This window comes from Nyctibius grandis, chromosome 5 (assembly GCF_013368605.1).
Source record: "Nyctibius grandis isolate bNycGra1 chromosome 5, bNycGra1.pri, whole genome shotgun sequence".
NCBI classification, from domain to species: Eukaryota; Metazoa; Chordata; class Aves; order Nyctibiiformes; family Nyctibiidae; genus Nyctibius; species Nyctibius grandis.
Window position 1 is genome coordinate 75,139,901 of NC_090662.1, and position 70,574 is coordinate 75,210,474.

The 70,574-nt window shown below is 46.9% G+C and overlaps 3 protein-coding genes across 3 annotated transcripts; 2 read left to right on the forward strand and 1 right to left on the reverse strand.

The window, feature by feature from the left end:
* The first annotated feature begins 19,660 nt into the window (after positions 1-19,660).
* Positions 19,661-25,573, forward strand: LOC137664389 (homeobox protein NANOG-like). Its single transcript, XM_068402348.1, has 4 exons — positions 19,661-19,841; positions 23,100-23,374; positions 24,699-24,788; positions 25,211-25,573. Exons 1-4 carry the CDS (start codon positions 19,661-19,663, stop codon positions 25,571-25,573), a joined length of 909 nt encoding a protein of 302 aa, XP_068258449.1.
* Positions 25,574-32,430: 6,857 nt separating this feature from the next.
* On the reverse strand, positions 32,431-35,031 carry LOC137664058 (homeobox protein NANOG-like). The gene is made up of 4 exons (XM_068401782.1): positions 34,878-35,031; positions 34,185-34,453; positions 33,348-33,437; positions 32,431-32,847 (listed from the first exon to the last, which is right to left on the reverse strand). Exons 1-4 carry the CDS (start codon positions 35,029-35,031, stop codon positions 32,431-32,433), a joined length of 930 nt encoding a protein of 309 aa, XP_068257883.1.
* Positions 35,032-52,280: 17,249 nt separating this feature from the next.
* On the forward strand, positions 52,281-58,226 carry LOC137664060 (C->U-editing enzyme APOBEC-1-like). The gene is made up of 4 exons (XM_068401784.1): positions 52,281-52,498; positions 55,828-56,228; positions 56,764-56,879; positions 57,867-58,226. Exons 1-4 carry the CDS (start codon positions 52,281-52,283, stop codon positions 57,888-57,890), a joined length of 759 nt encoding a protein of 252 aa, XP_068257885.1. The 3' UTR covers positions 57,891-58,226.
* The last annotated feature ends 12,348 nt before the right edge of the window (positions 58,227-70,574 follow it).

Here is a 70,574-nt window from a genome sequence, read left to right on the forward strand (position 1 = left end):
GAAGGATTCAAGTGTTTCCAAACACATCATCTAGGGCATCCAGGACATCTAGGGCAATTTTTCTGTCTGAGCAGGTCTGATTTCTTTTTCCAAGTGTAACTGAAGCCAAAAAAAAAAAGGGGGGCGGAAGAAGAAAAAAAAGAAGTAGAAGTAGAGAGAGGGAGACATTTTTCCTTGGCTATGGAAAGTCTACCTTCTGACTGGCTGTGTGTCTGAGGACAGAGCAGCCAAAGCACAGACACTAGGGCTGGCTAGTAATTAAGCTTTAGCAAAGATTTAGTGCACAGTGGTGGCTCGTGAAAAGATAGTTGTGTTTTTTTCCTTGACTGGGACTTAACCTTTTGTTACCTAAACTGATCTGAGAGAGCCCCTTTTCTCCTGGTCAGGCCAAATTAGTAACACTTTAAAAGTAGAGACCAATAAAATCTAAAGCTTGTGGGAAGCCTTAAAGGAATGAACTCTCTTGAGAGGGTTGGGAGGGAGGGAAAGGTGGGACTCGTGCCTGGAAATACCAGCAGCTCTTGAGAGCCAGAACCAGCCAGTGCAACCCAAACTGGGGCAGGAGAGCAGGCAGGACACACCTCAGTTCCCTGAAAGCTCTCGCTGAACTGGAGGCCAAAAGGGACACGGGAATGGTCACACCTAAATGCACTCATTTGGCACTGGATGTGCAGACACTGTGTGCATTTGCTTGTGCAATGCCCCAACATGAAGGAGACTGCAGAGGCATAGCATGGCTTGTGGTTCGTCACCCTCTTAATGTTGCCTGGCATGGAAGGGCAAGGTAGTGCAAGAAGGGCAGAAAGGAAGGGGGTTGTACTGTCCCTGGTGCCAATGCAAAGGGCTGCAGGAGCTGCCAGGTGACTGGGAAGGTTTGGGAGCCAAAGGTGATGTGTCCCCTGCTCCCAGGCCCTCAGAACTGGGAGCTCCTGGGAAGGTTTTGGAGCACAACCGTGAAAACCATGTTTGAAGTGGCTTCCCACCAACACTGCAAAACCCAGTTTAGACTCATCTTAGAGGTCAGGTCTTCTGAGATAAAAAAATATCTGATGTGTGGTTTGTGGGTGTGAACGCTTTGGTTGCACACATACAGCATGCTTGATTACTTGCTCAAGGTAAGTTATTAAAAGTGCAGGTCAAGGTATTTGGGATAGAAGTTGTTTCTGTGTTTAAACCAGACTTTCTATTTCTCCCAGTTTTTGAAATAACATAATCTGAAATTATGTCCCCCTGTCTGCCCCCTTGGTTCACACTGAAACCTTGACAGACAGGTATGAAACATTCAGAACTGTTTTTATCTCTTTTCTTACAGAACTCCAGAGTCTGAGATCTGCCAATGTCCTCTTGGAGGAGGTAGACGAGACAACAGAGGAATTAGTCACAATGAAAGACATAAAGACCAGCTGCATGTGGCCCATTACCATCCTTCCCAGCCTCAGTGCCAACACCACACTGTTAGGGTTCAATGCTGTAAGTGGCTGTGGTGTGACCAGTAGTCTCATGGGCAGAGAGGGAGCAGTGTCTCAGGGGGTGAGGAGGGACTGGACACGAGTTCTTAGCAGCTAGGTCTGTGCTGATCATGAAAAATGGTGTCTCTGGAAGGGAAGCTTAAGAGGGACAGGTAGTGGTTTTTTATAAGTGAATTGTGGGGAGGTGTCAACAATGGAAAAGCCTTTCTCATCACCCTGCTCTGTCTCCTTCTTCCTATTTGCCTTTTAAAATCAACTATTCCTCCAAAATAGTCCCTCTACCTGGGGTTTTCCAGTCTACCTTGATCACCCTAGAACTGGGAGCCATAATCTCCCTCCTCTCCATATTTCCTGTCTGTGCCTTTATTGCCAGCTCCTCATTCTCAGTGGACTGGGTCAGAAATCTGAACATAGGGCTTCTTTGCTGTAAGGAAACAACAATGCCTTATTCTGTGAAGCACCCTGTCACATGGGTCAGAAAATGGACCAGTAGCTACTATAGGGTCCCGTCACCAGTCATTCCAGATCCATACTAACCTGCAGATATTGGCATGCTGCACTTTGCCCTTCTACCTCACAGTGTCTGAAACACCTCTTCTAGTATTGCTCTAGACCATTCCACTCCCCAATACACTGAAAAATGCTATTCAACCTGTACGGCCTGCTATCTTAGCTCCTACCTTCTACACTGAAGCATCCTGCTGGCTGTCCCACCATGGCCATCACTGTATCAGAACAGGCTAGTGGGCCCAGCAGCTTGTGCCTAGATAGATGAACTGTTGGATTTTTCTCAAGGAATAGCCCATGACCATTATGCATGATCTGAAGACAGCGTGAAGACTTTCTTCCTCACTCTGTCTCCCTGGTTATGAATTCCCCAGTGACATATCCTCTGGCCTCATGGAGCTGCCAAATATTTCATGGACAAATGCATCTCTACAAATCACATGCTCAAGAAAAGCAACATTTAGTGGATGTACATCAGCAGAACATCAGAAGTATGTGGTGGCAATAGATGTGGGATACTTCTTCCATTTCCAGATATTGCTCACGAAAAGGTTGGGAAAATCTGCTAATATGTGATCAGTTGGTTATGGCTTTGTATAGTCTATCTAGCTTTTCCTTTGCCTCCAGTTCAACCTTCAGTGCTACAGAATATTTTAATGGTCAATCAACTGGTGTAGGTGCTACACTTAGTCTTTCTGATGTATTCTACCCTGTGTCAGGGTGTTGAAGAGTGTGATGGGTTACTCAGGGCACTCTTTGGGCAATGTCACATTGCCAGGACACCGGCATGGAATTAGGAAGAGCTAGACTACTGGTGCTGTCATTCACCATTGGTGGGATATTTTACATCTTCCCATTTCCCAGTATGCTGAGTAGTGGTGTGCTGCCATACCTCCCCCTCCTTCCAAAGGAGTATGCTGTCCGAGACAGTACCTACAGTGTAACTCATGTCAGAGTATGTTGCATCAACCACTCCCCGCCCCCGATCCATATAGCCAGTCCTTTCATTTTAAAAGGCAGTCAGTTTGCCCTCGGTAAACCAGTGTCAGCCTTTCCTGATTACATTCTTATCCTTTGCACATTTGGCACTGGGTGCCAAGAGGACGTAGTACTGAGGTAAGGATTGCTGGTCTGGAGTTCCCTGAGTCATCCTTCTTGCTTTTAGTACAGGTAGGCACAATGTCACCCTTTTTCCAGCTCTCAGGGATGACAGGTGAAAGACTGCAGTCTCATAATCACATCAGGCAATTCTTTCATCAGCTTCAGATGTATCCCAGCACCCTTGAAGTGTATCCTATCCAGTCCTATGCATTGTAATATATCCAGCTTCTCTAAGTAGTACTGAGCCTGTTGCTGCCCCACTGCTGGCTGTCCCTCAACTTTCCAAACCATTATGGTATGTTTGGGGATCTGGGAACAGGCTTTGCTTCTACAGACTGTTGCAAGAAAGGCTTTGAGTACCTCAACCTCTTCTAAGGCTGAGGCATCCATCACTGGTTTGTCCTCCATTCCTCAGCAGACCTGTATTTTCCCTGGACTGGCTACTAGGATAATTACAGAATCCCTTTTGTCATCCATCCTATCCCATGCAAGTTTTTGCTCCAGTTAGGTTCTGAGAGGCCTTGTCCTGGTTTCGTGGGGATAAATTTATAGAATAACTTTTCTGTGACAGTTTGTGGCCAGCTGTGGTATGGTGATCAAGGCCATTAGAAGTGAAAGCCAGGGCAGCTGACCCAGGTTGGCCCACAGCTGTATTCTATAACATCAAAGTCAGGTTCACTACAAATGTGAAAGCTGCTGGTGAGGGCTGGTACTCTTTGCTCTGCTTTTTTCTTCTCTCCCTTGTTCTCCTTCTTCTCAATGGTTGTGATCTCTGGAGGAACTTGCCACCACTCTGTGAGCTAAGTATAATTTTGTGTATTTTGTATTGGCATTGATATTGTTTTCCTTATTTTATTAAATCTGTTTAAATTTTAGCCCATGAGTCTCTCTCCTTTTCCAAATTCCCTTTCTCGGTTGGGGAAGGGGCATTGGGTGATAGAACAACTGCTTATTGTTTAGCCCTGGGTGTGGGCTAAATGAAGACAGGCCTTTCTGCTTGTGTCCTTCAGTACTCAAGGAGTGTTTCTGTCCTTCTCCTCTATAGCCTATCCTTTTTTCCATCTCTTGCATACATGTTTTTGCACTTAAATTCATTGTGAAACTCCTTCCTTAGCCAGAATAGCTTTCATCCAAAATTCCCAGACTCCCTGCACAACAAAATGGCTTGAAGCTGCTGTCTTTCATTCTCCTCTCCCCGTACCTACCAAGGTGTTAGGCCAGGGCAAACAGTTGCTGATGCTGTGTAACTGGTTTTTTACAACTCTCGGATGCTGCAAATCAGTGGAAGAATGACTGATGGCACAGTTGGAACTACAGATTTCTAGGACACGAACAGTTGCCTACCTTCCTTCCCTGGTGTTACATGAATGTGGACAAAAGGGAGGCTGTCTGTGCTAAAGGACAATGCATTCCCAAAGTCCAGCAAGCACTTTCCACTGTCTCAGAGCAGTCAAAAGAATATATCAGGCTCAGAGAGGCAGCACAGATCTGGTGGATCAGGGGCAAGGCTGAATTGAAATTGAAGGTGATGTTTAGGGAATAGAACAAGAGGAAGACAAGGAAGGATGGAATGGAGTGAAGCACTGAAAGATGATGCAGCAGAAGGCCTGGCAGAGACAGCGAGTGACTCCAGAAGGGAGTCCTAGAGCAGGCAGGAGGTGGCCACTGTAGTGAACTTGCCAGGAGGATTATCACATACCCAGAGCATGTCACTTGCTGGCAGTGTGTCTAGCAGTTAAAGCAGGAGGAAGCTGTGTGTGATAAGGAGAGGGAAGAAGTATGCAGTGAAGAGTTGTCAGGTCTCTGAAGGCAAAAGTGATTGAAAAGGCCTCTTATGGGAGAACCCTTGAAAGCAGCGAGCCTGGAAGGGGAGCTGAACAAAGCAAGGTGGAGTGGCTACCAGGTAGTGTTAGCTAGCTGTTAGGTGTCTCAGTAGAAGACCCTACTTTTTAGTCATGGGACCATGACTACAATGTGGATTGGGAGCAGGCATCTGCGAGGCAGAGGAGGTAAATAAACTCTAGCCTATATCCTCCAAGAACGTGCAGCTCAGCACTTGCTGTCGCCCAGCAGTCTTTGTCTTTTTCTCACCATGCTCCATCCAAAACAGTTCTTTTATGCCCATCCAAAAGTGCTCTGTGGGTACAAAGAGATGGGTGCCAAGCGTACTGAGGTGGCAGGAATGAACAAAGAAATGTGGACAGCTTTGGAGTAAGGGTTATACTGAAGGCTAATCTTGTTTCAGCAGCTAGGAACAGGACTTGGTGTGCTCTGGGCCTCTTTATCCTGTGGATAAAGCAGAGCTTGACAGCAGTTGATGAGAAGGGTGGGGAAACAACAGTGTGCTTGCAAATATATTGGATATGCAAGTGCAGTGCTGAGCCTGCTGGTTAAAAGCAGACAGCAATGCTACATGACACAACACTTGTTTGGAGTGTCTACGCGCTTCTTCTGACAGGTCTGAGATGAGAGGCAGGGGAAAATAGGGACAGGGAGGGGGCTGATGTAGATATGGAGGGGTGGTGGCTGGGCATTTTGGGTGCAGCAAAATGTTGTGTCAGTGTGCGTTTTCTTCTCTGGGCTTTTGACCTGAGCAACCTCATTGGAAGAAGGGACAATCAGGGTGAAAGTTTTGCAAACAGAACAAGGTAGATCGCCTAGGTCTTATCATGGGTGGTGCTTGGCATGCAGGGGTCGAACTGGAACTGCTGGCCGTGCTGTGTCGTTGTGCAAAAAGCTCGCCAGCTTCAGGCAGAAAAGCTGGCAGTGCCATCTCCTGGTCAGAGCAGGGGCTTTGAGCCGACAAGCTCGCACTTCGTTCTGCTGACCGGCTGCGGGATCTTGAGCAACCCACTTCCCCTCCTTGCACCTGGATATTTTCACGAACAAAGTGATGGCCGTAGGGAAGTCGGTGAGCAAAGCTCATGCCCATCTAAATGAAATCTTGACATCGTCAAATAAAAGTGCAGAGCTACACACGGGTTGATAGTCACTGCTGGAGGGAGAGGAAGAAGGACAAATACTGTCTGGGTCTTTCCACATCTTTCTCACTGAGTTTCTGCACACAGGCATGACATAATTCTTGGTTGTGGTTCTTTTTAACTGAGGGCTTCCTAAAGGACCTGTCCTGATCCTTATCTCCAGCTACGTCACAGCAGTTTTTCAGCCATGTAGTTGCATCATGCTCCCACAAAAATTGTACTTGATTTGATAAATTCAGCACTGTCAAGTTGTAACAACCACCACCGATAAGGGAGCTGGGTGTGGTGGGAGATGACGGGTGGCCTTTGAAAATTTCCACTAAGCACACCATAGCTATATTTTCACTGGGTTATGAAAGCAAAACATTCAAGACTGTATCTTACCATCCATATAGGCTAGATTAAAACTGCCCCACAGGATATGAGCAATCAGCCTCTGCAGAAAGTTACTCACATCCTGCAGACTAGAAATTAGGATGGCCAATTGTCTGCAGAATGAGATGAAAAATGTGAAAAACATGAACCTGAAGAGAAACATGACCAAAACACACACTTTTCATGGAGCATCAACTGCTGGAATTTATAGTCAGCTGCTATTCAGAGCTACCTCCATAAAGGGCTCAGAGCAAACTGGTAAATGCTCAGGACCTTTTAAGTGCCACAGCCAGGAAGAACTGATGGGCATGCAAAGTACAGCTGGCCCAGCTAGACTAAAGTTAGCAGAGTAGCATATCAGAATCAGCCTTTCCATAAAAGTATATTCCTAACAGTGTTAGGTAATGCAAGACAAGGTCCTGACAAGCAGAAGCAGGCAAGACAACGGTCAGCAAAGCCCAGGTTGGACAGATACCACCACTGCACTGAAATCTGCAGAGGCTCATCCATCTCAGAAAAACTGTCAGTGCAGAAGCGTTGGAAGAAATACTTCCCAGCTTCCTTATTTCATGCCACAGACAAAACTTTGTGAGAGTGATGGAGCAGCATCACATCACCTTTACTCTTTGACTTTTTTCTCATTCTGTCACAAGAATAATATTCACACTGATCATACACAGCTTCGTAGGTAATCGTGTATGTTGTAATGATTTGGTCACAACAACAAGAAGTTAAAAGCATTGTATTAGTGGAAGGATTCAAGTGTTTCCAAACACATCATCTAGGGCAATTTTGCTGTGTGAGCAGCAGTGTGATTTCTTTTTCCAAGTGTAATTGAAGCAAAAAAAAAAAAGGGGGGGGGAAGAAGAAAAAAAAAAAAAAAAAGAAGTAGAAGTAGAGAGAGGGAGACATTTTTCCTTGGCTATGGAAAGTCCACCTCCTGACTGGCTGTATGTGTGAGGACAGAGCAGCCAAAGCACAGACGCTAGGGCTGGCTAGAAATTAAGCGTTAGCAAAGATTTAGTGCACAGTGGTGGCTCGTGAAAAGATAGTTGTGTTTTTTTCCTTGACTGGGACTTAACCTTTTGTTACCTAAACTGATCTGAGAGAGCCCCTTTTCTCCTGGTCAGGCCAAATTAGTAACACTTTAAAAGTAGAGACCAATAAAATCTAAAGCGTGTGCGAAGCCTTAAAGGAGTGATGCACACCGGATGCGCAGACACTGTGTGCATTTGCTTGTGCAGTGCCCCAACACCAACGAGACTGCAGAGGCATAGCATGGCTGGTAGTTCATCATCCTCTTCATGTTGCCTGGTATGGAAGGGCAAGGTGGTGCAAGAGGGGCAGAAAGGAAGGGGGTTGTACTGTCCCTGGTGCCAATGCAAAGGGCTGCAGGAGCAGCCAGGTGACTGGGAAGGTTTGGGAGCCAAAGGTGATGTGTCCCCTGCTCCCAGGCTCTCAGAACTGGGTGCTCCAGGGAAGGTTTTGGAGCGTAGCCATGATGACTACATATCTGATGTGTGATCTGTGCGTGTGAGCACTTCGGTTGCACACATATAGCATGCAGTAGTGTAATGAAAAGGTGCAAAGTGTCCACACACCCAGACAGCTCTAGGGACATCTTCTGAGTGCCTTGATCAAGGCTTGCAGACCTGCATCCTCCTTTCTCCTGCAGCGAAAAGTGAGGCAAAAGCTGACTCGCAGTAATCATACAGCCATGCACACATGCCCAGCTTTGCACCAGAGAGAATCAAGGTTTTTGCCTAGTTCCAGTGATGACCTAGCCCCCACACCACATCCTGGGGAGGGTCTCTGTGGCAATGGGGCCACAAAATTGCTGCCAAGCCTCCAGTTCACCTCTGGTGTACGTGGTGACTTGCTAGAAGGGTGCAATGCAGTGCCAAGCTCTCTTCCAGCAGCAGCCAGAGACCTGAGATTGTGGCTTTCCATGTGGAAGCCTCTATTACTAGAGTTGAAAAGACCACATGCTCCATGCTAACACTGTCTTAGGTGATTTGTCTCCATCAGAGGCCCAGCTACCACAAAAAAAGGGGCAAAATAGCACAGTGAGGGTGGTGGAGGCTCTCCTTCCATTCAGCGAAGTAGGGTCTTTTCTCCAACCCCACAAGCACCACCGGCATGACTGTAAGCTGAACATGATGCATGATCCTTGGCACCAACAGGGCCCTTCCTCTCCCTCCTGTGATCTCCCAGGGCCTTGGAAGTAGCTAGAATGTCACTAAACTCCTCTCCTCCTTCCAGCTCATAGTGGCTTTTCTTGCTCCTCACAGGCTCTCTGATGTATCTGTCTCTGAACCTACTTGTGCATGTCCAGAAGTAGGGGACCAATACACCTTTGGGGTGATCATTGCTCACTTTCACCAGGCTGACATCTCCTCTCATCCTTAGGAAGGGCAGAGATGGGTAGACTGAAACTGTGGATGGAGATGGGCTTGTATTACCTGGCCAGCTCTGGGCTCTGGCCTTTCTTGTGCCCCTGAACCTCACTTGGTCTTTCCTTGTTCCACATGGCATTTTCCTACTGCTTTCTGATTTGCCCCATTTCTCCTGTAGCTCCTTCTGCCTCATGTCATGTATTGCAGGGTCTGCCTGTATACAGAGCTGAGGGTGACCTGGTGTTACACTCCTTCACACTTTTGACATTCTCTCTGCATTTTCCCTGATGTTTCAGCCCATTCCTCCTTCTCTTCCCCACTTCTCTGCTTCCCCTTTGCTCTTCCCCATCTCCTCTTAAAGAGCTATTCTTTAAGATCTGCTTCATGCTGCTGTCCTTCCTCTGCCTCAGGTTTTCTTCAAGATATATAGCCCTGTGGACAAAGATTTGGGAGAGGGTGTGGAGGTTTGAGGCACGTTATCCTCAGCAGTGACTAAACTTGCATTAATCCCATCCCAAACTCTGCACGACACAGGGGACCTGCTGAGTTTAAATCCAAGACAAATCCTCGTCTCACAGGGACCATGGCTCAGTGGATGCTCCTGCTGCCATCCTTGCATACTTGAAGTCCTGCTCTAGTGCAAGGTCACCTTATGATGACTTCTTCTGTACTGGAGAGGGAAATGCCCGGTGGGGATGCCGGCAGGGCTGCTGCTGGAGGCGGAGGTTCGTTCTGTGCTGGCCCTGCAGCTCATTGCGTGGCTGTGCCACCCAGGTGGCTCTGCAGCCCGCAACTCCTCAGGCACCGCTCCGGTAAAGCCCCTGAGCCTAGGGCTGGGAGAAACCTGCTTTCTGTGGTGAGCCCACGCGACTTTTGCCACACGCCTCTTCTGCTGTGAGCAAAAGGTATTTCTTCACCTGGGTTCTAAAAGAATATCACAACCTTTTAAAAACTCTCTCCTGCTTTTTTTCATGCAGAGATTTCCACAGGCCACCAGCCTCATGCTCTCTCTGTTGTCTTCCCAATGAGTCAACATTACCTCCCCAAAACTGATTACCTTTGGGCCATGAGTTGCTTCCTTGCTCCTGAGGTCTCTCATTCCTGCTAGAGCACAGCATCCTGAGGGAAACACAAGATACCAAGTGCAGCCTCACTGGAGGGTGCTGACTCTGCATTACCTGTCTGTAGCATGGAAACATGCCTGGTTATGTGGCAACACACTAGCAGCGTGTATATTTCCCAGGTGCCTCACGCTTAGCAAATAGTTCATATAGATGGCTGTCATCCATTCCCACCCCCAATTCTCCTTGCAAAGCTTAGATTCATCTGCAATGTAATTATCACTAACAATTTTTTAGAGCAACTGGTAGCTCATCTTGACATGCCAAAGCACAGGGCTACTCTGAAACATGAATGCCATGCCACCGCCGCAGAAAACATGCAGTCTCTTCCCTCCCCTCCAAACCCCTAAACCCCAAACCACAACCCACACCAGACTATGGCTCAGCAGCACTTCTGTGGCTCCTGGTGTGCACCTGAGCCAGAGCTACAGGCTTCAGAGATCAACTGGTTTTTCTACAGAGTTGACGGTCTTGCTCCTGTTTGCCCTGCAAAGCTAACACAGCTCATGGGGGAACCAGACCCATTAACAACATTGTTTATTAAGGTCCAGCAATGATGTGACTGATGCCCTGGTAAAACCTGCTGGAGGATGATCCAAGATAACTGTTACTGATGGTGATTAGGTAGAGGACCAGATCTGGCTTGGCCCTCCGGCTTGTCTCTGTTTCAGAGTGGGCTGGGACACAGGTGAGATGATTGTGAAGAACTGGCACAGCTGAAGTGACACACAACCTTATTTACTTTCATCAAAGCCCAGTCTTTGGCATTGTGTCTGCCAGTTCAGCCCTTTCCACCTGTCCTCACCTGCTTTGTGGGAAGGGCAACCTGAGCGGAGCTGGCAGCAGGAATGCCTTCAGACAAGACAGATCTCCCCTTACATGTAAACAAAAATTAAATCCACAGATTGCTGAGAAGCAGAGTGAATGAGATGCTGCAGTTCTGGCTGATACTTGCTTGGCAGAGAGAAGCTGTGTTTTATAACACTCCTGTGCCTGCTGCTCTTCCCTGAGGCCTCCCTCTCTTCCTCATCCCTCTCCTTTTGCAGGGCACACAAACCTTCTTCGCATAATCTCACAATAACTGTGCATAATACTGCCCTTTAGCTCTAAGACAAAAGTTTTCTGCATTGACAACCTGGTGTTTCTGCCTAGCCAAGGTGTGGCCAGTACTGCACAATAACAGGCCCTTTACTGAGCCCATGTGGTGCCTCAGTTTCCCCATCCATGAAAATGAGATTATAGGGATCTTTGTCAAGTTTTGCATGCCTGCAAAATAGTATTGCTGTTGCTTGAATTTGGTATACCTCAGCTGGCAAACATGCATCTCTTTTGCCTGTCCTTTTTTTTTTCCCCCACACTGTGCTTTCTAGACATCTTCCTTTGATTACTTACCTTTGAGATTCTTTCTCCCGAGGTGCATGACTAGCCCCCATCTTTCCTTCTTCCTCCCTGCCCAAGCAAGATAGGTTCCTTTTGCATTACTTCTTTGTTCTCTGTGGTATTTGCAACACCTTCCCAGCCTTGTATCACCTGTGAATTCCATTCCTCCCGGTTGTGTTTTCCCTGTCTTTGCAGCACCTAGAATGACGAAGCCTTTTGTGCTGCTGTTGCTGCAATTGAACCTGGTACTTGAAAGGAGGAGAAAAGGTTGGAATAAACTGCTCTGATGATTCATCCCCGGGGCTGAGAGATTTGCTCCTTTGATATCAGTCCCTTGATCAGAGCTCTGCTATGTTATCTCTGTTTGTCTGGGGAGACTTAATTCCTGGCACATTTGGGCTGGAGGAATCCCAGATACCAGAGCCAGTGACTGGAAAAGGAGCACACTGCATTCTTCTCCCAGTCTTAGATACGTCAAGGAGTCTATAAGGTTCGGTACTCCAGGGCTTATAAGCCGCTTAAGAGAGCCTTTGTCTGCATTTAATGCAACTGAGAAACCTCCAACTTTTTTCCACCTGCCAAAATCCATCACCTGCTCTCTCTGTATACTCCTGCAGAGGTGTCCCAACACCATTTTCTCTTCCTCCTGCCTTGTGCTGTGGGCATATTTCCCTACCAGCTCATCCTCTACTTGTATGCCACATGCTCACAAGATACTGAGGAACCCTTTCACCATTCCTTTATGAGACTGTGCATTGATCCACTGGTCATGAAACAGGATGAGTTAAAACCATGAAAGGAGCATGTAAAGCCTAGCTTGAGCCTAGCCTACCTCAAATGTCTTGGTCAAAAGCCTAATATCACAGGGCTGGATGAGTGGGATGGATTCCCAGGTACTGACGGCTGAGGTGGAAGAGGGGCCGTGGAGACCAACAGTTTTGCAAACTGGGCTTAAGTGGGAATTCTTTGGAAGATTTGCCTAGGAATAAGGTGGGGGAGGGGTGGTCACATAGGGACCACATTCCTGTAGGAGCAAGTGGGTTTTCCAAAAGTGGGAGAGTGTTTTCTCTGTGCATACATTTTGATTAAAATGCTCTGCATTACATGAAACAGATAAACATGATCTGAGATTTCAAGACCTCAGACAGCTTGGTGCCATGGCAATAACCACCATTAAAAATCTTCATAGCTTTTGTTAAAGAGAAGGGGAAACAGGTCAAGTGCTAAAAAAAGTAAGCATTAGAAAATCCCTCATATCCTGTCTTTTTAGGGATAAAATATACCACAGGTAACATTAACAACAGTTAAGATTCATTATTCTAGGGGAGTTAGTCGTGACAGACCTGGAGCATAGCCTTGCTGTTACTTTATATACAAACTTCTTTCTTCAAAGACAAAACATGCATTGAATAGAGAAAGGAAGACCAATGAAGGAGGAAAGTGCATCTTCCATTTCTGATTCTGGACTCTCACACTACTTTCTGCTGGTGGCACACACATGGTATGGGCAGGCACTTTGGGAAGTCGGAAACACAAGCAGGCAGAGAATTTGCTGTACTTGCACACTGTCCGTAAGCTTGTAGCCATATAGCTAGAGAAATTGCTTTGGTCAGTAACCACAGATGTCTTTTAAACATGAAGTCAAGAGACAGAAGGTGGACTGAAAAAGCTTTGTGAAGGGTGGGTGAGAGCAGAGGAATACTCTGCTACATTTCAAGAGATATTTGAATGAGGCTGAAAGTGGTAGACGTGGTGACACTGAACCATCTCTTCTGCCTACTCTGGTCACATTTTTTTAGCAGACCAGGGAAGTGAGACCCTGGAGACTGTGGGAGTGCTGGCAACGCTAGCAGAGTTCCTTTCTTCCAATTTCACCTTCCTCTTGTCATCAGGGTCAAACTACACTTCTCTTAGAGGGCCTCACTGTGTGAAGGACTTCAGGAAGGATATATAACCAGAAAAATCCATCGCATGATAATGATCAACAGTTTGTCCTAAACTGCTTTGTTGGAAACTAAGCCCATTCATTTCTTGGCCCTTACATTTTTTTTCACTGGGTAGATTTAAAAAAAAAAAGAGAGAGAGAAGGAGACAGAGGGAGAGGATTTACATATATATATATGTGTATATATATATGTGTGGGTGTGGCACAGATTTTCACTTTTACCTTTCGCTGATTTTACTGAAAAATTTTGCACAGGAAAATAAGTTGGGCTTTTGTTACTCTGAATAATTTAAGAGAAGGGGCCTCTGCAGACTGTTCCCTTCCTTCACGAACCAAAACCACTTAACATGGGAAGTTGACTCTTAAATTACATTTACAGAAGGAAAAATGGAAGGCAGCTAGGAAATACTGATGAATGTATTTAAGGTTTGCAGACTTCCTAGCCCCTCCCCAAGTCTTTTTTAAGTAAGTGTTACCATAGCTCCCCTCACATCTTCCAGCCCTGAGAAGTCTTTTGTGGCTCTGGATGGCTGCTATGTACAGTGAAGTACCAGCTCTGACCCTATTTAGCTCTAGGCCCAGAACAGCCTAAAAAGAGAAAGGGAATCCTTTTCCTTACTCTTTTTGATCACTCACCTGAAGCTTGGTTATAATCCCTCACAGGGAATATATTTTACCTCTTTCAGAATTTTTCAGCCCAGCAAGACACACCTAAAAAAAAACCAAAAAGCAGCATGTTTATGATTTTTTGGAATAAATTTTCCTTTCCACTGCCTATCCTCAGTACATCAAGACTGTATGTGTTAGGGGAGAAAAAAACTCTTTTTCTGATACAGACTCATTAACAGTATTTGCAAGGAGGACAGGGCCATTGTGATAACAGGCAAAGACATGGATCTGACTAGATTATAACACAGTCTCACACAAAGCAAAGAAAAAAATGTAGATGATCAATCACCAAAAAAGAAAAGTCTTTGGAGAAAAATATGGTGCTTTAAGAGAAGTAAATTCAAGTTCAAGTTACGATTAAAGAATTAACACACTGAACTAAGTGGTTAAAAGGGGAAGAGACTGGGAGTGTTGCAATGTGGAAATGTTTTAGCTATTTTGCTTCCTGTCATTCAAACTGTATTACTTTTCCATTTTTTTTTGCTTTTAAAAATGTCTTTAGAGTAATCCATTACTATCAATGTCAATCTCAAAACCCCTGGAAAAAAATTAAATAAAGCAGGGTGTTTAAGGCTTCAAAGAAAGGAGAAATACTATAAAATAATACCATTAAAGACTTTTTCTTAAAGCAACTGCATTAACTGTCTTTGAATACTTAACCAAAACCACGTTCAGCAAGTTCAAGGACTGAAAAGCATACTTTTTTTTAAAAGCCGACTTGGACAGAAAAAAAATGCTTGTTTCCCAACATTACTAGTCACAGAAAGACTGTATGGCCCAGAAAGCCTCTGGAGGGTTGTCAGGTGCTCGCCTGCTGCTAGCAGCACATGAGCCTGCAGTGCAGGTGCCTCTGGGGAGAGGTACTCCCCACGCATCCCCTGAGTGGGGTCTGGTGAGGCCAAGCCTCCAATAAACTTGATGTTTTCCTGGTATAGTGGTAGCAATAAGGGCTTCTACACTGTTGCAGCCCAAACTGCCACAGCTCTGCCAGCCAAACAGGAATGCAGGTGTAGCGATACTCCTGTTGGTGGCATCAGCTGTATCTTCGCTGTAGAGGCTGTTGGGCGAGCTACACCAAGAAGAGGTGAGCCGCAAGGGCTCAAGCTGTGACTGAACATCTAAGTCTATTCAGGATGCTGTCAGCTTTAACTTTCAGTTCGTGCTCTGTTACATCCACGCAGTACACGTCAAGCCTTGTTTGCATGTTAGCTGTCATGGCACACTTTGCCAGAACACAGATATCTTAGAGTCAGGTCCATCCAGTGTCTTTACCCAGATCTGAGCTTTCCCATTTGACCCTGTCTGATTCCTCTTTTAGGAGAAAAGAGCAGCAACTGACAAATGAAGAGGTCTGTGTCCTGGTTTCATTGGGATTTTGTTTCAGTTTGTGGCCAGCCATGGTGATCAAGGTCCTTAGCAGTTAAATCCAGGGCAGCTGACCCAGGCTGGCCCACAGGTGTATTCTATATCATTGACATCAAGTTCATTATAAAAGGGAGGGCTTGCTGGGGAGAGGTGGGGTTCTTTTTGCTATCTTCCCCTTTTCTCCCTCTTCCTCGTTTGCAATGATTGTGATTCTTGGAGCAGCTTGCTGGTGCTCTGTAAATAAGTATAGTTTTGTCTCTTTTGTGTTGTCATTTATAGTGATTTCTTTATTTCATTAAATCTGTTTAACTTCAACTTACAAGTCTCCCTCCTTTTCCCAATTCCCTTCTTCTTTTGGGGAAGGGACATTGGGTGATAGAAAAACTGTTTATTGTTTAGCCCTGGATGCGGGCTAAATGAGGACAGTCTGAAAGGTAGTTTATTAACTAAAATCCCCGTGAAAAGCAGAAGCAAAAAAAAAAAAAATAACCTAAACAAATCAAAAGCTGTTGCCTGGAAGGATGATTTTGCTAAGGTCACCTATGAAAGGTATAGAAGACATTGGGGAAGTGACCAAACATAGCTAGGCAGGGGTTGTTATAAGAAAATCAGGTGGTTACAACCATATAGTCTGTGCCAGTGAAGGGACCTAGATACAGAAACCATTTCCATGAGCATGTTCTCCATCTTCTGCTCTGCTTGAGCATCTTCTGAATGACATCCATAATCCCAGCCCAGTTTTCAAGGTTGTTTTTTCAGCCTCTCCTGCCTTCCATGTCACTGGAGTTACCCTGCCAGCAGCACCTGTGCTCACTGCTTTGTGGCTATCTTGGGCAAGTCAGCACAAGTTACAACCACATTGTGCAGGGCATGGGGACAGAGAATGAGGACTTTTCCTCTTTCCTCTTGTCTCTCTAACTACTAGTCTTCCTACCTCACTGCCTTTATGGAGGAAATCTGGTCGTTTATAGGCAACAGTTTCACTGCTGTGACTGTTGCAGAGTTCAGTGCCATCCCAGAGAAAGCAAAGGACTTAGCTGTTGATGAAAGATCATGTTACTAACATGCCTGTGAATAATTTACCCTCTTTTTATTGGAGTGTGCTTTCAGCTTGCTGGTATAGAAGAGCAGATAAAGGTTGTTTAAGATACTAGAAAGCCCTCTGAGCCAAGAACATGAGCCTGGGAAGGCTTTTGTGGAGATCATTGTGAGATAATAGCGAGTATTTGGGCCCAGCCTGGAATAACACAGTACCACACCAACTAGGGTCTGGCTCAGTTTGATGCCAAGCCCCATCTGTCAGCTGCCTGCAGTGCTGGCTCTAGGGAGCTGCTGCCTGCACCACAGGCTGTGTCGCACGCTGCACGGGGGAGACAAGCTGCTCCCCAAGAGGCTGTGCTGCTCTGAAACCATGGGGAGTGAGGCCCTGAGGTTCCTTCAGCTCCTTTTGGTCCTCCTCCCGCCCCCAGGGAGGTGACTCCCTCTGTGCTGCCCCACTCACTGGTCCAGTCGGACAGGTGGCTCTGCTCCCAAGGGCAGCACCACCCTCCTCCCCAGCTTCTGCCCAGCGGGACTTTGTAGTGCAGGTGACTATGCTGGTTTATTATGGCCTCTGGGCACTTTGCAGGGAAGATCCCAGACACCTTCAGAAGTAGCTGAAATCAAGGAGATCAAGTGTGAAGTGCTCAGCCAGGGAGGCGAGACTCCCAACAAGTACACGGATACCCACTGCCACCCACGCCAGCACCCCATGCCATGTTTTCTGCCAAGTCTTCGGATTAAACAGTCTTAGAAGATATGTTGATATCCTCCAGGTCTGCTACCTTGTTTTCATTTTCTAACTGCACCCTAGGCCATCAAAACTTGGACACCAACATATGGTAACAGGCCAGACATGAATAAGGAGTGCATGACATTCTCCTTGACTGGTGGCACTGGAGCTGCCCAGTGGGGTCCCAGGCTCTGTACAACTCATGTCATTGGTATCTCTCCCTTAGCTTAATCAGCTAGAGCCTGAGGGCAGATATTAGGGATGGTGATCTGAGCTCTTGTGGCATTGCAGCTCTGAAATGTGGAATGATTCAGAAGTGAGGCATGAGCCAAAACAACCATGTAGAGGCTGTTGCAGAGTAATTGCCATATTCAGGATGTTCTTGGGATTCCACTGGGGCAGATGTGCTCAAAAGCCCTTTTTTGCTTTAAGTTTTTCAAGTTAATTTCATATTTAAAACTGCATTTCGTGTGCAGAGTGATGTCAGTCCCTACAGTTTGTAGGCATAGAAAAGTGTTTCATGCAAACAGAAAACATAATACTGAGTGTCAAGTTAAAGAGACCCTAGCCAGGCCCTTAGTTCCCTCCAGTCTGCACCTCATGGGAAAGTGGATGGTCCCAAGGCAGCAGAATCATGCTGTGATGTGGCAAGTGAGTCGAACGGTCTGCCCATGACGGCTCAAGAGCAGCTGCATTGATTTTTCAGGTTCACACACAGGCCAGTCTTGCAGTTGCTTTTGGTTTCCCATGCAGGGATCTCAGAAGGCTCCCAAGTTGCTCAATAGACAGGGAAGCCAGGACTAATAACCTGCCATGAGACACAGAGCGGCAGCAGAAGTGCTGGTAGAAGTGGTGTTCTACGTCCTTTTAAAATTATCTAAATTCCATTTCCTATAGACTTGCTCACTCCCACCTGTCTGTTTCTTCTCCCTGCTGATACCTGAACACTCTCACAGCAAGCAGGTTCCCCTCTCTGGCTTGTTGGGCAGGTACTGGGTGCTAGCACAGGCTTGGGAAGAAGGCAGCAACAAGCATCTGTGGAGCCATGAGGCACAGAGGGGTTCAGGGACAGTCCGGGTTAAATCATTTTACACTTCTGTGGATCTACACCCTCAGCTCTGAGCTTCTGACATGAGGTATGCACGTGTCCTGGTGCCAAGGCAGGGCTGATCCTAGCAAGAAATGTTTGAATTAACTCTGGGGCTTTTGTCTGTGCATTGAGAAATACAGACATTAGCTAGAGACTCGCAATGTCTTTTGAGACGAAACTAATAAAATCTTCCTAAACACAGGCAGAGCAAAACCTCCTGAGGGGAAGGGACTGGAGCAAGCCCATGGAGCAGATTAACCTGCAAGTCCATAGCTGAATTCTGTGGCTCACTCATTTACCTCTAGTTATTTAATGAACAGCTCTGCAGGTGCCTTGGGTGGGCCATATGTCAGCAAACACCAGCTATCCCTGCCTTAAAGGAAGCTCTTCATCATCTTTATTCCAACCAGCCTGCGAGAGCCTGGAAAAGGCCACAGCCAAGACCATGCAAATGAAAGGATGTGCCTTTGAAAGGCCATGGGGGAGCAAATCTGTTAACTATGGACCTCACCCGCACTAAATCTTTTCCTACCTCCATAGTGAAAATGTCTCTGCTGATTGTGCCTCTGTAGACCAGCCAGCTGAGATTTCTGAGTCTGCTCTGCAAAATGAGATCTGGTGTTGGATGTGACTTGTCCAGTGTTTATGAGTTTGCGCTGGCACAGACGTGGAAGATGGGCCAGACACATTTTCAGCTGGCTCCCTCAAATGCCTGTGTGAAGGACATTCCTTCTCAGTTAAAAAAAAAAAATGTAGGTTCTAGCCACCAGATCTGATCCTTACTTGTTTTTCCCCCTTGCTCCATCTCTGACATCTGCACCAAGAGTATGGGAAGTGCTGTCAGGTCTGGAGGGTGTGTGAATGTGTGTGTAGGTCTTGTGGGGGTGTCAATGTGACACAAGCCACAAAGCAAGGATCTCAGAACCCTCCCCATAACCTGGAGCCAGGGCTTGAGTTTGCCGAGCATGATACTGAGCAGCTCAGCACCAGACCTACCTCCTGTCCACTCCCATGTGGTGGAGATAGGTTGGGATTTGTTCTCCCAATGCAGTGAACAGCTGTCTTCCACAGGACATCTGCACTCATGGGATTATTTTGTGACAGGACAATTTGAGCTGAGCCCAAAGAAGCAAGTAGGAGGAGGTTTGCTGGGGCTCTGGATCAGACCCCTGCTCAGGGTTGACTGAGGAACCTGCAGAATGGGAAGAATTCAGAAGGGACATATTTTAGCCCTGATGCCATGTGTGGCTTTCTCTCCCCCCCCCCACCCTGCTCTGTCCCCACCCCACCAATCAGGCTCTTTAACATGACAAAGAGCCTCAAGGAGCAGACGATGGTGGATATTGCAGGCCCAGGCAGGGTATAGCCAGCTATAAAGGTAACTGCCTGTCTACATTTCAGGGCTACTTCAGCTTGCTGGTGAGACCTGCCCCCCAAACAAAGGTGGCATCTATTAGAAAGTGGGGGAACCACCCCTTCATCTGCCCTCCATGTGTGCACACTTGACTCTGCCCCCCTACCAGGCTTACCCCAGCGGGCCTGGCATGGGGTACCTGGAATTTTACTGGAACTTGGCAGGGGAGGCAGGACATGCCCCCGCTTCAACTGGGCCAGCAGGAGCCACCAGTGCCAGTCAGTCTCCGGAGGCAGGAGGGAAGAGGCAGACAGCAGGTAAGGCATTTCAGCTAAGTCCTAGAGCTGATCTCCAGGATACCTGTGGTCCCAGATCAGCCACTCACTTAATGACCTTGAGCAAATTTTTCTCTCTCCCTGCCTTGATTTCCTCATGTGTGAGCTGGGCAAAGTGCGATGTGGTAGGCGAGCAGGATGGATGACCCTGGGCAGTCACATTACCTTTCCATGCTGCTTCTCCTTTGTGACTGTGCATCGGTTTCCTAAACCTCACCAGAGCCTGTGGGAGTCCAGGCACTGGCAGGTCTGTGCTCTAGGCTGAAAGGCAGTGTGACAACAGGGTCTCATGAAAGTTCATGGTTCTCAGGGCAGGAGTATCTGGGCCTCCTTTTAGCCAAATGCTGTCATGTGTGCTTTGGAAAGAAACAAATCCTGAAGGTAATTCTGCTCGTGGCATTCCTTATCCCCTTGTGCTCTTCCTGTGGTCATTAAACTTGAGCCAAGGTATGCTCTGAATCACTGTGCTGGGAAGTCTGCTCCCTTTAAGTCCAGTGTTGTTATTCTCTGCTTCTTTTAGTTTGCTATTTTCCTCTCTCTATTTCCCCTCTCCTTTCTGGGCTCTTTTTGCCTTGCCTTTCCCTCTTTGCAAAAAAGTCTCAAGCCTCACCGCAGTGGCATTTTCTGTCCTTGCCATTCCTCTCCCACGCCAGTGAGTTGCAATAGGATAGCTGATGAAAGCAGGTCTTCATGCAGCCCCATTTTATGGTCAGCAGCATAACGCTCTCCTAAAGTCAATGGGTGGGAGGGGAGGGAGGAAAGTGAGCTTTTGGAGTGCCTGTTTCAAGCTGTCAGATGCTATAGAGAGCTACAGGCTCCGGCAGAGTGACTACTGGCTACTTGGCACGTGGCTACTTGCCATGTAGTTTGGAGAAAGGCTTAGGGTCTCTGCATGCTGCCTGCTCCACAAAGGCAGCAGGCAGACTGACTCATTTGAACCCCCAAAGGACCTGGTTATATAGACTTAAAACCCGTCTTCAAACACTCTCCTTCAGTACTTCTCTCTACAGAGAGAGCCCAGTGGCGGAAGCAAAGGCCTACAGATATCAAGAACTTGTGGGATTGAGACTATCTTAGGTTTTCATGTCTATGTTTGTTGCCCTGCTGTTTGTGTTTCTTGCTTCCTCTTTCCTTCACTTTCTTCTCATGGAAGAGGCCTTTGTCTTGAACTCAAGCTGCAGGTGATAAATTACAAGTGGGTTTTGGGATGACAGGCCAATCACGAACATATGGGAGCTTTAGCTCTACAGTGACTTGCTGTGGTTCCTGTCTCACAGAAGACTTTCCAGTTTTCCAAGCCCACATTCTCAGCATGCTCATTTCCAACCTATAAGGTTTTTACTGCACAGCCTGCAGGAGCCAAGCACCCTGTGATCCCACACAAAATTTTATCCTCCCATGCATCCAGGTTGCAGATGTTCAGCTTCCTCACAGGTTCTGCAGTCTACCCCCATGCACATACCACCTCAGGCCCTTGCACCTCTTCTCTTGACAGCCCCTTTCTCCTTGTAGGCAGAATCCCTTTGTAATCCTCATGGTCCTGCTTGCCAGCACCAGAAAACTGCCTCACTACACAACTACCTCTTCACACAGCCTATGCTCTGGGTGGTTATCATCTCCTAGGGATAGGAAATAGCCAAGAGCAGACCTATAAGAGCAGGCAACCCTAGAGTGGCAGGCACCACAAAGACAGCTTGTGCCTCTGTCAGGAGGGTAACAAAGGAAAAGATACAGCAGACATGGCCACCGTTCTGAGGCCCAGCAACACCTGAAGGCTTTTGAGTGATTGATTGCTTAGTAGCCTCTCAGCTTAGGAGAGAAGGAAGGAAGGAAGGAAGGAAGGAAGGGTTTGGTAGGGTGGGTGGGGGGAGCCCATTCCTCTGGAAGACATCAGTACTTTGTTTTGGACATATGTTCAGGGGGTTGAGGAGGGTGTCTCAGTGGGCTTCAGTCATAGCTCTCAGGGTGACTAGGAAGGAGATTGGGAGCTATTGGCTGGGCTCAGTAGTCAGAAAGTGTGTACTGAAAATGGCAGTGCTCCATTCACTGCACCCCCGCTCTCCTGAAATGTCAGTAGGAGAAAAGGCGATAGACCATGCAGAAGGGTTTGCAGACGAGTAGCTGGAGGAAGGAGGGCTGGATGGATTTATCATTGCAGGTATGGGGAAGAGGCGAGACTGGCATTGCAGCCCTTCTGTCAGGGCTGGCCTGAGAAGGTCTCAGCCTCTCACAGACCCCAGCAACCAGGCACCTACCAGAAAGGTGCTGGGATAATCTCACTTGTTAGCATTTTCCTATTCAGGCAGCCTGAATGACTTTGAATCTTGGAAGCTTTTGTCTGGACTAGTAGTCCAGATTGTTTAGGAAGTTTTTCCTTTAGATCTTTATCTCATCTTTATTCTCAAGAGACCCCTTAAGACATGTGCCAGGACAAATGAGAAGGGGCTTGGACACCTTCCTCTGCCCTCTCAAATTTTGTCCCCCATATTGCTGGTACAGGATTACTGACTCTTGACACCTGTCCCACACATCCATCTTTCCTCTCTTCCTCCCCATGTCCATGTCAAATTTCTCACCTTCTTTCTTCTCTCATCAGAAGCCTCTCTCAGCCAAATCTATACATGTGTTTCTAGCAATGGGATGGTCTGTTGGTGGGAGCCACAGGCAAACTGGAGTGAGCCAATATCCAAGGCCTGACTAATGCTCTCCACCTACCGCCCCACCATTGTAAGCACTGACGGCTCTGCCCCACCATACACCCTGGCTGGATGTTGCTTTGCTGCTGTCTATCAAGTGCCTTGAGATTCCTAGGCAGGCAGTTTTGGGGAGTCCAGTCACTAAGCGAAAGCTATGCTTGCAGTCATGACTAGGCCTTTTTACACCTCACTGAGACTAAAATATTACTGGGGCCTTTTGGAGGAGGATAGTAACACTGTGAGCCAATGTGCATCATTCTTCCCTCGCTGCCCTGACTTTTCCACCTGGCAGCTGAGCTGGGTAGCTGCTTGCTGTCAGTGGGCTTGTCTGTACTCACAGATCTATGAAGGAAGGAGGGTGACACAAGCCTTTGCTTTGTCATCCTTCCAGGCAACAGCTTTTGATTTGTTTAGGGTTTTTTTTTGCTTCAAGAAAGACCCTGTCTGGTCAGCAAGGAGCTCTACAGCAGGCAGGGAGCATGCTCATACCCATACAGCTGTGCATTGTCTTGTATACCTTTTCCTGTTGTCTTTTTATTTCTAGAAGTATCTCCAGCTTCGTCCAGCTCTGGGAATTTCAGCCAATTCACACCAGATTCAGCCACCAGTCCACATTCAGCATCCTCATCCCCACCGCCTACAGCTAAGTCTCAGAAGGGCAGAGAAGATGGCATGGAGGGGGTGAGGAAGGCCAAGAACCGCACCGCTTTCTCCAAGGAGCAGCTGCAAACCCTGCACCAGCGGTTCCAGAGCCAGAAGTACCTCAGCCCCCAGCAGATCCGGGAGCTGGCTGCTGCCCTGGGGCTCACCTACAAGCAGGTGAACACGGAGACTTTGACCCATGGTATATCTGTCACATAGCAATTGAATGGTCACATAAGGCAGTGACAGGATGGAAAGATGAGTCCTCAGCAGTGCGTAGGGGCAAAGGTGCCAGCTAACGGTTGCTCCTCTGCCTATTCATGCCCAGAGATCAGAAGCACTTCTGGGGGACAGGAGAGTCAGTGGCACCTCATTGGGGTCTCGCCAGTGAGGGGTCAGTTAAGGGTGCTGTTGCCAACACTTATAGTAGAATTGCAAACACAGTGATGAATATGTTGTTTGTCACAAACAGCCTCTGCTCTGGGCTTGACAGCTCTTTGCAGACTTTTTGCAGGCAACGGTGAACTTCACAGAAACCCTGGCACGCATCAGTTCTTTGAATCCCAGGGCTGTGACATGCTGAAAGCTATTGCTAACTTTTCCCAGGGCTGATCTTGTCCGATATCTAATAACGTCCCATGCTCAGCATTGCCTGACTGCTTGACACCCGCTCCCACCTCCATGTGTGTACTGCTAGCTTCATACATCCCAGCCCTTCAAGGTCTCTGCTGATCTCCAGGTAGTTTGTATGTACTGAACTGGTGCTGGCTCAAATGATGCCTTCCTAAAGCAGAGGGGGCTGGGCAATGGGGCACAAGTGCTTGTGGTTACAAGTCCAAAAGCTGCCTGGAATTTCGATCTCAGAGCTAGGCATGATGGCCTGGATGCCCCAGGATGCCGCGGGACTAAAAGAGTAGTATATGCATTGCATGCACACACACACTGAACTGGTTCTGTCAGGAACAAGACCGGTGGCGTGGGACAATCTGTTCTTTCCTTCAATCCACATCCCTGCAAGGCTGCTTTCACAGCCCAGACATAGCCCTGGGGGCAAACAGCTCTGGAATTCACCCCATCAAGGAGCTTTGAATTTGGGAACTGCTGAGTGCAAGGAGCAAGCTGCTCTCTTCTCCTCTCACAAGCATGCAGAAACAGTGTCTCAGAAGTTTGCTTGTAGCACAGGGAGCTTGTAGAGACCCGGGTGGGTCTTATTCGCACCTGTCGTTCATTGTTGTGATTAAAATGAGTCAATTTGTCACAGCTATAACTGGACATAATGCTGCTTCCTCCCCCCACCATGCAGATGCACTAGCCACCTGCTGAGGCTGCTAGACAGACATCTCCCCTTTCCAACAACCCCAGGGAGCTCTTAAAGGCCTTTATCTGCTGCTGCCCATATAGCTATGCCATCTGGTCACTCTTCATCTGCTTGTGAATCTGATAACGTTTGCTCTTCCCTCTCCTTTGCTGATGTTTTCTCTGCTGTCCCTTCCCCACCCAGGTGAAGACCTGGTTCCAGAACCGGAGGATGAAGCTGAAAAGGTGCCAGAAGCATAGCCTGTGGACTGAACGGGCTCAGTGCCTCATGCAAGTAAGAGCACAGAACATGGCTCAGCATGGCCCTTCTATCTGGGCAGATAAATCCTGTGATATATTTCCTCCATGGAGGAGAAACTTAAGCATACAAGTATCAGCATACCCTGGTGTGTTCAGCTCAGAGGCACAGACTTGGCATGACTCTCCATGTTCTGTAGGTAGCCTAGCAATGGGCTGACTATGCCACTGAAATGCTTCCAGAGAAAAGCTGTTTTTCTTATGTATGTGTATGTATCTGACTGTGTATCCACCCCTGGGTTATGGAGATGATTATGGTTCTTCTTGCCCTCCCATGCCATTCCTGCTGATCGAGAGACAATGATGTGAAATGTGAAGGGACAGAGCCCCAGTACATGTCAGGCCTGTGGACACCAGTGGAGAAGCTATGTGTTCTGATTCACTGTCTTTCCCTTTCAGAGTGGCTTCCAGCCAAGTACTTACCTGGAGGTGCACCCCAAATTCCACCAGGGATACCCGATCACTGCAGCCAGCAACATCCAAACCATGCCTCCCCCACATCAGCACTATGGAGCAGGGCAGAACGCTTACACGATCGTGACCAGTGAGGATGGAGGAGTCTTTGGCAAAGGTGGGGGCACCTGCAGCGTCCAGCAGACAGTGGGCTTCATTGCACAGCACAAAGTAGACTTTTACCACAGCTGTCCTGGCAGCGTGGAATATCCAGGCACGAAGACAGCTGACAGCTGTAACTTTCACCACTCGGCCACCGTGGGGGCTCCTTTCCCAACCACTGCTGGCCACCATCTCTATCATTCCTAAGCACTGTGGATGTGGGGTACTTGGGCATGTGGGGACCAAATCTTATTCTCATCTTTGCCTTTGTTATTCATGTGCTCTCCAACTCAGGGGCATCATGTAGCTAGAACCTGTTTTGGCATCCAAATATGTGCCTGCAAGCATGCACAGCCACACAGACATGCAGTTACCTGTTTGCCCATATGTGTACATACAGCCCTTCATTCATATGCCTTTACATATGCACACACACCCCCCCCCCTTCTTTATTGGCACAGACAACCAAGTACCCTTGTAACAAGACCCAAGATCTGGCTACCTAGATTATTCCCTGGATCTTCTAAATTATGGATCTTGTAACTTGTCTCAGAGGAGGCATAGATTCCTTTGGGAATCTCATTTGTACACATCACTGTACAGCTGTGTATACATAACACATGAAGCCAAGGGCTGTATGGAGATGTGCTGGTCACATACTTTTCACTGAAGTTGGAGAAGTTATTGTCATATGCCAGGCATCCATCTAATGGTTAAACCACCAGTTCTGTAGGTGAGCCACAAAGTATAGAATTGATGAAGTGTCTAGTGAAGGGAGATGTGACACGTAGCTTGCAGAAAGGCTGATAAGATGATGTTATAAGCATAAAAATGATAAATAAGCTCTTTGTTCTAATCTGTATCTTTTTATGCCTCCCCTTAAGGAAACCTAACAGTGCATTCAATTTGGCAAATAATAAAATATTTTTTAAGGTGGATTATGTATTTTTCTGTATCTTTTTTACACTGTAATAGACCATTGCAGTATGAAATCCAGATGGAGCATAGATAGCCATAGCAACCATATGCCATTGTTATTACTGATTTGTCTCTGAAAATATAAACAGATTTTCCTGTGTTATCAGTGGATCAGCTTCATGACTCCTGGCAATGTCAGATATCTAGAGTCAAAAGATCAGGTGAGTAACTACCACTGACCTATTTCCCCTACCCAGCAATATTTAATACTGGTACTGGCTAAAGCATAGAGGTACCACCATTTCTAAACTTAATTCTGTGTAAGTGTCTAAGTACCTAAAACCAGATGTGTCTATCGAAGTATATTTAATAACAGGGCCCCAGTTCCCTGAGTCACAGGTTTTCTATCAGTTACTCTTTGATTATGACAATGACTTCATCTTAATGCAATGAAGTACCTTATTGCAATGAAGTAGCTGTCGTGGTTAAAAAAAAATGAGCAGAAGATGAAGGCAACTGATGTCTGCCACTGAAGTAATAAGGGGCATGGTCTTCTATTGGCAAAGCCGGTTTATGTCCCTGTGCCTCACAGTTGTTTGTTCCCAGCTCCACTTCCTCATGCAGCCACTCTTTGACACTGGTTGTTCAGCTACACTGTTTATACAGCTGTACTGTAAACTGTATGGCCAGCATGATTTGGGGAACAATAAGGCCTTTTGCACGGTGAATTTCTAAATCATACCATTTTGGCTCTCCTTTTTAAAGCACAGCCCCACACAAACTTGTCCTACACCAAATAAATGCCTAAGCTTGGGAAAGACACATTCTTGCAGCCACTGCACCATCAGAGGGGTGGGGATCAATTGAGTTAACTTCACTGAAAAGGTGCTGGTTAACATCTGAAGGTGGACTACAATAGCAGCAATTATCAGGGCTCTCACATGAGTGGAGAAGGAGATTTTTCAGCTCCTTTGGAACCAACAGTGCTGCTACTAACCTAAATATCACTTGAAACCTTTCCATGCCACCCCATCAAAGGCTGCTGTAGGTGAAAAAGTTGAGCTTGTGACTGCTTCTCACTTATAATTCTCTGAAAAATGAGTCACCTGTCATGCCCTGTTCCTTCAGGGATGCTTTAGGACAGGCAGGATCTTGGTGTGAAGTCACTGGGACTGGCTTGCAGAAGGATGCTGGCTATAAGAATGACAGCTGTGATCTCCCTACTATTGACCTTCAGCAAAGCTGTGCTAAGAAATACTACCAAATCTTGCAGTTTCCTCGAGAGACCTATAACATTTTTCAGAGGCCATCATTCAAAGACAAAGCTTATTGACACAGGTGGTTCCAGAGACCAAAAGCCTGGAGCAATTCAAACAGGCAAGTAAGCAACTTCCAGGAAGGGAGTTCATTGATGTCTGCTCTAGCAAGAGCTGCATTCCCAATGCCCTGTGTAGTACAGCAGGAATGCAGCTCCCCTTACAGGCAGTCCCTCAGCCACCACCAGCCAGAGAGGGACACTGGGGACTTGCTTTCACTTCTGGTGTTTCCCTAGTATCTAGCAATGACTTGGGGCTCACCAAAGGCAGGAGTTCCGATGTTGCAATTTGTAAAAGATTTAGTGATTCAGACACAGCCCAGCTGCTAGAGGCACATGCTGTCTGTGAGCAGATGGACTTCCATTAAACATGAGAAATTAATTCTAGCCTGGTTATGAAAGAGATTCACAGATATGACCTGAGGGTGCTCCTCAAAACTTTGGACAGCATGAGGATAACATGGCTCTCACAGGAAAGGAAAACCATTTTTTTCCATCTAAGATCAGTGTCATGCTTTTGGTTTCTTCATGCCTCTTGACTGCTCAGTATCAGTCAAGATGCTGCTGGCCACTGATGATGGGCCAAGCGAAAGATGTGTGGCAATGCTTTACTGAAAATTTCCGAAGCCCTATTACCTCAGCATTTGAGTCATGCAGTGTAATTAGATAACTAAATCTAACGTTTACACATGCCTGTAGGGAAGAGCCTATTAGAGCAAAGATCATGCCTTTTATCTGCACTGTAGAGACAACTGTGGCTGTGAGCCCTTGCTCGTGGGCTACTCAGAAGAAACATCTATAGCTTGTAAAACATCACTGCAGGCCATGTTGACATGGAGAGCAAGGAACAGGGATGCTTGCACCACTACTTGCTTGGTATTTTGCATATGGGACAGCAAAGGCTGGAATCCAGTAAACTAGAGAATAAAGCCTGGTCTACGTAGCTTGTACTAGATCTAATTTCTTCAGTTTGGATGGAGTTCTTTGCACCACTGGAGCTACATCTCTAGCATTGACAAACTGGAGTGTTGACACTGCAGAGATACTGTGCAAGCTCAGTGTATTCCCACAAGCTATAATACCTATAGAGCTCCATATGAACTTACAGCTTGATCCTACAAATATTTGCTGGCAAGGTGAATCATGTTTGCAGTGTGCAGAAATCACTGTTACACCGCACAGTCACAAAAAGCAGCAGTCCTAATGGGGATGTATTGTATCCCAGCAGAAAGGGCTTTTACGGACATGCATTTACTTCCTCTGAGGAACTGATACAAACCCTTTTGGAAGCATGGGTCTGGAGGGATTAGTTGCAGCCCCACCAGTTTTGGTAGTAGTGCTGCTGTTTCTGTGCAGCTGTTTCACATGGTGAGGTGACTCAGGCACATCAAGGTAATAGAGATCTCCAGCACTGTGGAAAGGCAGAGTCTTACTTCATTCCGCAGCTTCTAGCAACCCTTCCTGATCTACTAGCAGTCCTTTCCAGCCCACCCACCAAAATCCCAACAGCAGCCACTCTGCATGTTCCCTCCAGCTCTGCAACTACATGTACTTGCCAAACCTGCGTGCACCCTCGTCTGAGCAACCAGGGGAATAACACACCCATGAAGGAACACTCAGTTTCTGCAGAATGCTCCCATGGTAAAGGCAGTAACAAAAACCACAGCATGCAGAGCAGGTCATCTCAGCCCCAGGGCTATTTTAACAACAATATCTCTTTCTGCAGCAGGACCTCTACCAGGAGGTAGGAACATGGAAGGGAAACACACCCAAGCAGCACAGGTAAGCTATAGCAAGCATTGTCTGCAATCATCCTGTGAAGACCTGTGCACCTTCTGTATTTCTTTAGAGCTTAAGTTTGCATCTTAATTTAGGGAAAAAAAAAAGTAAAAAAAGTACTACAGTATTGCAAAAGGAAAGTGGACATGCTTCGGCACCCACACAAGCAGGTTCTGTTCAGCAAAGGGCCTGTAGCAGTCTGAGCAGCCGCCAGTTTAGCTAACTGTGCTCAGTGGGAGTACCCATTGAACCACCCCTTTCAGGGAGATGAAAAGCTCTGGTGGTGTACTGTAGTTTAAGGAACCTGGGATTAAACCCAAATATATAATTTTTGCTAGTTTAAACTATGGCTATTAACAGGAGCTTGGTTCTGCTGATACAGCAGTAGCATCAGCCATTGAACACCAACAGCTGCCTTGTTCCATCAGTGCTGCTGTCCATGGACACTTGCAGCCCTTGGCTGCATGCAAGTTGCACAGGTGTTCAAACTAAGAGATATATAAGGAAAGCAAGGCTCTGACGAGCCAAAGCTCATTGAGCAGAAAGAAGTTCATTGAGTCTCTACATTAGTGGCTGCTGATGCACTGCTGGGACTGCTTCAGGCGCAATGAGTGTCTCACATGTTTCAGTACCTTTTAAATATTGCTCCCAGCTGTTAAGAGGAGATAAATGCAGTCTTGGGGCAAAGCAGGGAAAGCAGCAAGTTTTTCTTTCAATGCTGGGGCCAGGATTCACTTACTTACACACAAACATCTATTGCCATTTGAGGTTAGTACAAGAACCCCAAGAGAGCTGCAGCCTCAAAGAGGTAGGATTTCCAGACCTCTAACTGTGACCTTCTGGAGCAGCAGCAGGTGGCCATACAAACTCAAAAGACACTTTCTTTTTCTCATACCTGTACCGAGTATCCCTCATACTTAAATAGTTATTTTGAAGCATTGCAGTTTAAGGACTAACACAACCATGTTCCAGGGCTGCACATTACTGCAAGCCAGCAGCTAGCAATCCAGTTTCCTAACCCTGGAGTTCTCCCCCCTCCCTGGCACTAGGCAACACACCTGCATATTAAAACCAAGGCTGATGGACTTCTGTGACCTACTTCTTTTAAATAGTTGCTAGATCCTACTTCTGGGAGAAACACAGTAGGATTACTTTTTTCCTCCTTTCTTCAGTACTGCTGGGCTAACCTGTGCAGAATAACCATTCTCATAGCAGGCTGTTCCAGTTCAAGCTGGCGACACTGTTTCAATGTTAATATTAAGTAATTTATTTTCAATTCAAACAAGTTTGTAAGAACATTAAGCAGAAACAACGTGATAAAAGACAACATGCACATAACATAAAACATGCTTAAGATCACTGCAAGAAAATCCACTTTAAGAAAAATTACTCTGGAACAACAAATTTTTGCCTCCTTTGCAGTGAAAGTTTAACCATGACATACAACCCTTGAGCAGACATTCGAAGACAGGGTTGCAGTAAAAATTGTGCACTAACAACAAACAACTCTACCACAGAAATATTTATGCTTTTACCATCTCGTTTACTCTTGCCAGTTCATGCCATTTTGTATTCTTGGGCAGTGGCAGACTGGACTCTGCAATTCCACACCTTGTAAAAACATCAGTTTCACCTAGATTAGAGCTGACTTCCAGTTTCTCCATACCGGAAGAGATGATTCAGTCATTTAAAAAAACAAAAACAAAAACAACAAAACCCACAAATTTTAATTGGCATTTTCCTCATTTTGTCTAACTAGGTTTCTCTAAACTTCTCACCTCCTCCAGAGCTTGGGTACTTGTGTCAGATCTGGCAGCCAGTGCCCTCTTCAACAGAAAAATGCAGAAGAGATCCAACTAAGCTCTGGGGAAGGGACAAAAATCCTATACACTTAAAAAAACCCCTGAGATTAGACAAGAGAGTGGGGAACCATCCTGCTCTAGCCCCTTGGATGACAACTCCACTGGGACCCAACAGGATTCCTTCCCCCAAAATCTAGGTTCCAGGGTAAGTGACATTAAATCACCTTTAAAATAACCAAGTCTTTTACCTAGCTGCCCGCCTCTACCCCAGAGAAAGCTGCACTGTAGTGGTGCTGTGCTTGTGAAGTGCTAGGGGACCATCACGTACAGATAAGCAGACTGTTCTCACCACTCCGAAGATGACTACACACAGCTGCTCCTCACACTTCCAACAAGGGCACTTTGGGCTACTCTTTGCTGCAATTTGCAGGTTGGGACAAGCCAACAGTCTGTAAGCAGAGAGATGTAGAAAGGCAAAGTCTAAACTGGGTGGGGAGTTAGCAGCTTTGGAAACCACAGAGGAAGTTTCCACATGAGACAGGGGCAACACTCTACCCCCTTCTCTCTCCTCTGCTCCTTCCCTCCTCTCAACTGCCCTATGTACACAGGAGGGCAGCAGGCAAGAGGTAGGCAGGTGCTGACCTCTCCAGGAGGAGTTGCTGAAAGTAACTGGATCAAGTCATCCAAGATCAGATGATCCCATTTACCTTTTCAGCGAGGGAGGAGAGGATGCAGATTGAAGAACCTATTAGCAGTTAGCTAACTGAGGTGGCAACAGAACTAGGCAAGACAGTAGGAAAGATCCTGGGCTACAACAGGGTATTTCTAGCAGAAATATGCTGAAGTACAGGGGTTTTCTTCTCCAGCAAAGCTCTGCTGCAAGACACACAGGGCAAGGATCAGAGATTACCCACTAAAGAGGCAGCAGAGGAAGGAGAGACTTGGGATAGTAAAACCAGACCTTTACCACTTCTGCTGCTGCTGGCTGTGGCATTGCACATTCTCCTCCACAAACGAAGTTTCATCTATCCACACACAAAACACCCTTGCCCAGGGTTAGCTATGAACAGACTGGTGCCTTTAAACAGAAAACTAACCCAAGGCAGCAGGGTGCTGAGCCCCAGCAATGGTTAAAACAGGAGTAGGGGAGGAGGGGCAAGAGAAAGGAGTAGAAACTGGATCCCTGAGACAAGACCCTAGAAACCCCATGAGAGAAAACAGGAGAAGGGAGAAAAAAAAAATACGTAGACCTAGGGCTCATAACCACTCTGGGTCCCCAAGGGATGCCAAGGGCCCTGGTACTGATGCCGTACAGGAGAGCTTGAGAACTGTGTGATGCTGTCAGAGGTGCTCTGGAAGCTGTAGGTGTCTTCTGACTCCAGGGTGACATAATCCACATCAGCAGGGTAGCCATGATAGAAGTTCACCTGCTGGCTGAAGAAACCCATGGCTTGCTGGGTATTGCAGCTTGTCCCACCTTTTCCAAAAAGCCCCTCATCCTCCACAGCCACGATCGAGTACAGGCTCTGCCCATTCCCATAAGTCTGGCCACCGCTGTAAACCTGGTGCATGTTGGTCACAGCCTGAAGGTTTCTGCTGGCACCAACAGGGAAGCCCTGGTGAAACGTGGGGGTTATTTCCAGGTATGCAGCCTGATGGAACCCGTTCTAGGGGAGACAGAGAAGGCTGTTCAGTAATGCAGAGCACCACACCAACTGTGCCCATTCTTTTGGATGGGTCATCTGATCTCCTCCGCCCCCTCCCCCAAGCCAAACAATAGTGTCTTTTTCATACTCATTGTCCTAACTATAGGCTTGTAATAGCAGAGATTACAAGATCTTAAATTAGTAATCTCCAACTCAACAAGTCCAGGAGCACCATGCTGGGGAGAAAACCAGCGTGATTAGCCTTGCTGGCCCTGTTTGGCTATTTTGTTTTCTCTCCAGTCACAATTGGAAGATAAGTGGACTGGAAACAAAGCTCTTTCAGTTGCCAGGGAAGGCTTAAAATAGATGCCACCGTAAGCCCTATTTCAAGAAATACAACTGCGTTGGTAGTATCCAGTCACGTGCATTGTTCAAGTTAGCAGGTTGGACATGAGGGACTTCTCCCCACAGACTGGAGGAACCATGACTAGTGGTGATGGGGGAAGGGGAAATTATCTCACCTGTGGTAGATACACTGCTTTTTCCACCCACTGGCTGTCCTTCTGGCAACGTTTAAATTTCATCCGTTGGTTCTGAAACCATGTTTTCACCTGGAAGTGATAGGGAAAGGACATAGGACATTAGAAATTAATTTTCATAGCTTACCACACATCCTAAAGATGTTTTGCCTTATACTGCAATCCAGTTTCTGCTTGGCTCCTAATACTGTGCATAATTTCAGCAGCTAACAATGTGTAGCAGATCCAGCTAGCTGTAGAATCACAGAGCTGAGACATGAAAACTAACGTTCTTACTCCTCAGATCACCATGGGATCTTTCATGACATCAAAAGCCCTAGCTGAAAGACAGGCCAAGACAACTGCAGAAACGCAGCTTGTACAGCGGCAGCATCTCACTGCTGCACCAAGATCAGTGCTGACTCACGAGTGAGTCATTCCTTCAGTCATACACAAAGACCCTCTCTCTAGGGAGAGACCAGGGTGCTGCTCTAAGAAAGGCAACTTGCATAGCAGTGCAAGTATCTGACTTCTCACATTTATCAGAAACGACACTTGTCCACACAGAACAGTAACCTGCCTCTGCATAGCCCTGCTCTGTACGCACTTTCAAACACCTGCATAGAGTGGGTGGATAGTGCTGGAACCAAACATAAGTGGAAGACTGAGTCATAAGTTTTCACACCCTCTGCTCTCTCACATAACCAATGGCATAAACAAGACCACGAAAGAAACTCATCTCTAGGGTCTAAGAAAAAAGGAAAACCGCCCCAAAAAAACTGCTCACAAGATCACTTCACACCAGGGATGCAACTCAGCTGCTCAGAGCAAGACATTCACCTGCTTGTATGTGAGCCCCAGGACAGCAGCCAGCTCCCGGATCTGCTGGGGGCTGAGGTACTTCTGGCTCTGGAACCGCTGGTGCAGGATTTGCAGCTGCTCCTGGGAGAAGGCCGTGCGGCTCTTGGCCTTCTTCACCACACCCTCACCTTCCTTCTTCACCTTCTGGAAAGAGGAATGGGGAGATGGGCGCTCTGCGGTGGGGCTAGTGGCAGAGTCCGGGGTGTACCGGATGAGTGTCCCAGAGCTGGAGGAAGCTGGAGAGACATCTGAGGAGAAAAGAGAGCACTGGGGTGAGCAGGGTCTGGCAGAGAAGAGTCAAAGACTTCGAAGTCCAGCTTCATCGGGAGAAGTTAAGATTGCAGATGCCCTGGGGATTTGCAGGGGCTCCGCAGCCGCAGGCAGCGCGGAAAAGTGCCGTGTGTCGGCACGGGCACCCTCGGGGCAGCGGAACTGAGACCCTTCTCTGCTCCCACCTCTGTCCCATCCCGCCTGGACGCAGGGGCCGCTGGCAGCCGCTGCTTCCAGCGGGGCGGCCGGCGGGGCAGCACCCGTCACACCCTCGCCGGGACGGGGGGGCCACCGGCATCGCCCCCCACCCCCGGTGCAGGAGAGGCACAAGGGACACAACCACCCCCCAAGCCGAGGGCAGCCCGACGGCTCCCTCGGGGCCAGCCGGGCCGGAGAGCGTACCTGGGTGGCTGGGCGTCTTCTCCGCCGCGGGCAAGGGGAGGGCGTCCGCCGCCGGCGCCTCCTCGGCGGGCACGCTGTCCATGCTCCCTGGGGAGAGCCAGTAACAGTCCCCGTGCCTGGGCAGGTAGGGCGGCATGACCAGGTGGGCACTCATGGCCGGGCCGGGACCCCCAGCCCCGAGCAGGCGGCGAGCTGGAGGGAGAGGCTGCAGGCAGCCCGCGGGCAGGTACCCCATTAGGGGAGGTGGGGGGATGCTTTATGTCCTCCCCAGTCTAGCCTTGGCTAGAAGGGATTGTCATGGCCATTGTCATGTTAAAAGTCAGTTGATTGGTGGGGAGGGGCTTTGGGGGTATTCAGGGAGTGGGGGAGGGCTGGGGCGGCAGGCCCTGCTTCCCAGCTTGGCTAGTCCTAGGTGCGGCGGTGGGGGTCAGGCCGTTGCTGCCAGCACACCCCTCCCTGCTGGGGGGTGGGAGGAAGAGCCTTGTTTCCCCCTCGGGGCCAGAAGGCCTGAGCAGAGCCGCCTGGTGAGTTGGACAGGGCTTGGCAGACACCCCCCACCCCCACATTTAGCACTCTTGCTCCCCACCTCCGCCTCCTCACCGGTCCCCACCCAAATGCAAAGAATGGAGGGGAACCCGGAGCCTGCCCCCGGGCATGCGGAGGCTCTGCGTGTCTGCATTGCAGATCGCGACCATCACTGCGAACAGATAAGCCCTCCACCTCCCCGCAAGTGAATACAGACTGGGGGCAGGGGGCCGGCGCTGCAGAGCGGTGTCTGTGTTGCGGGGAAGGGGGCTCAAAGACAGACAAGCTGCTTCTCCAGCGGCTAGCCCAAGGCTGAGACAGGCAGGCCTGTTTTGCAGGGGCACAAAGAAATGGCACTTCACCTTTTTCAAGCTTCTTTCCTCAGCCATTTGACACCTTTTTTTTTTTTTCTTTTGAAAGAAGTGATAGCTTAAAAAAATGTTTATTTTTGCTACGCACCAGGGAGAGGTGGGAATCACCCAGCTGGATCCCAAAGGAAACGAGAGCAGTGTAGCTATAAATGAGCCTTATAGATCTTAAGGATTTGAAGCCAGGGTCTACAGTCTGCTTGGAGAAGATAAACTCCTTCTCCCCATTCCCCCAGCTACTTTCTTTAAGAAAATTAAAAGCTTATTGGCAAGAACTCACAGCCCGGGAGTTACAAAACTTGGAAAACCACCTGGAAGAAGTACAAATGAGGGCATATAACACATAAGCAAATTCCCCACCTCCCCCAGTGCCAGAAAACAGGCACCTACCTGTACACAAAAGCAGGGGAGTAGTTACTAACGTGTTGCACCGTTAAAAATCTTCTGGAGATGACAGAGAAGGTCCTCCCTTAACTTCTATATATCTTCTCCTCCTCCCCTCTTGAGTCATGATGAGAAGCGAGCCCCAGCTGGTGCCCTGAGCCCACCACTGCAAGGGAACACTGCGGCCCTGCTCGCCTGGAGGGGTCCTTGTCGGGCCCATCTTTGATCATCTCCTAATTAACGGTGATTTCGTTTCTCAGTTAGAATCCGGACAGGATCCAGACGGAGAGACGATTAGGAACGTGGGGGAAAGTGATTATAATCGGGCAAGAGGGGTGAAATATAGAGCTAGAGCCAGAGCCTTCTCGCCCCAAAGCAAGCAGTGCCAGCTGGGGGGCTGCCCATGGCCCCGGGGCTCCCCCTGCCCTCGCAGACCTGGGCCGTGGGTTTCGGGCAGGTCCCTTGCTTGTTGTCAGCCACGCTAACGCACACACAGAGAGGGATTCTGCCACGGACGCGAAGCCATTGTGCTGCCCGTTGTGGGGGCGAGGACCCACGGTCCCCTGCAAACAGGGCTGCCCCGGGACACTCGTGCTCCCCGCGGGGACTCTCAGAGTTCATCAAAACCAGCCCGGTGCAAAGACAGAGAAAAACACAGGGTTGCAGAGTTGGGGGTGGGGGGGGGGACAGGGGACTGGGGGGACTGTGTCTGCAAACCAAAGCCCTTGCGTTGGGCTGTCTCACGGCAATGACAGCTCAAGGAGCGCCCTGGGTCTGCCTCTGTGGTGCGCAGCAGGCGAAATAATTTTCTGTACTGATACCCTACTATTGGCGAGGGCACCCGGCTGGAGACTGTGCACTGGAGGGCTGCAGCAGGCACTGCCGGCCCTCCGAGGGGCTGCAGGAACCCCCCAGGCGTTGGATGGGACACGGCTTGTGATGGACACCAGCCACAGAGGGACTAGCATTTTGTGTGTGTGTGGGTTTGTAATTTTCCTATATAGGTCAGTTTTCATGTATAGATCAGATTCTCTCCCAGAAACAGACCTGCTTTGCAGTGTGCAAGGAACAGATTTAATTTCCCCTCTCCTTTTTCTTTTTTTTTTTTTTTCTGTCTGTGTTCATATTTTGATTTTTTCATTCCACTTGTCTTCCATTCCCTTTGTTTTTATGTTTCAACCACCAAATCTCTTTTCCGTATGTCCCCTTCCAGTAAGGAGAATTTGCTCCCTCTCCCCAACCATACCTCTAATGAGGTGACCAAACATATATTTTTTTAATGTCTTTGTGAGAGAAACAAAACTTGTGTGAGTGTGTAAAACCATACCATCTAAAGTCAGAATTTATTTAGGAAAAGATATCCCATTATTTCCCCCCAAATAAATGATACACATAAAAACATCTTGGGAAGATAAATCCACAGGCCATATAGGCACAGCGGATGTTACGGGAAGCATGATGTGGAGATGTGGACATTTGAGAGTCTCCCCAGGGTGTTAGGTCTGGGACATCTGCCCTGTGGCACCATCAGCCTGATAGCTGGATATACTGCCCATGAATGTCTGGAGCTGATGTGTTTTTAAAAAATACCTGTTGGGAATGACTCATAGAGCAGATGCAAGTATCCATTCATGTTTCTTTCGGAGCTGTTCTCAGCTGGAACAGCAACAAGTTCAGATCTAGTCTAGTCCTGTTCTTCCTAACAGGGTCAAATAGCAGCAACAATTTGGGTTTTTGTCCCAAGGTTGTGTCCCGCTTTTCCTTCACGCTGTGGCCACCCCCCCTTTTGCAGTTCTCAATTCATTATGTGCCTAATACTGTGGAGCATTAGTCAGATGAGTAAGCATAAGTTGGCTCATGAAGCGTATAGAAGTGAGTGTAACCACTCAACACACTGAAGCATGCCCTGACAAACCTTTTCCATGGTTCTTCAACAGCAGAGAAGGTCTAAAAGGAGTCCTGGCCTCTTGACCTAAGCACAAGTGAGACAAGACCATGCCTGGAAGGTGCTTTCATCCAGCAAGTTCCCCCTACAAGGCATCCCCTGCTAGTGTCAGTAGGGTCACTACCTTCAGGGGGCTGGAGCTCAACCTTGGGCTTACATAGACTGGAGCTGGGGAAGCAGCAGGTGGCTGATACTGTAAATCCAGCTCTGGAGCTCATACCACTGGGTCAGAAATGCTATGGGTTCCTACCTCAGAGCATTGCTAAACTGATTTTCATCAGCGAGTTACAGCAGTAGAGGTTGTCTCAAATTTTATGTAGATTAGGTGCTTTTCTGTCTTCCTGCAGCTAGCTCAAACCTGGGTCATCTGTGTGTTGATGAATACTGTGAAGTGTCACTGTGTCATTCTGCTCATGTTCATGAGGCTCAGCGAGGCGGCAGGGTGCAGGCTTGGTATTAGTGAACAGGGAACCGTGGCCCCGTTGCCCCTCAGAGGCTTCCTGGGAGCCATCATCCTCTGTCAGGGAAGCGCATGGGTGGGAAAAGCAGGTGGAAATCCCTTCCTTGTATTCTGCTGAGCTTGTCTGGCTTTTCTCCCAAGCAGGCACCTTTGATTTTTTTTTAATTGAACATTGAAGTTAGATGTATGAGAACACTCCTGCCCTGCAGCCCTCAGTTCTCCCCCAGCCCTTGGCTCCAGACAGCCTACCCCCTGTAGCTGGTCACAGCTCACAGTCTGGACCCAAGATGCCATGTTTGTGGAAGGAAGGCGGTCAAGAAAGAATAACAAAAATTAGACACTCATTCATATTAAAATGCAGTTTTCCTTTCTCTTGACTCTTTAGGGGAGCAGGTAGAGAAAAGGACAAAGCTTCTCCCTCTCATTAACAACCCAGTCTCTCAATCACCTGAGAATTACTGGATGATGTAGCCCTTTGTTAGCAGCAGAGAGGCAGACTGGGGCAGAGGAGCTGTGGCACAAAACCAAGCGACTCCCTGAAAAGGCAGGGAAGCAAGAGTGTCAAAAAACAGGGGGGAAGCAGGCTAGTGAGCCAACCCAAATTTCTAGGGTTTGATGGGTCCGTTTTTTCTTTACCAGCCCTTCACCCATGCCTGCCACGCACATGATGCTGGAGTGCTGTAGTTGTGAGCACTCATCTCAAGAAGATTTCCCTACCAGTGCCCATCAGCTGGAGTACGGAATAGTGTCCCCAAGGGAAGACTTGTGAAGAGCACAGCTTGGAGCCAGGGTTGTGCAAAATCCTGGGGAACACAGAGAGATTGTGCATATTGAGCAAAAACTTTCCAAGCATTCTCTCTGCTTGAATTCTCTCCTCTTCCCTTTAGCCATAGAGTGGTTGTTCCTACAAGCTCAGTTAGATGTCCTCTTATTAAAAGCAAATGGCATAGACACAGCTGTGTTCAAGTGCTTTCTGCCGTTTCCACCACCAGAGGGGAATAGCAAGTCCTGTGCTTCTCAGTGTACGAGGCCCTACATAGCCTCGGAGCATGAGTAGTGAGTCCCTGCCCTCCGAAAGGATGCTCTGTATCAGACAGTTTGCTGTTTCTTCCCCAAACGCACACTGCTTATGAGCTTTGAAACGAAACAGAAGCTCTTTTTTCCTGAGACTTCTTTGCTCGCCTTCCCCATTCTGATGGGGACAGTTTCCTACAACTCACCCAGGGAGAAAAGTCTCTGCAAAATCCATCGCTGCCGGAGGCTTCGGTTTGAGTGGGGCACTGAAGTGGTAGCTAGATTCCGTGTGTGTTGAAGGCTCTCTCGAGTTCACTGCGTATTGTGGTACCTGCTTTCTTCCACATCCCTCATCCGAGGCTGATCCCATGTATTTCACCACTGTTAATGCATATCGGAACAGAACTAATGAGGATTATGTGCCAAGTGGATGACTGTAATTACACTTGTGCTGGTCATAAGTGGGCACACAGTTTGCAAGTGCTACTAATACATCCCATTAACCAAGCTCTTCCAAGTTAGCACATAGTTTTCAGGCAGGTCACTGTGCCCAGTCTGTGTCATCTGGACTTTTTAAGCCTCAGAAAGTCCTCGTGAGAGCAGATCACCTGTGATGCAAGTGTCTAATTACAGGGAAGGCTGGGATTAGGGAAAAGGGTGCTCATCTTTCAGTTCTGTCAGGGGTTGAGACAGGGGTCCCCACGTTGCCTGGCCCTTACCCCCACCTGTCCGCCCTCTCCTTTTCTCCAAGACCGGCTCTTGCACATGCATTTGTGCGGAATTAGCAAGTGTTAGAGTGTGAGGCTCCCTGGCTGGCACCTGCTCTACATCTGAATGGTAGAGCCGGTGAAGCCCAAGGCTGTGGAATGGGATCTGTAAGTGGATGCTGTCTGGGACTGACGGAAGAAAAAGATTTACCTGCTTTTGTCTAACAATACTTAGGTGGCCCACTTGGCTGAGGTGGAAAGAAAAAGAGCCAAAGAAGAGACAGTGAGAGGCTGTAGCTTTTTTAACTGGATGTCATTTGTCTAGGCAATGAATACAGTGAAGTGTGGAGGCTGAGGAGGGGAATATAGCATTGACATCAGCTAGTGGCGTAAAGGTAAAAATGATCTGTACTTCATCTCCTTTAGATTGTCCATGGAGAACCAGCTCATATTAGGCTGTGAAAGCACATCTTTTGGGCAGCAAAGAAAGAATCACAGAGACTGTATTATTGACTGCATCTCTTCCCCAGGCTGCAAGGTCAGGAAAAGCCACAGAATCTTAGAGTGAAAGAACTCCAGACCCACAGACTCTGCTGTGACAAAATAAAAGTGCTTCCCAGCGGAGCTTAGTCATGAAGGAGGAGGAGCAGCCATGGCTGTGTTGTGAACATCTTGTTAAAAATTCCTGTTCTAACCCCAGTTATGTCCTCCATGCAAACTCTGGGGCTAAGACAGGCCTGAGAACACCTCCTCCTAACCCCACTCGCGACTAAGTTGCTTTACCGTAGTTGTAAACAGCCTAATAATAGTGTCAAAGGGCCTGCAGATGCAAAGTAACCTTGCAGAGTGTTGCATGGCTGTAGTGCAAAGATGCAGGTGTTGACTTGTGATCTAGTAGGGCCCTCTGACATGGCAACACCTCAGCTGTCTCTCTTCACTTACTGTACCTGCCAGACTCCCCCACCCCTGCAGCAGAAAAGGTCAAGCCAGATGTAGTTCATCTCTCCTCAGCCACTGCAGTTCACAGACAGCACATTGACACAAACCGCTGAAGATTTCAGTTTCTGTCAGTACCCACGTGCTCTGCGAACCCATGTGCTGGCCCCAGCTGGAGGTCTGATATCTGATCTGTCCACCAGCTGCACCCAGTATGGGGACAAGGCAGCAGTGTTGCCCTGCAGCCATTGCAGGCTATTGAACAGCACGCTCCCCAGCACAGCTCAGTGATGAAGGCCAGACCCTGTTGCACTCCTCTTCTGTGATTTGATACCCAGGGAGTAGGTGTACACTGGTCACGGGATTCAATGCCTGTCCCCTGCATGTGTCGTTCATGTAATGACGTTCCAGTGGCTTGAGAGAGCTGCTTGGCGCACCTGAACCTGTCCCTTGCAGCGCTGAATGATGCCGTCATGGAAATGCCAAGGGCTGCTGGCAGCCTTGCTTAACAGCAATCTGCTATAGCACTGGGAAACAGGATGAAAAGAAAATGCTCAGAATCAGGCTGTTCTATATAACATCCTCCTCCTAGCTTTAAAGCCTCCCCTATGGCGAAACACATGAACAGCTGGTTTCAACCTCCTGAAGTTAAGGCCAAAAGAGAGGGAATTAGCCCAGTGGGCCAGGTGCTGATTTTTTCTCCCTCTCTGTAATTGGGAGAATTCCTCAGCAGGGATGGATTCTGGTCCCATAACAGTCAGAGGCAGTTTCACATCAGCTTGGGCGGCACCGAGGTTTGAAATTTTTCTATGCTTGTAACAGCGTACCTGACTGCATAATCTGACCCTTTATCTAAACGTGGCAATACATGCATTCCTGAACAAAGAAATAAAGTTAAACACAGTGAGAAAAAGGTGGGTCACATTAAGTAGAGGGGAGGAAAGAGAAAAAGAGAACAGAAAACCGGTCTATTCCATCTATGTTCCTAGATTGCCTTCATCGTTACGGTGTCTGAGCATTTTCCGGTGGAGTATTTAGTGCCCTGACTCAAATTTGCCACATGTGGTTCTTTGTCTCTTTCTCATCCTCTCCGCAGGGAGAGAACTGCACATGTTGTGGAGGATTTCACTTTGGGTTAGCTGGCTTGGTCTGGGGCTTGTTCATAATGTGCTCACAGCTGTTTCTATTTGAGGTGTATGTTGGAGAAGTGCACTTCTACTTGGAAAGCGAAGCGGTGAGGTTGGGGTATGTTGTAGCACAGCCTTACTATGACCCCAGAGACAACTCTGCCTCCTGTTTAGACTAGATTTTCACAGGTTTAGACAGCTCTCCTGTACCAGTAGAGTGGAACTGCTGACACCAGTAGATGCCAGATGTTGACTTTAGAGCCTTAAAGGAATCTCTATATGCTGGTCTGAGGCCACTGGGCATATGCAGGAGACCGTGAACTGGGCAGCTTGGTAAGCAGGGGACAGCCTCAGTTAGGAAATACAGGTCAGATACAAAAAAAAGCAGCTCAGCAGGGGTGAGGGAAACATTCCCCAGTCCTGTCCTTGTGCTGTAGTCAATTGACTTTGGAGGCTGCCAACGCTGCTTGCTAAGTGATGTTGGGAGGGGAGGAGAGTTTCTCTTTGTATGAGTTGTCAGAAGAAGGATAACTGGCTAGCTGGTCTGATCCAGTATTTTAGGAAGCGGTGTACTTAGAATATAGTGAAGTCCAGGCTAATTGAGGGATCTCCATCATCCCACTGTGCTGGGTCCATCACAAACCCATGTTCATCAGCAGACTCAGCTCCAGGCAGTTTTCCACATCAGGGAAAGACCTTACTTTACCACAGGGACTGCTATTCTAGGGTACATCTCCAAGACAGCACTTAACTCCGTGGCTTGGTTATGGATAGTGATGGAGTTTGGACAGTTTGAAGCTAAGAAGCTGCAAAACCCAGAGGAGATGCTGGTTAGATACTCTGGCAGTGACTTGAAGGAGTGGTGTCCAAACTGCAAGCAAATGCAATGCAATTACATTGAGTAGTTTTGCGGCAAAATGATCTACCCATGGCCTGGCTTGGCGTGATCTAAATTATCAGGTTAGGGGAAGGATTGAAAATAACACAACATCATCTCCTCAGTACAGCTGACAAAAGGAAAATAAAGTCTTAATTAATCACTTCCCACAAACAGGTCACTGACCGCCTCCCCGCCCCACCAGTGCACATAGCAGTGGGTAACTGCTATTCCTTTTTTTTTTGTTGTTGTTTTCCCCACATGCAGGAAACTGAGGCACAAAGATTTGTGGTGGCCCAGCAGTCCTGCCAGGCCTGTAGCAAGCATTAGGTGATTCACTTGTCTTTGACACCTTCCATTCTTAGGCTGAGAAGAGGTGAAGATATGGCCTGAAGATCACACGCTGGCAACGCCTCCTGCCCAGACTGCTGTTTATATTTAGGGAAAGAGCACACAGGCTCTGGCACTGCTGCTTTCTGTGTCCCAGGCATAGGCGCTGCACAGAGCAGGGCGGGAGGCTGTTTGGGTTCCTCACATACCTGTTAAGACAGCTTCTCCCACAGACCTTTGCTGGGTTGCTGAGACGGATGCCCCCTGTCAGGAGGGCAGCGTGGAAGCTGGCTACTCCCTATCCCGAAAGACAGCTGTGGGGAAGCTGTGGCACTTCCCTCATGTTCTCCTGCCTTGCACTGCTGCCCAGGGAGAGGGGCATCCTGGCCTTACCTGGGCTGGGGCACTGCGGCACTCAAATCCCGTCAAACCTCTGAGGGAACGCCATTTCGGGCAGAGAGAGAGTCACTTCACTTTAGTGCAAATAACTGCACTGACCCAAGTAAGCAGCTCCTGACCGGTTTCTGCTTTATGCAATCAGCTTTGTCTCACATCTGAAAGGAAGAAGGTGTGACCCTGTCCACAGACCAGCCCCGCGGCTTAGAGCCCACCCAGACTCGGTGACTGTGACCCTGATGTGAAGGAGAGCCAGTCCGGGACACAGGGATGGGGAAGGGGTGGAGAAGGTCCCCCAGAGCAGCATTTTGCAGACAGGTCGCTTCTGGGAAGCCAGAGCATCCTCCGGCCCGGGACGGCAGGTTTCTGTGACAGGTCGCGGGGAAGCTGAACTCGGGGGAGCCGGGGTGTCCCCGCGGCTCTCCTCTGCTTCACGCTCAGGTGGCCACCGAGGGGCAGCAGACAGCCGAGCCGGCAGCGGCCCCGGCCCCTTCCCCCTCCTTCTGCCCGGCCCGCCGGGCTGCCCCAGGCCCCCCCGAGCCTCCGAGGCGGCGAGGGCGTGTTTAGCACCGCCGCCACCTTCGTCGTCGCTGAATCTATGGCAAGTGAGGTGGGTTGGAAGCGAAGGCGGTGAGAGGACTGGGAGCGGGCAGTCCCCCGTGGGAGGAGAAGGGCTGGAGAAGCCAGAGGCAGTGAGCGGAGATGGGGTAGGTTCCCCCAATAACTGCTGCCCCTCCCGGGCAGGTCAAGGTGGTACCGAGGGAGAGTGGGTGCAGAGAGCTCCGTGTAGTAGTAGGCTCGCCCCAGGTGCCCCAGCACCTTTTGAGACACGAGGCTGAGGTACGCTGGGGGCGTTTGTGCTGCCTCCCGTCTTCCCATCTCTCAATGGCAGTCTCCATTGTGTCCCAGACACAACCTCTATAAACTAGTAATTGCATTGGCATCAACTTAACTGGCTGCAAGCTGGGCCTCGCTTAATTGGTCCCAAATGCACATCTTTGCTTGTTTGCACAGAGGGAGGGACTAGCATCCTTTCTAGGGTGACATGCCAGACTGTAACTGTCTTTTTGCAAAGGAAAGACTGAATGTGCCACTAGAAATCTTGCAGAGGTGTTGACTCAGCTGTTCTATTCTCAGTGGCAGCTGATACTCACTACTCTTTACTTGTGTTTCTTTCAGCGTGACGCATTTACCAGCTCCTGGCTTTGCTGCAGGCCATGCAAATTCTCCGTGGGTTCTGTTTTTGCTGCCTGTGCTGCGAGTTCATGAGTCGTGCACACACTAGAGTTTCCACTAGACAGATACCTGTACAATAAAGGCCACAACTGGGGGAAATTTCTTGTGCAAACAGGCTCTTCAGCTAAAATGGTTTCTGAAGACCTTAATCTGTAGCATGTAAACATTTAGAGTATGCAGCCTGAGCTCCTGGAGGGCTCATTAGCCTGGGAATCAAGCAGGTTGTATGAAATGAGGCTGAACTTCCACAGCTTTAGGATGATGATGTTGCTAACAGTTCCCGGCAGGGCTGGGGCATATGCCAGAAGCCAGGCTGGCAAAGATTAAAGGCTTCAGCTGAGCTAGGAGAAGGATTTCCTTCCCCTCCACCTGTCGTGCTCTGCTGGTGTGTCTTCCCTGTGCATGGTATGAGTGAGCCTCATAGCATGGGGTATCCAGCGTTTTCTTCCCCTCACACAGACAGGAGGGAAGCGTGGCAGGACAGGGGAGCCTCCTGTGCCTGGCCCATCTCTGATCTCTCCTCAGGTTTTTCTGTTTATTCTTGTCCTCTCTTATTTGCTTTTATTTCTCTCCTGCATTTTTTCCCATTAATTTTGTTTTCCAGATGGCCTACCATTTTAAATTCTCATCTCCCTGTATTTTTTTCCTTCCTGACTCTGTAGTTCCTTGCCCTGTTTCCTTGCTTCTGTGTGACGTGCAGCAGTCTCTGGCCAGTAACCAAAGCAAACTTCATTTGAACACAAACATAGTTGCTGATAAGAGTTGATTTTGATGTACCCGTTACTTGGACCAATATGACTGCAACAGTAGCTGCCATCAGCTACAAGGATGCAGGCCCCATACCAGCGTAGACTAGACTTCTGCTGTGCTCCTTTCTGCTCTGCTTTATTTTCATTAATGTGTGGTGTTTGTTGTTTTGTTTTTTTTTTCATGGAGAGAGAGAATTCTTGTGTTCTGTTTTATGATCCTCCTTCATTATTGTCCATTTGTTTTGTGGGGTTAGTTAGGTGCTCTCAGCATGCATGGTATGGGCACCACTGAGGGCACTGACAAGGACATCAGTGCTGAGAACTTTCCACCAACCATGCTGCTGTGACAGCCTCTCTGGCATCGTGGCAATCTCTCCAAGCAAACCAGGGGATGGTGTCAACCTGGCAGCTTCATCTGCTTTCCAACTCTGCCTCCTAAATCACAGTCAGATTGCATCAGGCTTCTTTGCATGCTCACAGAAGCCAAAGTAACAACAGTTTTTTAATCTCTAACTTCCAGCTCTTTCAATGTTTATGTGTGCAGATGCTTTTTATTTGTGTCAAAATATGTTGTGTCTTAGAAGAAAGCCCTATCCACCTATCTAGTATGCTGCCACACAGCCTCACAGGTACTCTTTTCCTGTCTGATGATAAAGATGACAGGATCCCAGACTGGAGGGAAGAGTATGCATTAGCACCCACAAAGCAAAGGCTCTGTGATTGTCTGGCTTTCATAGGGAAAGGTTGCTTGGACAGAACCAAAAGGTTTCTGTGAAAAGTTTCGGTTTTCAAATTTCCTTCTATTTTTCTTTGGGAAGTGTTCTCCAGGCTGAAAAGAAGGTGATTAATTGGGTAACCACTCCTGGGTGAGACTCAGGTTCATACCCCTTTTTACACCTGGCTCTGTGGCATCCCAGCTGTATGCCACAGGCTATCAGCTGTTTCAGAGGACAACACAGTACGCGGGTGAGAAGCCAGAGAGACTGGGAGGGAAGGGAAGGAGGGGCCCTGTTTGTGTTGTGAGTCAGAATAAGAACATTTCAACATGGTGATGCTTTTCAGGAAACAAAACTGCTGATTTCTGGCCAGCTGACTTCAAGCTTGGCTGAAGTCTGTCAGGAAAAGTATTTCTGGGAAAATGGAATTTCCCAAGTTTGTGATGCCTTGTTTCATATCACATTGCAGCTTTCCATTTTGGTTTGCTTGCATGCCTGGTTATTTTTGGCCCAAAATCCATCTGTTCCTTTGCAGAGCAGCTCTCCAAGCTCTTTTACTATCATCTCTTGCAGAACTGACTGGATTAGAATTAAACATTAAAAAAATCTATAGAGGAGACCATTCATCCTGTCCTTCCCAATAACAGAATTGCAAGGGTGGTTACTGGCAGCAGAACAGCAATAACAAACAGCCAGGGATAGTCCTGCTGCAGCCCTATGAACAATTTGTGCTGTAGTAAGTGGAGCTATCCTGCTTCAAACCATATGCAAAGACATGATGCAAGCCCAATAAAGCAACCCTGACTGTTGTTTTGGGATTTTGACTTGAGCCCATTTCACAGCTCACCCTACTTCTCCTTTAGGCATTGCTACAAAATCCCAGACAGAGTCTGTTGCTTGAAGTCAAGATAAAGCTGTCCTGGCTCATGTTTTATCTTTCTAAGGCTAAAGACCCAAGACAAACTGAGGCCAGACAGAAGAAAATGAAGTTTTCCTCATTCCCTGTCTCACAGTAGATTTTGCCTGAATTGGGATTTTGCCAAAACCTTTGGCCCTACCACCCTCTGCAAAGCCACCATGCCCTTAGAGAACCTCTTTATCCCCATCTATCCTTTCACTCATCTACTACCCACTGCCGCAGCTGGAATTTTCCTTCTGGAGATAAACAGATTCAAGAGAGGAGATGGACACAGGGCTGACTTGGGGGCAGAGATCAGAGATAAATTCCACTGCCTAGCTACATTGCCTCTGCGATGCTTGTGTATTTGTGTCTGAAAGGAAGCCTGCAGACATTAGGGTTGGCCCACAGGGCAGGCAGGGTTTCCCCAGAGCTATTGGTGCTGGTGCAGCAAAGGGCTGTTCATGGACTGGAACAAGATGGGACATTTTTAGGCAGGGGATAGGAGCAGCGATGGCCCCAGCACGTGAGGGCAGATTCCCCACTGGCTGTGCCTAGTGCAGGCCATCCCACAGGCAATAGCAGGGGACAATCCTGCCTGAGTCTCCTCAGCTCTGCTAGCCCATCCCTCATGCTGCTGTGCCACGGATGTGTAGGCAGGTGCCTGCTGCCTCTGGGGTGGCATGGAGAAAGCTGGGCAGTGCTGAGGGGTGAACTACATTCTGTTACCACGAATGTCTCCAAGAAATTCCTCTGGTAATGGAAGGGCCTTGCAAATGGACAACTAGAGCTGCACAGAGAGGTTTTGTATCCCAGCCTGGCTTTCTTTGCCTCTGTCTGATTCGTGTTCCCTCTTTATGGGAAGAGTTTCCTTGGCCAGCTAATTGAGGTGGAGTAACCAAAGGGCAGTGTCACCGTTCAGGGCAGCCTCTTGACAGTGAGGAGAGAAGCATCCAGATGGCACATGGATGATGCAGAAAAGAGAGATCTCCTTTAAAGAGTGAGGGAAATCCTTTATGCTGTTGCACTGCTCAGGCAGACTTTTCCCATTCCCTTTCTTCAAACACCAGCTTTCAAAACAGAAGCCATTTCACTGTCTGCCCCCATTATCATCCAATTCAAACTCTTTGAAAATCATTAGGGCAGCATGTGCCTCATAAAACAAGGAAGAAAGCTTAATAACAGGGATAAGTAATTTTCCTGGGGTATTTATTTGCCTCTTGTTTTTGAGCTCTGAACTGTCCGTCGTGTTCCTTGTCCCAGGGGCCTGAACAAATATATGTCAGATGAGTGGCTGTGACACAGGTCTGAGGCTAGAGGGGCTGAGCTGTAAGGAGACTTCAGAACCTGACAGCAAAGGTCAATGACATCTAAGAGGCTACAGAGAGATGTGCTAGGGAGTGCTGTAGTTTTGTGACACACTGGTTTTAGTGACAATTGTTTCCTATAAAGCTTCTGGCTTGTACAGGTTCTCCTGTCCTATTCAGCTCTGGGAGGTGATAACAGCTCCTTAATAAGATCACAAACAGAAAGGGGGGGAATCACACAGTGGGGGACAGAAGGGCCCAGCTGGTGGGGGACTAACATCCAATATGTGCATATGAAATATTCCGTGATGCTCTGCAAGCTTTTAAAAGAGGAAAATTAATCACAAAAATGCAGTTATGCTATAGTTTCTATCATTGAGTAATAAAGAGCAGCATACTGAACGAGATAAATTGAACTAAAACATTATGACTCATATGTCCCATGACTGAGCTGTCAGAACAAGATGTTTTGTATTCCTGTTTTTCATCGTGGTATCCAATCTTTCACTGAAATAACAAATATGGCCAGAGTGCTCAAAAGACAAAATGACTGTGGACACATCAGTCAAAGTTATTGTTTTTCTTCTTTTCTTCACTAGGTGCCTACCAATCTAGTTACCTAACCTGTTTCCTCTATAACCCTGTCAGAACCCTGTAATTAATAATACTTATTAATCACCTGGCAGACCCCTGACCATTAATGCCAGACCCAAGCAGTGCTGTTGGTCATTGGTAGGTGCCGCAGATTTGTTCTAGCTCAGGTGTGGGCCCACAGCCATATTCTGACAGGGCTCTGCCAACTTCCCCCAGCTGTGATTTTGTGCCAGCATATGCCCTGCATGTGTGAAGCTGGTGTTCCAGGTGGTACCGAGCATGACTCGTGCTGTGCATTGCACGGATGCACTCCTGTTGCACAGAGCAGATGTTTGGGCAGCTTCCCAGGGAGGGACTGGCTGTTTCTGAGGGCAACCACCATCCCATGACATGGCCTTAAGTAAAGACATCCCACTCCGTGGTGGAAAGGCTAACATGTTATCTCAGCAGTGCAGGATGTAATTTTCATCCAGTCCCAGCACACTGCAGCAGTGAGAGGAGACAATTCAAGCCCTGGGTGTTTGGAAACTGGAAGCCCTCAACATCCAGCCTTTCGTTGCTAGCTCACTCTGAGAAGGTTAACCTGTAGCTTGACAACATGATGTCACAGCACAGCAAAAGCATCTCTTTCCCCAAGCTGTGGGAAATCCAGATCAGCATGCTGTGTTGCTGTTGCAATACACAGGAGATGATGAAGTCTGGAAGACTGAAAGAGAACCTGACCAAGGAAATGCTATATTCTTGTGTCTCAAGCTGTGTTAGTTTTATACCCCTGTGTCATTCACTAATGTTGGTTGCATGATGGAGAGCATGTGAGTGAGAATCACAGGTAAATTTACTAATCGTAAGAAATAATAGCTGTTGCAATGAGTGTGTGCCTGTCCACTAAGGGCTTTCAGGGGTCACAGATACAAGCAATATGGTTTGTTGAGCTAGAGGTGAAGTAATACATAGAGTGGAAAATGGTTTCTGGAGAAGAGATACGGGTATTGCTTAGTGTCAGCCCATCACATACTGCTTTTATCTTTGGAGGAAGATGTTGACAGGCACATTGTAGTGAACAGAGCTGCGGCAGTTTAGGAAAGGACCATCCCATCTCTTGACTTCATCTCAGGTGATGTTTTTTGCTGTCAGAGCAGGGTTGCTGGAATGGATCATGCAAACAAATGCATACTGCACATTACCCTGCAGGGAACTTCCCCATCAAACCTCCACTCACTCCATTACAGGCTGAGTGTCACCATCTTATCTTAAAAGTGTTCTGCATCTCAATCTGAAATCTCCAAAGAAGTCTATTCCTTAGCAATGTAAGTTTTTCTGTCCAAGGTAGGTGAGTTTATCACAACCTTGAGCTTCATGAATTTCCACCATGAACTTCCATTTGTGATTTTTATGACAGAAGTAGTATATTTAATACCTCACATGTATGCATTCCTAGCAGACCTTTTCCAGTAGTATCTGCTATCCTTTTCAGTTTTCTAAAAGTTGCACTGTTGCCACAGATACTTATGATGCATGCAGAAACAACCATGTCAAAATGAACACACTGGTCATGCCTGTCTTTACATCCTCTTCCAAACCACACACAAAGTTTGCCCATCAGGTTATGGTGGCGTACATTGTTCAGTCAACAGCCCACAGCTCGCTTTGTCCCTCATGGAAAGAGGCAGTTTCTGAGGCAGCCAACACTTAAGCCAAGAGAGTCTGACAAGCTGGTGTTGACATCTGGCACTAGCTCCAGCATCAGCCCTGAAAAAAACAAGGCCAGTTCCCGGAGGGCCAAATATCTCTGTCACTGTATTAGGCAAAAGCTGTCTCTGTGCATCCAAACAGTGTTGAGCCTGAGGTAACCTACCCTCCTGGACCACAGAGTGCTGCTGGCATGCAGAGTGTGGCATGCCTTCAGGCGCTGAGCATCCCACGTTCGCACAGCCTTGGACATACCCTGGATGGATTTCCCCATAGCACACTGTGCAGATCCTGTCCGTGAAGGTCATCCAAACTATTATATATTTTCTTACAGGAACACAATTCTGTTCCTAAAGGATGTTTGAACTTCCTGCTGCATGTGTAGATAACGGCAAGGCCAGGCCGGTGGTGCACTCGCTGGTGTCAGGAGGGAGCTGCCTGCAGGCTCCTCTGTTACAATCCACCAGCTAAATTCACCCTGCGGCCAAGGGGTTTGCGCAGCATGGCTCAGCCTGAAGGCCATGCTACACATGCAGCACGGCATAGCACAAGTCTGCGTATATAAATTACAGATTACATTAGTAACATATGGGCTTCTCAGTCCCTAAGCAAAGCCCCAAGAGAGCAGACATGGCCTGTTCAAGATCACCAGCTCCTTGAATGCTGTGTCTTCTGCAAGGGTCCCAATACACAGTCTCCTCTCTTCCTCCATAGGGGGAACTCTCGACTTCTGGGTTTGGCAGGGAAGGTCGTAAGCTTTGCTGATACCTTGTGAGTGAAGTCTCTCATCAGAGGTATTTGTGAGCACTTCGTCCTTGACAAAGCTCTGACAGCATGGAAAGATCTTGTGACACATGAAGACAAACCACCAGAGCCGAGCTTTGGGTGCTTCGGAGGAAAGGCCTGCATGCCACGCAGAACAGCCCCACCACTGGGAGTTTCCAGCACAGAAGAATAAATCTAATTTTTCTGCCAATGAAGTGTTATCACCTTTCAGACCTAGAAGCAGGCTTCAAAGAGATTGTCCAATTACTACATGTTTAACCAGAAACATGTATCAGCCCTCACTCCCCAGCTAAGGGGTGAGGAAAGAGCACTGCTAAGGGGTGAGGAAGGAGCACTGCTAAGGGCAGGCTTGTAAAGACATGTCATTATGTGGCAGCAACTGCAAACAAACAATTTTTTTTCCCTTTCCTCTTACATCACCCCGCGTCAGCGGAGCCTGGGGGTGTGCTCAGCTATCGGCCACGGAGCACCAGTCTGCAGGAACAGAAGCAGAAACGAGGAGAGCACCAAAGGAAAAGAGCGGTGCCAGAGGGTTCACGAGGAGAGGAGAAGCCATGTACAGGAAAAAGCTGAGAGGGTAAAAAAAAAATTGCTGACCAAAAAAAAAAACCAACCCCAGCTTCAGCTCTGTGTTGTCGTTGCTCCAACCCAAGGGGACGCCTCGCTTTGTCGCCCCAGGGGTGTGCTTTCTGTCTGTGCAAAGTCTCTGCCTTGCTTGGGGAAGGGTGAGGGCAATACTGGTGCCAGCGTACCCGGGTGGGAGCCCCGGTCCCTGGTGTAAGCGCAGAGGGCAAGGGGCCGCACTGAAGTCTCAGCCTGTTGGGGAAGTTCCCACCGGCATAAAACTGTCACGGGAGCCATAAAACAGCGGGGAACAAAAGGCACTGATAAAAAGAGTGAAAGATGGGGGTGGGATGGGGAAAGGGCTAAGGCTCACCCCAATGCTGGGCAGCAAGAGAATCTGAAAGTGCCTCTTCCCTGCTTGAGTGTTTCAAGGTCTTGAAATGGCTGTTGTGCCACAGAATAAACAGGAAGTGTCAGACCAGATATTTCTGTCCAATAGAGGGGGAAAAAGAAGTTTTAATGCGAAGTTTAGTAAAGAAGTGCATCGGCTGTGCGAAGCGTTAGCAATGGAGGAAAAACGCATATTAAAGACGCATATTAAAGAAGTTTTGACACATCCATGCACATACATTTTTAGATATTAATGTTATTACTATCATTATCTTGCAATGAGCAGAATTTTTAAAAGCTTAATAAAAAGTGTTAGAGGAAGGAAGGAAAATGATTAAATATCTATAATGGTGCAGTTTATTACATAAATTTTTAGAGATACTAGTTTTAGGAGCTGTTTTTATAAAATTAGTACATTTTAAAATAAAGTCATTGCATTCCTGTTCAAGTTATGGATGATAGGACAATAGAAAAGGTATAAATAATAAATTTTAAAAGATATTTGTAATTAGTCAATATGTTTTCAAGGTTTAATGCACATTTACATAGCAGCTGCTTATTAATGGAAAAGAAAATAAAGCCTAGGAGACAGTTATGTTGGCTGTCATCCCTGTGCCATTTTCTCACTTAACTCCTCTAAACATTTTTGGGTGCAATTCACCTTTCAGCTACTCAGTCAGTCTTTACAGTTGGTGTATTTCTCTTCAGCTCTTAAATTCTGAAAGTGTTACAAGTTCACCTTCATGAGATTGATAAACCAAATTTAGACAGAAAACTAAAAATGTTTTAGGACTTTTTTTTTTATTTGCTAATTCTTAATTTTGTCTCATATTTGTATCAAGGAACGAGCTATTAAGTGCTTGATTTTTTTTGAGTTAGGCTCCATGTGTATATGTGTACCATACATAACAATGCTGTACAGCAAGGACTGTTTGTGATGATAGCTATAAAAATAAAAAAATTAAAGTCGTTGCATGGCTGTGGGCAATTTATCTGTAAACTCACAACTTATTTTAAGTATTTTCTTATCTGGTTTGGGGAGAAAAGGGAATAGGTGCTGGGATTCTGTATATATTCTATAGTGTGGTATCCCTGAAAATATGCACAGGACACCCACTGCAATAGCTTATCCAAAGTGCAATATTTTATGGTCAAGACACAGGCAAGAGGGTGCTTAAGACCAGTTTAAGCAAGACCTGGAAACTTAACTTGTCTGCATGTTATAATCAAATGACAACAACTATAGATACTTTTGAACAAATCAGATCTCTGTAATCTGTTGTAACACTGCTTTCCAAAACCTTAAAGATACCTTCTGTAAGAATTAGATGAACTGACTGGGCACAAGTGTTAGGAGTTCAATGTATTTTCTTTGGTGAACTTCAACCACTGTCACTATATTCCATATATAAATTTATATATACACACACACACACACGCACACACATTATATATATTATGTACATATTATATACTTATTTCACATATATATGTTCCCTAATTATCAACAAATTTTAAAGAAATTTAAGCTAATAGGCACTAACTTCCAAATAACATAATAGAAATAGAAAAATACATCTCTCTCAGCTCCTCAAATGAGAAAAAAATAAAGATTAAGCCTGTGCTTCACTTATATCTCTCTCTGCTGGGTTTTTTAATGACATATTAAAGGAATTAAGTATAATAAAAAAAGTTATTCCTGTACTAGAATTAAACAAACAAGTCAAAATGCTACATTTACATAAGTTCAATAGAAAGTCTGATAAAGAAATCTGCATGCATAGTTTCTGTGATTTATATACATAGAGTTTACACGGAGAAAATAAACAGAGGTACACTCTGTGGTTTATAAACTAGTTTATGCACATAGTATTTTAATGTCTAGGAGGCTGGGATGAGGAAGGAGACAGGGTAAGAAGACAAAGCCTTCTGACTGACTTAGGTAAATGAGGTGCTTTTTTACTTAGCCCTGCAGCTAGAGAATATGTGACAGTTGCTTGGTCTGCAGGATTTCACTTGTCCTTAGTTCAGATAGTGTGTTTTTTTTGTTACTAGTGGGTGCTAATCGATAAAACAATATACAGGCTTATTGCTTCTCTGTTAAGAGTCTGTCCAGTTGTCTACTAGATTTATTCTGAATTACTCTAATGTTGAAAAATATATAACTGAAGTGCATTCTCATATAAATCTCTATATAAAGCAATTGTACAAAGACTACAAAGTGCTAGTGGTGACTTCATGTATTATTTATGTATCATGGATAGTTACAGATATAAAGGATACGTTCACGAGCAACACTGTCAGTCTTTGTATAGTTACTTAGTTGACAATATTTAGAGGTGTGTTCTGACCTGAATAAATCTGGATCTAAGAGATGGACTATCTGTCAGAAAATGTCATTCTTGGGAGCTGCATCTTTTTGCATAGAGCACTTCTTTTTCCTTCTCTTATGTAGGATTGTGCTGACTGTGCTAATCCTTATGAAAATACAAACAGCAGGAGAATCCAATAAGGAGAAATATTCAGCTTCATAATTTAGCGGTAGTGTTATTTTCTTTCTTTAATTTTTTTAGTTCTTACAAAATTCATAATGACTCCCTACATTGAAAAGGGCTACATAGGAGCCCTGGAAAAATGTCTGACACATAAAGATCTTTAGAAAGCTTTTAGAAATGCTTGCGCTGATGAGGAAGAGGACAGCCATAGGGAGGGGTGAGGAGATTAAAGTTCTGCATGCAGTTGCAGATAAAGGGAGGATTAAGTGGTTCAGGGTTTGGTTCCCTTGCCCTGCCGTGGTGCCTACCTCTCCATTTTCCTTGCATTGCTCTCTCATGTTTTGCTCTTCTCACTTCTCCTCTCATTTCCTCCACCCTCCCCCTTTTTTGTGTACTGGAGGACTACTGAAAACAAAGTTGTAACCAGTGATTCCTTTAAGTTTCTCTTCTGTTTCAGCATGTATATATCTAAGAAGGCGTTAAAGTATAATTTTGACCCCCGTAAGGCTCCACGGGACACATACCTACTATGTGAACTGCAGTGGGGTGAGACTGGCACGCCTTGGATACACTGGGTCAAAAAAGACTATTACCATGCTGAAGTCTACTTCCTGGAGAAGATCTTTAAGATGAAAAGGTCCAATAATTATGTCAACTGTTCCATGACTTGGTACTTGTCCTGGAGCCCTTGTGAGGACTGCTGCAGTAAAATACTGGATTTCTTAGAGAAGCACTCAAATGTGAGCATAGATATACATGTAGCACGGCCCTATTTCACAGAAGATGAAGAAATCCGACGAGGTCTGAGGAACCTTGTGAGCTTGGCAGAAGTAACCATTGATGCCATGCAAATGAAAGGCAAGGTTTCCTGTGCTTTGTGGGACTGGGAAGGGATGAACTGGTGAACTTTGTACATGGGTGAATCTGGTATGGGCTTGCTTCTGTGCCTAGTGTCCTGCCCAGCTTCTCTGGAGGCACATTCATCACCATTCAGTGACTGAGATGTTCAAATATTGCAGGAGACAGGGGACAGGAGTCTTAGCAACCAGCCCTGTATGAAAATTCTCCCTTGTTTAGAGACACCATCTTTCTGTCACTCCTGAAGGAATGGGAGATAGGGTGCTTCTCCCTTGTCCTAGAGGACCAAATGCAGCTGCTGGGATAAGGCTGGCTGAAGGGGCCCTCCGCTGGTAAGAGGGGAAAAAAAAAAACCCACCCAGAAAGAATGGCATTGGTTCCAAATACAGAGTGGACAGCATCCATCAGCTGGCCTGTCCATGGCTAAACTGTCTCCATGTCACGGGCACAAGGAAGAGGTTAAAAAATCTTGTTCCCATATCTTGTCTAGTATCTGAATGAACTCAAGTTAGTCATCTTGCTTCCGTTTCTCCAGACTATGCTTACTGTTGGAAAAGGTTTATCCAAGGAGATGCTGTTGATGATTCCTGGACTGTGGGCTTTCCATCAGCGATAACTAGGACTCACTTGAAGCTCAAGGATGTCTTTGAGGTTAGTAGACTCTGAGGCATAGGGGGAACCACGTGAAATGATTTGCAGTCTGGGGTCACTGAGCTGTAAAGAGCAGTAAAGAAGCTGTTCATGTCTAGTTGGAGTTTAAAGAGTGCTGCAGCATGCTTTTGGAAAGGGTAATATAGTAAAATCATAGGAACTATCCTGTCCCATTGGGAGAGAAGCACTGTGGATTTTCTTCCATCATATTACAAAGCAAAGCCTAAGAGTGCAGCTTTTCTCCTTCAGGCTCCAGAGTGGGAAATCCCTTGATTATCAGCTGAAACTTCAGTCTCATCCCATAAACTCTCCACCAGATTCCTTTCTAATCTGGATCTGAGCGTGGGTTTCTGTTCACCAAATGATGCTACCCAGCCACTTTCTGTCAATATCTGCAGTGGTCTGACACCCCCTCCAAGTCACTGGGCTCCTACATACTTCATTAAAGTCCCTTCCAGATTTGATTCAGCAACTTCCCTGACTGGTCTGAGGGGTACAGTTTCTGTGAGATGAGAGATCCTGTTCAAAAGAGAAAGTCTGTCTCCTGGGAAAATCCAACCTTTGTTTTTCTTTTTTGCCAGTCCTCCTGAAAGGCAGGAGAGAGAACAGAGAGTGTGTTTAGCAACAGCGCTGAAAGTTTGTGTCCCTGGAGACAAGAGACCCTGCTTGAATGAACAGTTCCACATCCTTGGCCTGGAAGGACTATGTCCAAAAATATCTAGCAAAATTAATATAAGTTCTGCAGCATTTTAGTTTCAATGTATTAGAGTTTTCTGACAAATGCTATTTTTAGTGAAACAGAGTGAAGGAAATCTATGGCTAAGTAGGTCATGGAACATCTGGGAAATCCATTTTATATGTCATCTGTGGAAAATAAATATTCTGGGCTATTACAAGTAATAAACTTCTCCTGCTATGTCCATTTCAAATCACAATAAGTCCAAATTGTTAAAGGATCTAAATGTCATATTTTAATTTTCATTTCAGGTTCTTCCATTCATAGAATCATAGAATTATGGAATATTTCAAATTGGAAGGGACCCATAAGGATCATCGAGTCCAACTCCCTGCTCCTCTCATGACTACTTAAAACTAAACCATATGACTAAAAGCGTCATCCAGATGTTCCTTGAATTCTGACAGGCTTGGTGTTGTGATCACTTCCCTGGGGAACCTGGTCCAGTGACTGACCACCCTCTCAGAGAAGAACCTTTTCTTAATGATGATGGTAAAGCTGTGGATGTGGTCTATCTCGATTTCAGTAAAGCGTTTGACACGGTCTCCCACAGCATCCTCGCAGCTAAACTGAGGGAGTGTGGTCTGGACGATCGGGTAGTGATGTGGATTGTGAACTGGCTGAAGGAAAGAAGTCAGAGAGTGGTGGTCAATGGGACTGAGTCCAGTTGGAGGCCTGTGTCTAGCGGAGTCCCTCAAGGGTCGGTACTGGGACCAGTTCTATTCAATATATTCATTAATTACTTGGATGAGGGAATAGAGTGCACTGTCAGCAAGTTCGCTGATGACACCAAACTGGGAGGAGTGGCTGACACACCAGAAGGCTGCGCAGCCATTCAGAGGGACCTGGACAGGCTGGAGAGTTGGGCGGGGAGAAATTTAATGAAATATAACAAGGGCAAGTGTAGAGTCTTGCATCTGGGCAAGAACAACCCCATGTATGAGTACAAGTTGGGGACAGACCTGTTGGAGACCAGCGTAGGGGAAAGGGACCTGGAAGTCCTAGTGGACAGCAGGATGACCATGAGCCAGCAGTGTGCCCTTGTGGCCAAGAAGGCCAATGGCATCCTGGGGTGTTTTAGGAGGGGTGTGGTTAGCAGGTCAAGAGAGGTTCTCCTCCCCCTCTACTCTGCCCTGGTGAGGCCGCATCTGGAATATTGTGTCCAGTTCTGGGCCCCTCAGTTCAAGAAAGACAGGGAACTGCTAGAGAGAGTCCAGCGCAGAGCCACGAAGATGATTAAGGGAGTGGAACATCTCCCTTATGAGGAGAGGCTGAGGGAGCTGGGTCTCTTTAGCTTAGAGAAGAGGAGACTGAGGGGTGACCTCATTAATGTTTATAAATATGTAAAGGGCAAGTGTCATGAGGATGGAGCCAGGCTCTTCTCAGTGACATCCCTTGACAGGACAAGGGGCAATGGATGCAAGCTGGAACACAGGAGGTTCCACATAAATATGAAGAAAAACTTCTTTACAGTGAGGGTGACCGAACACTGGAACAGGCTGCCCAGAGAGGTTGTGGAGTCTCCTTCTCTGGAGACGTTCAAGGCCCGCCTGGACGCGTTCCTGTGTGATATGGTCTAGGTAATCCTGCTCCGGCAGGGGGATTGGACTAGATGATCTTTTGAGGTCCCTTCCAATCCCTAACATTCTGTGATTCTGTGATTCTGTGAATGTCCACTCTGAACTTCCCCTGATGCAGTTTCATTCCATCATCTCCTCATGTCCTACCGCTGGTCACCAGAGAGAGGAGATCAGCACCAGGACTACCCCATCCCAGGTGGAGAATCCAGCACTTGCTCTTGTTAAATTTCATGCAGTTGGTGATTGCCCAGCTCTCTAGTCTATCCAGATCTCTCTGTAAGGCCTCTCTACCCTCCAGGGAGTCCACAGCTCCTCCTAGTTTAGTATTGTCAACAAACTTACTTAATGTACATTCGATTCCTGCATCCAGATAATTTATAGAAACATTAAAGAGCACTGGCCCTAAAACTGAGCCCTGAGGAACCCCTCCGGTAACTGGCCACCAGCCTGATGTAACCCCATTTACTATAACCCTTTGAGCCTGAGCGGTCAGCCAGTTGCTCACCCAACGTATTACAGACTTGTCTAGCTTTGTGCTGGACAGTTTATCCAGAAGGATACTGTGAGAGTACCAAAAGCTTTGCTAAAATCCCAAAACACCACATCTAGTGGCTTCCCTTGGCCAGCTAGACGGGTGACCTTGTCATAAAATGAAATTAAGTTGGTTAAGCAGGCCTTTCTCCTTGTGAACCTGTGCCGGCTATGACCAATAACTGCAATGTCTCTCAAGTGTTTTTCAGTAACTCCCAGAACAACTTGCTCCATAATTTTACCAGGCACTGAAGTGAGACTGACAGGCCCGTAATACCCAGGGTCTTTCTTCTTACCCTTCTAGAAAACTGGGACAACATTTGCTAGCTTCCAGTCGATTGGGACTTCTCTGGACTCCCAAGACCATTGAAAAATAATGGCGAGAGGTCCCACGATGACATCGGCCAACTCTTTCAGTACCCTGGGATTAATCCCATTGGGCTCCACAGATTTATGTGCATCCAGCTGGAGCAGCAAGTCTCGAACAAGTTTAGGGTCAGCTGGGAGTTTATCATGCCCCAGTCATGGTCTTCCAATATAGGGCTCTGGGGGTCTCAGGGCCCATCATTGGTGTTAAAGGCAGAGGTGAAGAAGATATTAAACATCTCTACTTTGTCTACATCCCTATTTGTGAGGTGACCGACCCCGTCAAGTAATGGACCAATGTTATCTCTGATCCTCTACTAAGAAATTTCACCCACAGAAGATGGCCAACTGCCTTACTGCTTGTATGTAGAAGACAACAATCATAAAATGTTGCTAATGTTCCCCAGTTTCTAAAAGCCACCAATATCCTGGACAGACAGCTTGTCACTGGGAGTCTTGAGTGTATTGGACAGTACTAAATACCCCTGATGAGAAACTTCTGGATGTGGAAATGGAGGTAGGTAGCAGCCAGAATGGAGAACAGTCCCCCAGGCCCAATACTCTGCTAACATTGTTCTTTCTCTGATGTGGCCCAGTGGTGCACAGGCTAATGGGAAAATGGTACTTAAAGAGGACTGCTAAATTATCATAGAGTCATAGAATACCAGGTTGGAAGGAACCTCAAGGATCATCTGGTCCAACCTTTCTTGGCAAAAGCATGGTCTAGACAAGATGGCTCAGCATCCTGTCCAACTGAGTCTTAAAAGTGTCCAATGTTGGGGAATCCACCACTTCCCTGGGAAGATTATTCCAATGGCTGATTGTTCTTATTGTGAAAAAATTTTCTCTTTTGTCCAATAGGAATGTCCCCAGGAGTAACTTGTACCCATTATCCCTCATCTTTTCCATGTGACTCCTTGTAAAAAAGGGAGTCTACATCATCTTCTTTGTAGCCATCCTTTAAGTACTGGAACATGGTGGTGAGGTCTCCCCTAAGCCTTCTTTTCTCAAGGCTGAACAAACCCAATTGACTCAGCCTTTCCTCATATGGCAGGCTTCCCAGACCTTTGATAATCTTTGTGGCCCTTCTCTGGACCCTCTCCAGCCTGTCCACTTCTTTTTTGTATAGTGGGGACTGAAACATAACACAGTATTCCAGGTGTGGCCTGACAAGTGCTGAGTAGAGTGAGATAATGGATAATGAAGTGGGATAATTAGGACCCAAACAGTTAATTAATTCAATGTAACTTAGTTTAACTGAGGCATTTTGATGAAAACCGGTTATTTCCTTGACTCTTGAAAAATGAATCTCTGGCAAGAGGTCTTGTTGCCAAAAGGAACATCTCTGGAGACTTGCTGTCCTCTTGGCTAGCCTTGTCTCCTACCTCATGCTGCATGAGGAATGAAAGTGAATATAAAAACACAGAAAATGTCCCATTGTGGCAGAGAGCATAGTCCAGACACTGTATCTAGTAGTGGCAGGAGGAGATGCTTTTTAGGGAGATGCCTGGCCACTCTCTGTGGTTCATTATGATCCAGTCACACTACCTCAGTATGCACAGCGACTGTGGTTGGGAACCCAGCATCTTCCCTTTAGTGTCTGTTTATGGACTTGTTACCGTGAAATGCTCAGATCTCTTTTGACCCTGTCTTGCCATCTGTGTCCACAGCTTACTGGGGCAACAGATTCCAGAAGTTCACAGCTTGCCATGTAAATAAGTACTTGTCTCTGTTTTAAACTGATCAACTAATCACAATAAGTGCCAGTTCTTGCTATACTAATGTCTCATCAGTAATCACTGAAACACTTGTCTGCATTTGAAAGACTGTCCTAGACTAGAGAATTTTCCACTGATTCAGTGAGAGCTATTAACATGTAACTGACAGCAGCACTTGATCTTAAAAGAGCAACTTAAATAATCCACTGATGCTCCATTCAACAGAAGCAAATCCTTCATTCACCAAGTGGTGTGACTGCAGAATGATAATTACAGTATCCATGGTCATTGCATGTCACCTTCACTCAGATGGCTAAGAGAAGTAAGAAAGTCTTTTTTCCACAAGACCATCCTGGAACTGGACCACTAGATGTATCCACTGGAAACTCCTTGAAAATCAAGGCACATTAGGCTGCTCAAAGAACTGTAGGAATGCAGCTCTCTCCCTTGCAGTAGTCAAGCTGGGTTGTTTGTTCCTGTGTCCGGTTGTTTGCTCCTCTGTACTGTGTAGAGGTACAAGCCCTGCTGTCAGTACCGAGTGCTTGGGAATAGAACCTCTCTCTACCCCCTATTCCCAATGCTAGGTATTTTTGCAAGACTAGAATAAATATCCATTGACTTACACCTGTTTTAGTCATTAAACTCGAAAGCTATGATTGGGCCTGATTCTTCTGTCATTTGTATTGCTAATCTTTTAACACAGTCAATAGAATTACTCGGAGTTTTGGACCAGTCTAGCCTAAAGAGAATCTGGCTTATGGAAATGAAGAGATGACAACCTGTAACTCACAAAATGGCAGCACTCCTCAATCAAGTAATGTCCACTTTGGTAGATGTGTCCTTTTGTTTAGGTATGGATCTTTGTATCTAACAAGTTCAGGAGCTGATGCTTTCAAGCTGGTCTTAAAGAGGCAGAGAAAATTGATCACACAAGTTGTTATGGCAGGAAGAGAAAACAGACAACATGAAACCTCTAAGCTCAATGTATGAAGTGGACCAAGTGTCCCCTCTCAGCCTCTACCGCTAAAGGTCTTTGTAGCTAGTCATTGGCACAGGCTGACAATCAAATGATATCACAGTATACCTTTCCAGGAGCTTTGGGGATGGTTCTGTTGCTTGTGGGTCCACCGTCCATGCCAAGGCTCATCATGCTTAGTTCTTGTTTACATTGTCCTGTTGGCCTTGGCTTACCACACTCAGCCCTTGTTGGCATTCAGCTCTTGGCCAAAGAAAAGCTGTGGCATTCCTATATCACAAGCAAGCAAGAACCCCAAATTGTTTTCAAAATAAAAACTGAAGGCAATTATTATGGTCTGTGTCTCTCAGGGCCCTGAGGGCATCAAAAAAAAACCTTAGTTGTCTTGACCACACTCACTTGGGGCTTCACTGACACACTGCCCATGGACGGCCCAGCAGCTCCATTTAAGCTCAGCCCATGCCCATGGCCAGCCATGGATCCTGTTGATCTGTTTCCTGACCTGCAAACTGATTTTATGGGTTGACCTCAGACCTGTCTCATCTCTATGGACCAGCCCAGTGATCCCTGTGTCTGTATGTGACCTTGGTTGCCATCACAGAACCTGATCCTGACCTGAGGATTGACTTCCCAGATTGACCTAGGACCTAGGACCTGCCTCGTCAGCATGAACCTGCCTGAAAATCTGGACTCTTGGTTGATCCTGGCTGCTAGCCCTGGGCCTGCCCTGCTCTCCTTTTCTAGGTACACTGGAATGGGCCCTGGCTAGCAAGGCTCCTTCCTTGCTGTCTGCTTTATCTTGCTTGACTTGACTCCTCATCCTTTAGGGAGTAGCTGGCCCTTGCTGTGCCCGGGCAGTGTCTGGCAAGAGTTGCTGTGACTTGGTCACAGAAAACAGTGGCTCTTGACACCTGGCCTGCTGTCTAGATTCTGCTTATCTATAATACTATGATGGAATTTTTATTTTGAGCCATTATTTTTGAGTCACATTTGCCTAGCAAATCAGTCTGTGGTCAACCAGTAAGCAAGAAAAGACTTCACATTCAGCTCAGTTCTCCCTGGGGTGTATGAGGGGTGAATAAGGAAATGAAATACAGAATGCTGTATCTAGTGTAATAGTAAAACTAAACATGCCAAATGAGACCTGATAGGCCAAATATCAATGATGCAGCTGAGCAATATTTCTCAATAGTAACTTAGAAATCCGAAGTCATCTCTCTTGAACTGGCAGAGACAAAACCCAAGCCATGAAACAGGAGAATACTCTTGCTGCTGTACCTGGCTAGAGCACTGCCATTTAACCATGTGGCACATCCCTGTGAAGTTGGGAAAAACATCTGGGAGCTGAGGGGTGATGTTCTGTACTTGGATGTCTTGTAGTTCTCATGTACAGAGCAACAGAAGGGCCTGAATCCCGTCCCAAGTGGCACATCTATAGTCACTGCTAGTCCCTTATGCACTATGGCCTTTCTGTTCCCTGCTTGAGGCATGTGACATTTTAGTCTCCTATGGACTGAAATTTATGCTTAAACTCAGTCATTTAGAGGTTATAGATGATGTATAGAGTAAGGCCTCATTCAACACCCCATTCGGGCTACCTGGTCTGTTCACATCTTCTCCAGCTCCAGCCCAGCCCTGTGTCCTGCCACACAGCATGATGACTGCTGTCCTCACAGTCTGTTTTCTGACTGGACAAAGGTGCTGCTAGCTGTTGTCTCTCTCCCTGCAGCATCCCTGCTGAGGCTCTGATCTGTCAGGCACTGAAGAGGTTGGAGCTCCATCACCGTTTTGGCCTGGACTTCTCCTTCAGCAGATCAGAGCTCCTATGCCAGCATGCTCTGTATGTGCCACCCCACCCATGCATCTGGATGGTCACTTGGTAGCATCCTAGAGCTCTGAACAGACCCAGGGAGCAGCCAGACCTTTATCTCCTCAAAGTGGCTTGGGAGCCTGGCTCAGCTCTGCTTCCTGATCCAAAGCCCCACAGATGTGATGCAGACACACAGTACTTTGCACTGGCCTTGCCTTGTTTGAGCTGCATCCATTGCTACCATGGGTCTGGTTAAACCAAGAGCAGTTTTCCTGCCAAATGATGTTTCTGTTCATCCTTGACCTTAGCCATGGTGGTGGCAGGCAGAGTGTCTCAGTTTAAGTGTCTCTGATGAAGGTGGATTGTGGACTGGGCAGTAGGCTGTGGCAAAGGAAGTGCAGATGGATATGTTTCCCATCCTGCAGCCCTGCTTGTCTTACAAGACAAGCAGTAACTATGTTGGCTTCCAAATCTGCAATCTGTGTTAACTGTAGTAGTGAGATCTGGCAGCTCCCCTGTCAGCTTCATGCATGACTCCTCTAAGATAAGACAGGAAAATTGTGACAGGGCAGATTGCTGAGACATGGTGTAATAGTTCCCTCTGCTTCCAACTACCATCTGGATTATTGGTCTACCTCATAATTAGGTCTTTCCACAGCAGCATCCTGATCAGTGAATGCCTAATCCATAGCACCAGGGCCAAGACTATTTGGATAGTTGGAGATGATTTTCAGGCCACTTTCATACCTGGATCTGATGAGCACTTTCAGTTGACCCCATTGGATGTACTCATTTGAGTGAACCATGACAGCTCAGATGGATTTTGGGTATAAGGTCTGCCCCTCCACTCTCACAGTTCCCTGCTACATCTTGATTTCCATCTCATTTGTTTTCCGCTTCTGCCATGTGCTGCTCACAAACACTGCTTAGCCCCATATGCACCTTTTAATCCCTCACTTCTCTTAAGATCTACCCAGATGCAATGAACACAATCCATAACCATCACTGTGGCAGGTGTGGCTCCTCCTTGTACTACTGACTGGCCTAAGCAACACAGCTTCAACCTGGGAAAAGGTACCTGGGACCCACAGCTTCAGCTGCATTCCCTAAATCTCTTCCCTTGAAGGGTTATCTCACAGCTGTACCAGATGTCCCCTGGACCTGCATCACATGCCATGACTGTTCAAGTTCAAAGCTATCAAGACTACTGATAGATGGTCCCCTGAAGATTGTCCTGCCTCTGCTATGAGGAATATCATATGCTACTTAAATACACAGGTTCCTATCTCAGAGTCCTGCTCCATGCCAGTGACAGGAGAAGGAGCGTTAGCTGTGATGGAGAGACTATTTACATAGTAACACAGGGCCTGAATCATGAAGATCCTGGCAGAGCAACCCCGTATCTCTGGAGTCTTCTGAAGACTTCTTACAAGACCTCTTTAGCAGCTTACCTGTGGACACCCAAGTAGGGTGGATTTCTAGCTTACCTGTGGACATGAGATGGTGAGGTGGGTTAACCTGGCAGGCAGCTAAGCACCACACAACTGCTTGCTCTCCCCTCTCCCCACCCATTGGGATAGGGGAGAAAATCAGAAGGGCAAAAGCAAGAAAATTCATGCATCAAGATAAAGACAGTTTAATAAGTGAAGGGGAATAAAAGAAAAGACACCCCAAATGATGCAGAAGCAATCACTCACCACCAGCAGACTGATGACCCCAAGCAACAGCAACTTCAGAAAAAAAATTCCCCCAAGTTTTACTGTTGAGCATATTGTTAGATGACATAAAAGATCCCTGTGGTCGGTTCAGGTCAGTTGTCCCAGCTGTGTTCTCTCCCAGCATCTTGCCCACCCCCAGCCTACTCACTTGGGGACAAAGTCAGAAACAGACAAGGTCTTGATGCTGTGCAAGTGCTGTTCAACAATAGCTAAAACGTTGGTGTGTTATTGACACTGTTTTGGTCACCAGGATAAACCACAGCACCATATGGGCTGCTATGAAGAAAATGAACTCCATCCTTGATGGTGCCCAATGGTTGTAATGCCTGGTTCTGATAGAGATTTTCTGCTTCTGATGGAGATTTTACCTCCCATGGGACGTACAGCTTACAGGTGAATTTTGGGGAGAGTTTAACCATATGGTCACCATTGAGCAATCCCTGAGTGCTTAGAAAAGAAAAGCTCAGCACTGAAAGTTCCTTGAGCTCTGAACACTACCTCCAGTATGACTGATAGGAAAGGAACAGATGAATCATTGCTTTCTCTCAGGTGAGGTCCACCTGGTTTTGTTGCTCCCCTCGCTATTCAAAACCCTGCCAGCTGTGCGATGACTGTATGCCAGACTCAGCCTCTCAGAGTATGGACGCTCTGATGTCCACTGGGTTTGGGGTACTTATTATCCTGCCAAGTGCTTTGACACAGCATGTGCATTGAAACAAAAAGGTAGAAATGAGGCAAAATCAGAAATATAAACATATAGAACTTCTGTGATGCAAAGTAGTGTGAGATGACTGTAGAAGGACTGCCTAGAGTAGAAAATCGTAGACAAAAATACAGATATGTTCACTTGCAGCTTTTCTTTCTTCACACTGACTCCTCATGAAATATATTTGAACCACTTAGAATCACAGAATAGTTTGGGTTGGAAGGGACCTTAAAGATCATCTAGTTCCAACCCCCCTGCCACAGGCAGGGACACCTTTCCACTAGACCAAGTTGCTCAAAGCCCCATGCAACGTGGCCTTAAACTCTTCCAGGGAGGGGCATCCACAGCTTCTCTGGGCAACCTTTTCCAGTGTCTCACCACCCTCACAGTAAAGAATTTCTTCCTAATATCTAATCTAAATCTACCCTCTTTCAGTTTAAAACTGTCCCCCCCTCGTCCTATCACTACATGCCCTCGTAAAAAGTCCCTCTCCAGCTTTCCTGTAGGCCCCCTTCAGGTACTGGAAGGCTGCTAGAAGGTCTCCCCAGAGCCTTCTCTTCTCCAGGCTGAACAGCCTCAATTCTCTCAGCCTGTCTTCATAGGAGAGGTGCTCCAACCCTCTGATCATCTTTGTGGCCCTCCTCTGGACTCACTCCAACAGCTCCATGTCCTTCTTATGTTGGGGGCCCCAGAGCGGGACGCAGTACTCCAGGTGGGTTCTCAACAAGAGCAGAGTAGAGGGTGAGAATCACCTCCCTCAACCTGCTGACCACGCTGCTTGTGATGCAGCCCAGGATGTGATTGGCCTTCTGGGCTGCAAGCGCATGTTGCCGGCTCATGTTGAGCTTCTCATCAACGATCAACCCCAAGTCCTTCTCCTCAGGGCTGCTCTCCATTCATTCTCCGCCCAGCCTGTATTTGTGCTTGGGATTGCCCCAACTCACATGCAGGACCTTGCACTTGGCCTTGTTGAACTTCATGTGGTTTGCACAGGCCCAGCTCAAAAGCCTGTCAAGGTCCCTCTGGATGGCATCCCTTTCCTCCAGCATGCCGACCACACCACACAGCTTGGTGTTGTCAACCAGCTTGCTGAGGGCGCACTCAATCCCACTGTCCATGTTGCCGACAAAGATGTTAAACAGCACTGGTCCCAATACTGACCCCTGAGGAACGCCACTCATTACTGGTGTCCACCTGGACATTGAGCCGTTGACTGCAACTCTTTGAGTGCGACCATCCAGCCAATTCCTTATCCACCGAGTGGTCCATCTGTCAAGTCCATGTCTCTCCAATTTAGAGACAAGGATGACATGCAGGACAGTATCAAACGCTTTGCAAAAGTCCAGGTAGATGACGTCAGCTACTCTTCCACCATCTGCCAATGCTGTAACCCCGTCGTAGAAGGCCACCAATTTTGTCAGGCACAATTTGCCCTTAGTGAAGCCATGTCGGCTGTCAACAATCACCTCCTTGATTTTCATGTCCCTCAGTATAGTTTCCCCAGGAGGATCTGCTCCATGATCTTGCCAGGCACAGAGGTGAAACTGACTGGCCTGTAGTTCCCCGTGTCTTCCTTTTTTCCCTTTATGAAAATGGGGAAAAATGTCATATAAAAATAAATATAATAATAAATATAAATATAATAGTAAACATAAATAAATAAATATAATAATATATATATATAAACCAACTCTGATTTCTATAACCTCACCAGTTAATGTGAAAGAATGATATTACAAGGATATTGGGTTGTTTTGTTTAGCTAAGAAAAATCAATACTGAAGTAAGCCACACAGGTAAAGAGCCCTTCCCACTAACCACGTGTTCTCCACCTTGCCTGAGTCAGGGCTCTGCCCACACATCCTCATGGCTGGCTGCCATTCCACTTCATTGTTTGGAGTCAGACTCATAAAGCTCACCCCAGTAGTAGCAGGGAGTCATTCAGTTACCTTAATTGCTTACATTTCAGTTTCCACATATGGAAAACTGAAACAAAAGTCTCAGTAAGGTATGATGATGCTGTGTAACCTGCAGAGGAAAGGAAAGTAAAGGTGCTGGGAGAGATAAAAAGACCATGGGTGGGTGTGTTTATCGGTCAGAGTTGTAAACTCATATGCTGCTAAGGATGTGCATTTGTGTACCTACAAGCTTGTTTTTATATACATTATTGCATTATTATGCATAACTGTATATGTAAATATCTGTGTGAGTGTGTACTCATACATACATATTCATACATGTACAGACACACGTGTTAACCCTTTTATAAATTTGAAGTTCACAGAGTAAATCTCAAAAGACTCTGTGTGGTTTTTCTTTCCATAAAAATGTAGACATCTACTGAGAAAACTCCATTAAATTCAAACAAATTATACAGTGGATTTTCCTTTTACTGTCAAATGTGCCAGCAGCAGAACACTTGAACTAAAAACAAAATTTACCATTACAAATTAAGTCCAGGAGGCGGCTTGGAAGTGGAGATTGAGACCTAAGCCTCTGTGGCATGAGACCCAAGCTTTTAGTCACATTTAAGTTTTGCCTTCCCCCTTGCTTCCATGCTTCCACCGGGTGATTCTCACCTCTTTCCAATAGATACTCAGCCAGAGAATAGAAAGCTCAGTACCTATAAAATCCTCAGACTTGCAAATTTGCAAATTGGGATCTAAGGTGATTCAAACCTTGTCCCCTTTTGTCCTCTATGATGTCTGATCTAATTTTACTTCTTCTGTGCTCCTCTTTCTTCTCTCTAACCTGCCTGTCTTTCCTAATTTCTTCCATATGTTTCCATTCCTATGACTTCTACCTCAGTCCAAATTTGCATTTTATGCGAATAAAATTGTTCAGTGTGATGCTAGAGTTGGTGCTACCAGACGTATATCTTAGGTTTCATGTGTCAGATAAGCCAAAAGGCATTTGAGAAAAATTGCAAACTATGTGCCTGTCCTCTTGAGACACACCTGGCTCAATGAGATAAATTAGGGGAGTAGAACATCCAGTAGACACCACTACAGTAATACTGTCATGCTGCAGGACTGTTATGCTGCAATCTGTTTCCTGGGAGACACCTGTAGGGAGCTAGCTCCCTGTTGCTCTTACCACCTCTCTGTCACCTGATCTATATCCTGGAGTCCCTCTGCAAAGTGTTCTGAAGAAACTGGGAAGTTTCTAGATGATTACCCCAAGTGAGTCTGGTCATATATATACAGCATGGCTCTACTATCACCAAAGGGAATATTATTGTGAAGGTCTAAGGAACTTGGTGGCTAAAGGAGTCCTAAGTGAATGTATGTCCACCATTCTGTGCGCCCTTTGTTGTGTATCTTCCTCCAAAATGCATTTATGTTCAGGAGGTGTGCATATGAAGATGGTGGTTATTTTGAAAAAAATCCATTTGCTCAAGTGGGTGAGATATATTCAGATGTTACCAATAGCTCAGCGTTACAAACCAACTTCACATTTATCTCTAACATTATTTTAAGCAGCTTCTGCAAGGGGAGATAACTGACAGCATGAGAAATAGAAAAAATATTTTGGTCATAGCTGTTTGAGTCATA

Excerpts from the sequence above, each read along its gene's own strand:
- LOC137664389 (XM_068402348.1), top strand. The coding sequence starts at position 19,661 with ATGTGTGCACACTTGACTCTGCCCCCCTACCAGGCTTACCCCAGCGGG. Across the intron at positions 19,842-23,099 it reads AGGGAAGAGGCAGACAGCAG|AAGTATCTCCAGCTTCGTCC; the intron begins GTAAGGCATTTC and ends TTTTATTTCTAG. Across the intron at positions 23,375-24,698 it reads TGGGGCTCACCTACAAGCAG|GTGAAGACCTGGTTCCAGAA; the intron begins GTGAACACGGAG and ends TTCCCCACCCAG.
- LOC137664058 (XM_068401782.1), bottom strand. The coding sequence starts at position 35,031 with ATGAGTGCCCACCTGGTCATGCCGCCCTACCTGCCCAGGCACGGGGAC. Across the intron at positions 33,438-34,184 it reads TGGGGCTCACATACAAGCAG|GTGAAAACATGGTTTCAGAA; the intron begins GTGAATGTCTTG and ends TATCACTTCCAG. Across the intron at positions 32,848-33,347 it reads AAGCAGTGTATCTACCACAG|AACGGGTTCCATCAGGCTGC; the intron begins GTGAGATAATTT and ends TGTCTCCCCTAG.
- LOC137664060 (XM_068401784.1), top strand. The coding sequence starts at position 52,281 with ATGTCATTATGTGGCAGCAACTGCAAACAAACAATTTTTTTTCCCTTT. Across the intron at positions 52,499-55,827 it reads TACAGGAAAAAGCTGAGAGG|CATGTATATATCTAAGAAGG; the intron begins GTAAAAAAAAAA and ends CTTCTGTTTCAG. Across the intron at positions 56,880-57,866 it reads AGCTCAAGGATGTCTTTGAG|GTTCTTCCATTCATAGAATC; the intron begins GTTAGTAGACTC and ends TTTTCATTTCAG.